Source organism: Lactuca sativa, chromosome 5 (assembly GCF_002870075.4).
Source record: "Lactuca sativa cultivar Salinas chromosome 5, Lsat_Salinas_v11, whole genome shotgun sequence".
Lineage (NCBI taxonomy): Eukaryota > Viridiplantae > Streptophyta > Magnoliopsida > Asterales > Asteraceae > Lactuca > Lactuca sativa.
The window spans coordinates 284,265,529-284,329,151 of NC_056627.2; the positions used below are offsets into that span (position 1 = coordinate 284,265,529).

At 36.0% G+C, this 63,623-nt stretch overlaps 2 protein-coding genes and 1 long non-coding RNA gene across 7 annotated transcripts; 1 reads left to right on the forward strand and 2 right to left on the reverse strand.

The window, feature by feature from the left end:
- Positions 1 to 24,965: 24,965 nt before the first annotated feature.
- LOC111910112 (uncharacterized protein At1g15400) lies at positions 24,966 to 25,684 on the reverse strand. Its single transcript, XM_023905899.3, has one exon. The coding sequence runs from the start codon at positions 25,496 to 25,498 to the stop codon at positions 25,142 to 25,144; it is 357 nt and encodes a 118-aa protein (XP_023761667.1). The 5' UTR covers positions 25,499 to 25,684; the 3' UTR covers positions 24,966 to 25,141.
- Positions 25,685 to 30,344: 4,660 nt separating this feature from the next.
- Positions 30,345 to 35,086, reverse strand: LOC111910113 (uncharacterized). 5 transcript variants are annotated; one of them, XR_008224105.1, is made up of 12 exons: positions 34,950 to 35,086; positions 34,760 to 34,824; positions 34,512 to 34,581; positions 33,481 to 33,605; positions 32,645 to 32,983; positions 32,186 to 32,426; positions 31,376 to 31,910; positions 31,215 to 31,292; positions 31,056 to 31,136; positions 30,918 to 30,970; positions 30,783 to 30,825; positions 30,345 to 30,555 (listed from the first exon to the last, which is right to left on the reverse strand). It is a non-coding gene; the product is annotated as an uncharacterized LOC111910113 (long non-coding RNA). The 5 variants fall into 5 exon arrangements; XR_008224104.1 differs by having other exon boundaries at positions 34,512 to 34,824; XR_008224103.1 differs by having other exon boundaries at positions 34,760 to 35,019.
- Positions 35,087 to 58,038: 22,952 nt separating this feature from the next.
- LOC111910217 (uncharacterized) lies at positions 58,039 to 60,100 on the forward strand. The gene is made up of 7 exons (XM_023906006.3): positions 58,039 to 58,313; positions 58,839 to 58,948; positions 59,032 to 59,099; positions 59,183 to 59,296; positions 59,389 to 59,551; positions 59,640 to 59,786; positions 59,940 to 60,100. Exons 2-7 carry the CDS (start codon positions 58,874 to 58,876, stop codon positions 59,964 to 59,966), a joined length of 594 nt encoding a protein of 197 aa, XP_023761774.1. The 5' UTR covers positions 58,039 to 58,313; positions 58,839 to 58,873; the 3' UTR covers positions 59,967 to 60,100.
- Positions 60,101 to 63,623: the final 3,523 nt, after the last annotated feature.

A 63,623-nucleotide genomic window follows, 5' to 3' on the forward strand; every position in this document is an offset into this window, starting at 1 on the left:
TAGGTTTGATTTTAATGAAAAGAAAATTGTGATGTAATAGGATATAAATTTTAGTAAAATATCTTTTAGAACAAAAAAGTACATGTATTGAATAATGTGAAATATAAAAGTGTAATAATGTTAATAAAACAATAAAAAGTACATTATCTTAATTAAAAAAAAAAACTAAAAGTGTAATGACAGATATTCAAAGTATAATGCCATAAATGAGAATGCAATGTCTTAATATGAAAAATAAAATGAAAGGTACGATGTCTTAATGGGGTAAAAATGTAAAATTGAAAGTATAATGTCGGCATGTCAAAAAGCAATATGTTAAAAATAAAGTTTTTTAAAATTAAATGCCTCAGCAGAAGAAAAAAAAAATTAAGTACAATATCTTAAAAGGTTAGAACTGAAAGTATAAAAACTCTAATTTTATCAGAATAGACTTTGAAAGTTTAATGTTGTAATTGAAGGTATAAAGCTCTAGATTGTTTGATTTTCAAACTACAAAGACTTTATAAGAATCTAAAATTACAAAGTCTTGAGAGGAAAAAATATTGGAAAATAATATGTTATAATCAGTAACCAAAATCAAACAAAGTTTTAATAGGTTAGGTATTGAAAACATAACACTATAATGAAAGATTTAATGTATAATGATAAATTAGTTAAATTTTCAAAGTACAATGTCTTAATAAAATAATACTGAAAGTACAATGTTAGATATTGAAAGTATAATGTTATAACTGAAAAGGCAATGTCTTAATAGGAAAACATTTGAAACTAAATTGTTATAATTAGTAAACAAAATTAAACAAGTATTGAATATTAGAAGTACAATGGCATTATAAGTTAGCGTTGGAAGTATATTGTTACATATATGAGAAAAAATTAATGATATAATTGGTTAGATTTCAATGTAGTTTTAATATTAAAAACAAAAGTACAATTGGTTTGATTTCTAGTAATAGTTTCTTAATATAAAAAAAAAAATCAAGTATAATGATATAAGTGATAAAAAAAATCAAACAAGTTTAGAAATTAAAAATACAATGTCTTGATATATAACAATTTCAAAGGGAAATATAGAAGAAAAAAAAAAGAAGCAAAAGCACAGTGTCTTGATGGGGTAGATATTGTAATTATAATGCTAAAATTGGTTAAACGTTTTGAATGTATATCAAGTAATCAACATAATATAATTTGGTATTGTATATGATCTGTTGGAATTTTTACATATTGCTAGAAGCTGTAGAGTCTAGATTGCTCCATAATCCTATCAAATAGCTACAAATACAGGAAGTGTAAGATGATGATGAATGATATAGGTAAACATAAATTGAAATTACTATGGCAACTTGACAATCTTTAGAAGTTTATGTAAATCCTGCCAAACTAGATTCAAGATTTTGACCAGAGTTAATTTTTTAGTAAAGAGGAAATCAATGTCAGAAATACAAGAAACATGTAAAACATTAAGCCATGGAGTCTTCCAGCATCACATACCCACAAATAAAATGTTTGACTGAAACATCGTGATCGGATAAATTTGTTGACAGATTCTAAAGAAAAAACATTATCAAATGGTCAACAAACCCACAGAAACATGTCCTGAAACACACCAACTAAAGAAGAGGAAGACCCCAGGGAAATCAGATTTTAAAGGAAAAAGAAAACGCGAAGAAGAAGACAGGGTACTACTAAAAACCCTAGATAATGAAAATTTTAAAAAAGATAATAATAATTAACCTTCGATTCCTAGAAGATCACATCTCAGTTTCAGAAAAACCCTTAATTAAAGAATAGAAAAAGAAACAGAATGAAAACTTACATCGATGTTGATTAGAGACATGGCTGTGTCTGCGAAGAATTGGGTGTTGGGGTCACAGACATGGCTATGGGTCTCCGGGAGGGTGTGGGTCTGTATAGAAAAGAACGACTGAAGAAGATGACCGAACCTTTTGGACTTCCATCCGTATATGCGTCTGTCGAGGTGTCTGCGTGTGTTGAAAGCGGAATGAAGAACGTCTGTAAAATACGCGCTACGACCCAGCCCCTTTGACTTCCAAGTCCAACGGATATTTTTAAAAGCTTTTCAAAATTATAACCTATAAAAGTAAAAATCTAAAAATAATTAAATTTTTATAGTAAAAGTTTATAATTATTAATCATTTATTTTTAATAAATTATTAATTAATTGATGTAAAATTTAAATAAATATGTGAAATATAGTATTTGTAATGCTCATAAAATATCGGAGAAAAAAATATGATAAAGTAATATCTATAAAAATTTTAGTAGATTTCGAAAATTATTACATAATTTAATGGGATTTAGTTACACAAAAAAGTATTACTTTATTTAGTTATACTAGTTTTGACTGATACATGTTATTTTTCCAAAACATATTTTCATCCATTTTGTTTAAACTAAAAAATTGTTATTTGTTTACGGATATAATAAGAAATAGTGGATTAATGTTTTTAAAGATTAAAGAATAAGAAAGACAAAATTGCAAGAATAGTCCGTGTGGTATGTCAAAACTAGCAACTTTGGTCCAAAATGGGTTTGGTTTGCAAGGATGGTCCAATAGTTTCGTTTTGTTGTGAGTTTAATCCAATTTCCTATGAACTTTTTTATAATGACGGATTTGCCCCTTATTATTTTATTTTCTATTTTTCTTTTATTACAATAATTAACAAACAATTAAAATAAAATACCTCTCTCTCTTTCAATTTTAGGAATTGAAACTATTTTCGTCATTATCAAATCTACACAACCAAGTTCACGATCTTTTACACACATCTCCACCTATAAAGAGATATGCAACAAATTGACTTTGTTTTGAAAATGATAGAAAATCGATCCACCGCAGAAACCCATAAAGAAAAGTTTTGAGCCCAGAAAACAAAATATTAAACTGTTCTTAAACTGGGTTTACACACCCTGTTCATCTTCCTTGAATGTGATCCCGAGTTTCTTTCAGAGTAGGGGCAAGATCAGTTTTCGACTTACCTTATTCCACTAACTTCTCTCAATTAGAGAACATAATGTCCCCTCCCCCCCCCCCCTCCAATTAGTTTCCTTTCTATTGGGTTGTGTTCTTGAAGCTCTAGGCATGGAGGATAGCAACTGAAACATAGTTACTTTGTTCATCAATTAATAGTTTGGTAATACATTTCGTGGCTACAATTTCAATTCATTTGTTAATAAGCTTGTGATAATCGATTTCTTGGATAAGGGTATGGTTATGATAATCGATCTTGGATTAACGGCCATCCACATGAACTACAATTGTCGGAGATCAAAACATATTATCGTTTCTCCTCCCTTGTAACTGTCGTTCAACCTGCCATCTATTTTCCTAAAAATCAAAACCGTAGAACTATGTTAACCACCATCGTTGACAACGATTTCAAAAATGAAATTTGGAATGTGGGTCAACTACTCACGATTCACTTGTGATTTCCAGTTTAAGACACAAACATAAAACAGAACAATAAATAGCACGCACACACATATGGGGAAGAGCGGTGATTATCGCGTCCACAAGTCGATGACGAAAATAAGCAGCCGACAGTGGTTGAGAGATGTAATCCAAATCGATGACGCTAGGGTTTCTAGGAGGTGGTTTCGCCGTCGGAGTCGATAGGTAGTATGTGATGCAGTGATGGTCGATAGTGGCTATGAAGGGGGTTATGAAGGTGGAGGTCGGAACAGGGGAAGGAGACTGGTGGTGTACGGTGGGTATTTTATAAGAGAGAGAGAGAGAGAGGGTATTTTATTTTTGTTTTATTTTTAATTGTTGTAATAAAAAAATGAAAAATAAAATAATAAGGGGCAAATCCGTCATTATAAAAAAGTTCATAGGAAATTGGATCAAACTCGCAACAAAACGAAACTATTGGACCATCCTTGCGAGCCAAACTCATTTTAGACCAAAGTTGCTAGTTTTGACATACCACAGGGACCATTCTTGCAATTTTGTCAATAAGAAAAGAATACACTGAGGCATGTACATGTGTTTATAAATCACTTACAGAAGTTATTGTCGATTGTAAAGAATACAACTTGAGATGAAGAATGGCAAAAGAAATTCAGTGTTTGATCGTTTATATTATCGTAGAAATAAAAATCTACTTAATTAGTGGGATAAAAAATGAAATGGAAATCAAAATCTTCTCATTTACGTGATATAGTTATACAAAAAATATGAACGGTGATTTAAAAAAGGAAGATAAGCATATATTTATGTTGTAAGTATGTTTAATTTTTTTAATTTGATATTCAATGTGAATTAATTATATGCCTAATATGTAGGGATTGTATAAATCGTAAGCTAAATAGTAAAATACATTTAAGAAGTAATTATGGTATCAACGAAAGATATAATGGTAATTCGGTGTATTGTTAAATTAAAGAATTTCATATCAAAAGATTGTGTTAAATATATTGACATCTGATAAACTCTTAGAAAAGCTATGATATATTGACACATTGCAAACATTAAATACAGAGCTTTAGGAGAATGAAACATGTACAAACAAAATTATTTTTTTATTAATATAGGGAGATTACATGATTCGCTCGTGGTCTAAGCGTCAAATTACATGTTTAGTCTTTTTTTTCAAAAATTAACTCGTATTGTCCCTTATAAAACTTACACGTTTTGTCACATGAAAAGACTATAATACATTTTTTCGATTTATTATTCTTTTGTCTATTATTCTGATTTTTTTTTATTAAAAACAATACTCCACTTCCCACTACTCCTTACCCTCTACCCTCACCCACCCCAACATTCGCAACTCAACCACACTCTCTTTTTTATACCCAAGAAGAAGAACCAATAGTGTTCGGTGGAACCACCAACATTGTCATCATCATAATCTTCAGTGAGATAGTTGTAGAGGATTTCTGGATCCGAAGAATCGCCATCATCCCGGTGGACCCCTTAACGTCGCCATAACCACCATCATTGTAACATCCTAAAATTTAAGACCAAAAATTTCATTTTTCATTTAATATGTAACATCCCAATTTTCAGAAGTCTAAGTTACGGGCATAAAGTGTAAATTGAAGAAAGGACTCGACGAGTAAGTATACTTACTCGCCGAGTCGGAGAGGGTTTGGGTCGCGAATTAAGTGATCAACTCGTCGAGTCGAAAGCTGGACTTGACGAGTTGGTGCTGGAATGAGAAAAACCCTAATCTTAGGGTTTGCACCCTATTTAAAGGAATCCATGTCCCTCTCACAGCCTCCTAATCCCCCAGAGAGTTCCAAGAAAAACCCTAAATTCGTGTGAGACTTCATTATTGGGGAGATTGGGGCTTGGAAGAGGAAATTGATGGAAGGAGCTTGAGAAATTGGAAGCTAGCTTCAAGGGGCTTGTATAGATCTGGGATCTACATCAGTTTTGGGCACATCTTTGAGGTAAGGAGCCTTTATCTTGAGCTATTTCCTTTCTGGTTCATCCTTGGTGGTTGTTTTGGGAATTCTTTAACTTGTTTGAGATCTATTTCAGGTTTGGAGTTCAGATCTAGGCTTGTGATGGTCCATAATGTCATAAAGTATTTGTTTAAGAGTTGTTGGTGAAGCCCCTTAGTCCTTAACCCTAGCCATAGTGTGTTTTGGGCCTATATCTCTTTGGTTTCACATAAAGTTTGCAACTTTATGTGAGGGTTAGATTGTAGAGGGGTGGATCTATGGTTTGGAGCTCCTATATGGATCGAAAAGCCTCTGAATGGATTGAGAACTGGAGAGACTCGGCGAGTCACATGGGTGTACTCGACGAGTTGTATGAACATGTGCATGGACTCGACGAGATGGAAGAACAACTCGACGAGTCCGTTGAAGATTGACTTGGACTCGAAGAGTCTGTTCTTGGACTCGGCGAGTCACGTCGCAGAACCCCAACCTCTTTTGGTTAAGCTTCGGATCTGTGAGTCGGTTGGCGACTCAGTGAGTTGGTCAAGACGGAATTCTAAGATCGTTCAACTCGACGAGTCCTGGGGCGACTCGGCGAGTTGAGTCGTGTTATAGGAGTTTTCTAAGTATAAGAACTCAACGAGTCGATGGGTTGACTCGACGAGTAGGGTCAATCAGGAAGGTTGACTTTGACCAAAGTTGACTTAATTGACCCCGGGAAGACAATTTAGTCTAAGTGTTGTTATTGGTATTGGTTGCTCAGGGAGCTAGAGGAGCAACAATTCGGAGAGTTGTCGGTTAGCAGCCGGAGGGTTATCGGCCGAGTTTGGCAGTTCAAGTGAGTTTTCTTCCAGTAGGAACGGGTCTAAGGCCACAATGTCGGCCCGTTTAGTTAGCAGTAGTTTCCGGACTTCGGTCCGATGCAATAGTTAGTATGTTTGATGCTTTCGTGGCTCGGACAGGATTTATATGTTAACTGTTCCGGACTACGGTCTGATGCAGTATGCAGTATATGTTGTTATACAAGTTGATATGTTTATGCCATGCTATGTTCAGTAGTTCTGGACTTCGGTCTGATGCAGGGGACAAGGTCCCATATAGTTCCGGACTTCGGTCTGATGCAGTTAGTTCCGGACTTCGGTCCAATGCAGGGGACAGGGTCCCAGTCAGTTTCCGGACTTCGGTCCGTTGCAGAGGGCAAGGCCCTAGTTAGTTCCGAACTTTGGTCCGATGCAGAGGGCACGACCCTGGTTAGTTCCGGACTTCGGTCTGATGCAGTGGGCAAGGCCCAGTAGTTGTTATATGTTAGTATGGTATGTGGTAGTTTGGGGTGGGGGTCACTAAGCTTCGTGCTTACAATTTCAGTTTTGGTTTCAGGCACTTCCGCAAGTAAAGGGAAGAGCTCGGGATGATGGCATCGCACACACCACAAATTCACTTTCTATCCTGGGGGTTTGGTTCAGTTTTTCTTAGATATGACTTGACACAGTTTGATATAGTTTTTATCACGACAATTTATAATGGTTTTGAGATATTGATGTGTGATTTTTATTTTATGACATTCGACGTTATGATTTTAGTATTATTTAAACAAAAAATTTTGGGTCGTATTTTTGGACGTTTATAGTTGGTATCAGACCCTTGGTTTGAGGGATTCAGGCACACTTACGGGTGTGACTGAACTCAAACTAAGGAAATAGTAAAAAGATTTTCGAAAGAAAAATATTTTCAAAGAATTTTTGAGAAAGAGACTTAAAAATAAAAGAGTTTTGAAAACAAGAAAAAGGGTGTGGTGCATGTGATCAATAGAGCTCAAGTAAGTACTCCCAAATTACCCATACAAGTTTATGTTATGATTATCAGTTTCAGTAGAACAACATGCTAGAATAGGAATAAGGATTTAGGGATGATGGCTTATGTGCCTGCTATATATGTGTTTCACTTTTATGAGAATTGCATGCTAGTATTGAGTAGACAGTAGTAGGATAGCATGTTTAGGTTATGCCTGATAGTATGAGCTTAGCATTGTATGTTAGTACAGTTTCTTGATATGAGGATAGAATTGCTTGAGTAGTTTCCTATGTCTGAATGTTGCTTGCTTTGTGCTTTGTGGGACTCCGAGTGATGGGAGTTAGCCATTAGGTGAATACGACAAGTCACATGTAATCAGGATTAAATAATCTTAGAGTATTGGATTTGACCCTATTGTGCAGCTCTCGTTTGAGTCTAACCGTTGTAGGGATGAGTCCCTTACTCAAAGGATTATCCGAGCCTCGCTGCATGTGATGGTATTCAGGTGATGGCTAATTGGCGTTACAAGGAGACCTGCAGCAGTTGAGGACTGGTTTGGTTAGAGTCAGAGATTTCCCTAGTGCAAGCTGAGGATGAGAGTATCAGAGATCAGTAGTAGTAGTAGTAGTAGAAGGGACTTGGTGGAGTCGAGGCAGTTCTTGAGGAAAGTACGGATAGATGTGGAAGGTAGTATGGACCCGTATTACTGAAAGCAGAGGATCCGTACTCGATTCAAGAGGGGTCAAGACAAAACCAGGGAACTTGTAGAGTGTGTATAGATCCCTTAGCAGTGATGAGTATTCTGATAGTTAATGTGATATGTTTTCAGCATGGTGACATTGCGCGAGATACCAGTTGGCAGTCCAAGTGTCGGGGAGGGATCTGGCTCGAGCTCTGGAGTCGTGCAGCTTGACGATCAGATGAGAGATTTTATTTCTACAAGAATTATGTGCAACACCATTGATCAGACTCCTGTGATATTCGGTTCAGTCATGGAGGCCATCGTGGAGCTTTTGGACAGTCGACTTAAGGCCTTTAGGGTCAAGACAGTTTCAGGACAATTTGGGGCTCGTCTAGAGCCCGATTCTTATGGATCCCAAGGATCCATCAGGGAGGGGAATCCCATTTTTAGCACTTTCCATCAGGGGTCGGGAGTGGGTGGTACACCTTACCCCCAAGAGAGCTCCCTGCAGGATTGGATTATTGCGGAGGTTTCACGGGCCCTCCACGAGGAGTTACCCGACACCATCGGACGTGTCACTGATAGAGTGATCGACTGGATAGAAAGGCGGACCTCAGCTATCCGGGAAGTGGGTGAAATGGTCAGGGTGACCTGGGAGCAAGAGATGGGTTTTGATAGTCAGTTGAGAAAGAGGAAGCGAGTTTCCGATCTGGCTCAGCAAGCAGGACAGACAGACGCTATCATGGATAGTTCCAAGGACCCGAGGAGTCGGGATGGTTGCTTAAGGAAGGAAGGGACACGAGGTGATGTGTGCAGTAGGTCCAAGTGCGGCAGATGCGGGTGGAAGGGTCACAAACATCAAGAATGTACGGTAGAAGTAGAGTTATGTCATCGTTGTCATCAGTCTAGCCATGTTAGGGCGAACTGTCCCGTTCAGCGGTTGGGACAACCTCGGTGTCATAGTAGGCTTCAAAAGACAAGGGGATTCGAGGGTTCTTCAGAGAAGGTTATGGGTATGTATATATATATATATATATATATATATATATATATATATATATATATTTCCTCTCTGTCAGCTTATGTTATGGTGTTATTGCTAGGGTACTGCATCGATGTTAGTAGGTGCATATAGTGGAGTACTATATTATCTGCTTGTGATTGAGTTATATGCCATCTGCATACCATGGATTTTAGAATGGTAGTTGGAGGACGTCCCCTATAGAACAGGTTACTTCGGATGCAGTAATTGTAGCATGTATGTGTAAGACTCGGAAGTGTCTCACTACTTTCGAGAAGGTGTCATTCGAGTATAGACCAGTTATAACCCCAGCAGTGGTAAGCTAGAGTTTCCAGCGGAGTAGCTAGAGGACGATAGGATTGTGGTTCGAAGGCATTTCCCCCTTAAGCGTTGGTTCTCAGGATGCAGTCACTGAGGCAAATGCAATCGGGGATTTAAAGGTGCTCTGTTAGTTGGCAAGTTCAAGTCTAGTAAAGGGTTAGTTTGAGGGCCAACAGAGGTAAACGTGGTTGATAGCAGATCGAACCGTTAAATGATAGGAAGAATTGGAAATCCTTTTGAACTATGAGTTGTAAAGGAATTAGCCAGATCGAAGTGGGGGAGAACCCTTCAAGTATTCGAGGCGGTAGTATGATAGACTTAGAAAGGGTTAGTAATCTTTGAGAAGGAAGGGAAAGCAGTCCGAGGGGTCGTGTGGGTAAAGAAGTACAGGAGTTGGGAGTTGGGAACTTCCCAACGTTGAGTTCATGTAATTGATATTAGTGGGCGATTGGATTTGGAAACCCAACGAAAGATTTTTTTCGACAGAAAGCAAATGTAGCAAGGATGTAAGACTACCAGATAGTTGTAGCTTTGGATAACTGAGGGATGGTTGTGGAAATCAGGTTGGGGGATCGCTAGCAGGACTCGGGTGAGTCAGGTTGCCCTCAGAATAGTAGTTAGTGATAGAGTCAGCAGGGAGAGTGTTGTAAGTCTGCGGGTGTAGCCATAACATTCACTAGCAGCCAGATAGTATTAGAGTTTTGTGAGTCTGCGGGTGTAGCCGTAGCATTCACTATCAGTCAGATGGTATTAGAGTGTTGTAAGTATGCGGGTGTAGCCGTAGCATTCACTAGCAGCCATATAGTGTTAGAGTGTTGTAAGTCTGCGGGTGTAGCCATAGCATTCACTAGCAGTCAGATAGTGTTAGAGTGTTGTAAGTCTGTGGGTGTAGCCGTAGCATTCACTAGCAGTCAGATCGTATTAGAGTGTTGTAAGTCTACAGGTGTAGCCGTAACATTCACTAGGTTAGTAGATAGTGTGAGTCCGTGGTTAGGACGCGGGAAGGACAGTGGTACTCACCAGTTCGGGTGTGGTAGTGAGGAGATGGAAATCCACGGATTGGATTTCGGAATTTACCCAGACGAGTTAGATCTGGTTAAGCCAGAGATAAGACTGTAGAAGCGCCACTACAGCTATGAGAGCAAGGAAGCAGTGGATGGCTTAAGGTCATTTATGACATAAGGCTACAATTGGTCAGGTAGCAGTCACGTTTAGCCGTGGTTTGGTAACATCAGGATTCGAAGCACAGACCCGATCGATTGGATCAGGAGGTTGTTAGAGTCTCAATAACATGATAACTAGTGGCAACTAGTTCCAGAGAAGAATTATATTCATAATTGGTGTGAGGCGGCTAAATAGGGAGTCCTTTGGCCCCGCAGCCGGGTTGGAACCTGATTTTCAGATGACTAATGAAGGAAGTGAGACCAAGAAGGTCTCGAGAGATGTTGGAAAGGATCCATGTAGAAGCATGTTGTTTAAGGCAATTCAGTGTTTCAGGCAGTCAATATTCCAGGCAATTCAGTGTTTCAGACAGTCAGTGTTTCAGGCAGTCATTGATCAGGCAGTTCAGTGTTTTAGGAAGTCAGTGTGCAGGCAGTCAGTGATAAAGCAGTTCAGTATTTCAGGCAGTTCAGTGTTCAGGCAGCCAGTGATTCAGGCAGTCAGTATTCCAGGCAGTTCAGTGTTTTAGGCAGTCGATGTTTCAGACAATCAGTGATCAGGTAGTTCAGTTTTTCAGGCAGTCAGTGATCAGGCAGTTCAGTGTTTCAGGCAGTCAGTGATTCAGGCAGTCAGTGTTCCAGGCAGTTCATTGTTTTCAGGCAGTTCAGTGTTTTCAGACAGTCTTGGGTCTCCAGCGGTAATGGTATTTTGGATTTTCATGGATAGTTTGTGGAGTGGCAAGTCACTCATAGCACGATTATCTGAGTTATGGTTAAGTATAAGTGAATCATAAGGATAAGTGGGTATGTGAATTCTGTTGTTCTAGTGAGAACCTGGGGTAGTTAGCATGAAAGGAATGGATTCATGAAGAGGACAAAATGAGTTCCAACCTTGCGAGTTGCTCGGGTTATTGGCAGATATGGAAAAAGGGAGGATAGTTTGGCACTGGGAGAGGACCCAGTGAATTATTGTGGTATATAACTTTCGCAAGTCATGAAAGTGTGTTCCTGTCAGGAAAGGGACAGTATCCTCGGGTGATGCTTGCTTGTTATGTGATGACATTAAGGCCGGTGGTCGGCATGGAGTTTTGGCAAGGCTGCCACGCGAGAAGAAGTTATTTTAAAAAGGGCTGCAGTGGTAGGGTTTGGAAGGACCTGAGTTATTTGAGAATTCGGAGTTTGTAGTGCAAGTGGTTAGTTCGGAAGCGTATCCTGCAGTAGGCTTCAAGGACAAAGCCTAATTTAAGTGGGGGAGGGTTGTAACATCTCAAATTTCAAAAGTCCGAGATACGGGCTTAAAGTGTAAATTGAAGAAGGGACTCAACGAGTAGGTATACTTACTCGCCGAGTCGGAGCGGGTTGGGGTCGCGAATTAAGTGACCAACTTACCGAGTCGAAAGCTGGACTCGATGAGTTGGTGCTGGAATGAGAAAACCCTAATCTTAGGGTTTGCACCCTATGTAAAGGAATTCATGTCCCTCTCACAGCCTCCTAATCCCCCAGAGAGTTCCAAGAAAAACCCTAAATTCATGTGAGACTTCATTATTGGGGAGATTGGGACTTGGAAGAGGAAATTGGTGGAAGGAGCTTGAGAAATTGGAAGCTAGCTTCAAAGGGCTTGTATAGATCTGGGATCTACATCAGTTTTGGGCACATCTTTGAGGTAATGAGCCCTTATCTTGAGCTATTTCCTTTTTGGTTCATCCTTGGTGGTTGTATTGGGAATTCTTTAACTTGTTTGAGATCTATTTCAGGTTTGGAGTTCAGATCTAGACTTGTGATGGTCCATAATGTCATAAAGTATTTGTTTAAGAGTTGTTGGTGAAGCCCCTTAGTCCTTAACCCTAGCCATAGTGTGTTTTGGGCCTATATCTCTTTGGTTTCACATAAAGTTTGCAACTTTATGTGAGGGTTAGATTGTAGAGGGGTGGATCTATGGTTTGGAGCCCCTGCATGGCTCGAAAAGCCTCTGAATGGATTGAGAACTGGAGAGACTCGACGAGTCACATGGGTGTACTCGACGAGTTGTATGAACATGTGCATGGACTCGACGAGATGGAAGAACAACTTGGCGAGTTCGTTGAAGATTGCCTTGGACTCGGCGAGTCTGGTCGCAGAACCCCATCCTCTTTTGGTTAAGCTTCGGATCTGTGAGTCGGTTGGCGACTCAGTGAGTTGGTCAAGACGGAATTTAGAGATCGTTCAACTCGACGAGTCCTGGGATGACTCGGCGAGTTTAGTCGTGTTATGGGAGTTTTCTAAGTATAAGAACTCGGCGAGTAGGGTCAATCAGGAAGGTTGACTCTGACCAGGACTTTGACCAAAGTTGACTTAATTGACTCCGGGAAGACAGTTTAGTCTAAGTGTTGTTATTGGTATTAGTTGCTCAGGGAGCTAGAGGAGCAGCAATTCGAAGAGTTGTCGGTTAGCAACCGGAGGGTTATCGGCCGAGTTCAGCAGTTCAAGTGAGTTTCCTTCCAGTAGGAACGGGTCTAAGGCCATAATGCCAGCCCATTTAGTTAGTAGTAGTTTCCGGACTTCGGTCTGATGCAGTAGTTAGTATGTTTGATGCCTTCGTGGCTCGGACAAGATTTATATGTTAACTGTTCCGGACTACGGTCTGATGCAGTATGCAGTATATGTTGTTATACAAGTTGATATGTTTATGCCATGCTATGTTCAGTAGTTTTGGACTTCGGTGTGATGCATGGGACAAGGTCCCAGATAGTTCTGGACTTCGGTCTGATGCAGTTAGTTCCGGACTTCGGTCCAATGCAGGGGACAAGGTCCCAGTCAGTTTCCGGACTTCGGTCCGATGTAGAGGGCAAGGCCTTAGTTAGTTTCGGACTTTAGTCCGATGCAGTTTCCGGACTTCGGTCCGATGCAGAGGGCACGACCCTGGTTAGTTCCGGACTTCGGTCCGATGCAGTGGGCAAGGCCCAGTAGTTGTTTATATGTTTGTATGGTATGTGGTAGTTTGGGGGAGCTCACTAAGCTTCGTGCTTACAGTTTCAGTTTTGGTTTCAGGTACTTTCACAAGTAAAGGGAAGAGCTCGGGATGATGGCATCGCACACACCACAAATTCAGTTTCTATCCTGGGGGTTTGGTTCAGTTTTTCTTAGATATGACTTGACACAGTTTGATACAGTTTTTATCACGACACTTTATAATGGTTTTGAGATATTGATGTTTGATTTTTATTTTATGACATTCGACGTTATGATTTTAGTATTATTTAAACAAAAAATTTTGGGTCGTATTTTGGGACTTTTCATAATAATATAAAACCAATTGTCTGAAAATATCCATAGTGTCAACCTATATCAAAACCAATATATCACTAATCAAAATATGTCATAGTAAATCAACATCAGAGTATAACTTCGAAGATCTCATGTGCGGAAAACGTAGTGTGATGCATTGCGATCGTACCAGCTCCTTTCCTTTCGAAGAAGAAGTACCTGAAACCAACACTGAAAACCATAAGCACAAAGCTTAGTGAGTTCCCCCATCATACCACATGTTGTACTATAAACATATTGTCAGGCATATTATAGGTGCCCAACCTACCCTGTTGAGCATACCTGGGTGCTCAATCTACCCATGTCAGGCATACAGGGGTGCCCGACCTACCCTGTCAGACATATTTGGGTGCCCGACCTACCCTTCGGTTTATCTCAACCGGTTACGGGGTCTATTTCACCCCTTACCACTACCACATAGTAACCTATCTTAACCATACTGTCAGACATATCTGGGTGCCCGACCTGCCCTGTTAGGCATATCTGGGTGTCCGACCTACCCTCCGGTTTATCTCAACCTGATTATAATTTAAGACTTTAGTGTGTACTCTGGTAGGTACGGTGAAGACTTTGTCTCACATAATTATTTCAACAAGTTTACATTTTGTGTAATGAAAACTCTTGTGTGTGTAAATATCACTTTTCCATATTATTAATATAGTGTGTAACAATTACATACTTTTATATAGTTATTCGTCTTCTCCCAAAATGTTATAATAGTATTAATGACTCATAAACTATATCTATTGTAGTTTTTTATAAATATTTCGTTGAACCTATACACACACACACACACACACACACACACATATATATATATATATATATATATATATATATATATATATATATATAAGTTAACATGTTTAGATGTTCATAAATAACATATATTATACATCTAACACAAGTATAAAAACTATTAGTAAGATAAAGTCGGTTTTCTAGTTTTTTACCTTTTTACGTCACCAAACGATAAATATTGAATTATAAACTTTGTAAAATTTATTTTTACCTTTTGGTGAAGTTTAAGTCAAACTAACCTTATATGTTTAAAACACATATTTTAAGTCAGATCTCAAAAAAATGGTACCATAACCTGGTTATGACCATTTATGTTAGAAATCCCTAACTTTTACATAAAATGATCGATTTTTAGGTTTTCTTTTTGTAAAACCAAATCCTTGGTATTTACAATTAGTTTCATAACATATGTCCAAAATAACATATTTTGATTTGTATCCCATAAAAATGGTGTATTAACTTGGTTATAACCATTTTTGCTAGAAAAGTCATATTATGTTCATAAAAAAATCCTAGTTTTTATAGTTTTGTTTTTATGACTTTTTCTTAAGAGCATATAGCATGTTTATACTTATTTTTCATAGATTTGTATTTTAAACAACATACCACACATAAATTTTCATAATACTAGGTAATAACATTATTTCATGTAGATAACATTTTTACACAACATGAAGTAAGCATGTATAACAACTTATACAATTATACAAGTTTACTTGTATTCTCCCTCCAAAACTTGGATAAGGATGAAAATGAGGGGTATGAACTTACCCTGAGTGTGTTTCTTGGTGGATAAAGAGGTGAAGATGAAGGATTTCAAGCTAAGAACACTTGAAGATTGAAAGATCCTATAGATATTCACACATATTAATGTGTGTAATTGTAACAAAACTAATATATATATATATATATATATATATATATATATATATATAATCACTAGATTAGTAAGGAAAAACTTACCAAAAGATCAAGAACCAACTTATGGAGATTAATCTTAAGAGAGCGAACTTGTTCTTGAAGAAGGAGATGAACAAATGAAGAAGATGAGACAAGGGGGGAGGGTTTCGGCCGAAAATAAAGGGAAGAGAGGGAGGGTGAGGGGGAGGGTATGTGGGGAAAGTAAGGAATGATTTCTTTAATTTAATATTCAAACATGACCATTTTAATTAAATAATACTCCCTCTGTCCCAAAATTATTGTCCACGTTTGACTTTTTAAGTCTCTTTTGTTCAACTTTGACCTTAAATAATTTACTTTTTGTTATATAGTTTTTTATGCAAGATATATGAATAGATTTTTTAAATGTATTTTCATTGTCATAAGTTTCATCAAAAGTTATATAATACAAATAAAGTTATTTATGGTCAAAGTTGACATGAAAAGACTTCAAAAGTCAAATGTAGACAATAATTTTGGGACGGAGGGAGTACTACTTTTAAAAAGAGGTAATAATCATATGGGACAAAATGTGTCTTTAGTTTATTTTCATAAAAAAATGGGCAATTTTTATAAAAGTTGGTGATTTTTATAAAAAGTGTGGTAAAATGATGTATAATTACTTAATTTGAATCATATAAGGTCAACTTATTATAAAAATCATTATGATCAAAAATAATAACACGTTACACGAAAGTTAGCATGATTCATAATTCTTTTCGTTAACGTTCGAGTGTTTAAGTAGGGTAACGAATTTGTCGCATTTGGTGACGAATTCACCAAAAATCTGAATATGTAACTTTTGTTATGAAATTGTCACGTTGTATAATGTTTATGAAATCAACTACATTGTGTTATGAATATTATTTATACCCAAGTAATATATAATTGAATTATCGAATTTTTACGTTACTAACCTAAGTTAGGGTTTATATTCAATAATTGGTAAAAAGAGAGGTACTTTGAATTATAACTTGTCAATAGTACATTAATAACATTAGGGAATGTCATATTTCTCCTAAAATTCTAATACGAGTTGAGTTGACCTGGTTGACTTTTTTTAACCAAAATTGACGGTTGTCACACAACCGAAAAGGTCGAAAAACTACATCAAGATGTTACAAAATTTATGGCTGAGTTCAGAACCTTTGCTGACTAAAACACCGAAGCCATAAATAAAGCCATTGCAGGGTTTCGAACGTCCTTGCAGGTTGAAAAGGAGGCTTTTTCCCTTGTCCGTTATGATATCAAGCAAGACAACACCGATCTCAATGCATCTGTTGTCTCCAAGATTGACAAGCTTCAGAAAGACCTTGTTGTAGAAAATAATCTCATGGATAAATTGGCTGCAAAGACTGAGAAAGCCAAAGTTCTTTCGGTAAAGTTGCATTCTACAAACAAGCATCTTGACGATCTTGAATCTGAGAAAACAATCACAAAAAGTTGTGTCTCTGAAATCAATTAGTACCTACAGAGACTTGTGGAGACTCGTGACTCTTTAATCACAGTCTCAGTTCGCCAACACCTCTCTGACAAACTAAAACCAATCTTTACGATGTTGAATCAGATTAAGGGTGTTTCGGGTAGCGATGCTCTTCCGAAACAAAGGGGAGACAAAGTAAATACAGAAAAACCCCACAAGGAAGAACCACAGGCAAAGCATGAACAAAAACCGATGACTGATGTCCGGAAGGGTAATGAAGCTTCTTCATCAAGTAAAGGCAAAGAGAAAGTGTTTGATGAAGAAGAAAAAGAATAATAGCTTTTTGAAGGCGAAAAGTGAAACGACCCAAAAATACGACCCAAAAATTTTTGTTTTTAATATAATCAAAACTGCAATCAGAGCATCATAAAATAAAACCATACGTGATGTATTCCAAAACATAAAATACTGTGCGGAAAAACTGTATCATACTACATCAGATCAAACATCTAAATCAATCCCAGGCTAAAGCTGAGGCGGTGGTGTGCGATGCCGTCATCCAGAGCTCTTCCCTTTGCTTGCGGAAGTACCTGAAACCAAAACTAAAACTGTAAGCACGAAGCTTAGTGAGCTCCCCCAAACTACCACATACCATACAATAACACATAAACACCTATTGGGCCTTGCCCACTGCATCGGGCCGAAGCCCGGAAACTGCATCGGACCAAAGTCCGGAACTGACTGGGACCTTGTCCCCTGCATCGGACCGAAGTCCGGAACTAACTGCATCGGACCGAAATCCGGAACTGACTGCATCGGACCGGAGTCCGGAACTGACTGCATCGGACCGAAGTCCGGAACTGACTGGGACCGTGTCCCCTGCATCGGACCGGGGTCCGGGACTGACTGCACATAGCATAGCATATCATAACCATTTATATTGCATACTGCATCGGGCCATGGCCCGGAACATAAACACATACACATAGCACATAAGACATGTCTGAACCACGAAGGCATCAAACATACGAACTACTACATCGGACCGAAGTCCGGAAACTACTATTAACTGGACGGGCCGGCATTGTGGCCTTAGACCCGCCCCTACGGAAAGGAGACTCACCTCGTAAGCTAGCGGATGAGTGTGTGGCTCGGAAAGCTAACGGCTGCTGCTCCTGAATCTCCTCGGCTACAAATCCATAAACACACTCAATCAATCACTAGCACTATACTCAGGGCTGACTCGCCGAGTCGGGATACCCGACTCGCCGAGTCCTAGACTCTCCGTTCAACTCTTACATGCTGTTACTCGTCGAGTGTGGCATCGACTCGACGAGTACCCTCTGGATCCAAGAACTCAGATGATCTTCATCCGACTCGCCGAGTCAGATGAACAGACTCGACGAGTTGTTCTTAATCCTCAAGGAGATTGCCTTGGACTCGCCGAGTTGTATGAACAACTCGCCGAGTCCCTCCATTACTGAGTCTACTCTTAACTCGCTGAGTCCACTCCCTAACTCACCTCGTCCACTCGACACTGAAGAAACTGGAGAACTCGGGACTCGCGACCTGACTCGTCGAGTGGTTCTTCCGACTCGCCGAGTCGCCGCCATGCAACATATTTTTACTCGATTTCTCTTGAATCCAACACATGCAAATGATAGATCTAGGTCCATTAAGCTGTTTTACCACGTAAAGTTTCCAACTTTACGTGCACAACCACATGAATGAGGGAAATAAGACTAAAATATGCACAATAAGGGTAGATCCATGGCTAATAAGCAATGTAACCCCAAAAAGACAGTGGATCTGGACTCTTCAACACCCCAACACTCAGATCCAAAGGTATTACGGCTTAATAATACAATCAAGCAAGCATGAAGCATGGAACAAGCATCAAATAGCCCTTAAAAGAGCTCTAATGGAAGTTTAATCATGAAACCAGAAGAGAACTCCGAAAATACCTGAATAAGTTCACACTTGATCTTGGATCTTGGCACTAGAACTCGTTTCCTTGCTTCCTTCTTCTTCTCCTTCTTCACCCCTTCACAAAATGGAACAAGATCACTTATAAGCTCACAAGAGGAAGGTTTAGGGTTTCTCACAGTGCTCTCAGGGGGAAAGTGACGAGATGGAGGCTATAATGGGGTTTAAATAGTGAGCAAAACCCGGGGAGATAGGGTTTCACCCAGACGGATGGACTCGCCGAGTCTAGGATATGGACTCGCCGAGTCGCCGGCTTCCGCGTGCACAAGATGCGCGACCCGACTCGGCGAGTCAGGCTAGAACTCGCCGAGTCCCTCTTGAAAACTTAGCCCAAAACAAATTAATTAACATACCGGAAACGGGTCGTTACAAAAAGCTTGTGAGAAAGAAGCGTGATAGGGAACTTGATGATCTTTTGAAACTTCGAAAAGAGTTAGAAGATCAAGAAAAGGAAGCTACTATTGCCATAGTCACTCTTGAAACTCAAAAGTCACCATTTCCTCCTTGGATGATGGAAAAAAATCACATGGAAGTTATTGATGATCCGAACATCCACTGGTTGGAGGCTTCAGTTTCTTTTGATCTGAGTAATGCGACAAATTCTCAACTTGATTTTTCGATCACTCCTAGGGCTTTTCTGTTTCGATGCTTTCGGAAGATTGAGAAGGTGCCGCTCTCTGACAATGATGTTAATCATATATTCCTCTCTTTCTACCTTAAATATGCCAAGCCTCAATTCAAGACTTGGAGTTCGCAAATTGTTGCTTTGAAGGTTTATGCACATGTTCCAACTGAAAACTTTGTAAACATTAAGTTTAAAGGATTCCGAAGAGCAAGTCTTACCGAAGATGAATTCACTTTGGCAGACTTACCATGCATGAATCTGTATGACTGGATTTCACTATTCTTGATTGTATCCAAAGATGAAAAGACATACGAGCCAATTGTTGCACACTTGAAGAGGATGCTGATTTGCTACATTCATGAAATTGCGAAAATAGATGTAGAAATAGCGTCAGTTCTGAAGAAAAGGCCTGTTCTGAAGCGTGAATAGGAACCGAAGGATCTGCACAAGCTCAAGTTGGGTAAAATCCGAAAAGAAAATTGGTGTGTGGTGTACCAACAGAAGGATGACCAAAATGTTCAAAAGAGTATGTTCTTCTTGAGAGACAAACACTTATACTTCATTGCTGCTCTGAACTCTATCCTTGGTGTAACGACCCAAATTTGACAAAGAAAATTTTCATTTTAATTACTCAATCATTTTTGCATAGATCATAAAAGCCCCAATCTTAATTGTTTTCAAATCCACATTCATTGCAATTTATTTAAAAGAAAACATCAGGGTGTCGCCCCCGATTCATATCAATGAAAGAGAGATAGAGTGCACGCCACGTCATCACGCCTTGCCCTTGCCCTTGGGCTCCGAAGTACCTGAAACAAATTCACAAACGGTAAGCTGAAAAGCTTAGTGAGCTCCTCAGAGCATACCACACACAAACACATACTCATTACCTAATAGCAATTAAGCTACAAACACATCACATAAGTTATGCATTCATAAATCCTGAGGGAATGTCATGGGCTACCCCACATGGTCTTACATCCAATGTCATGGGCTACCCCACATGGTCTTTACCTAGGGATGTCATGGGCTACCCCACATGGTCTTACACCCAATGCCTCAGGCTCCCCCCGAGGTCTTTCATTCAGAACACACAATCACATATAGCACGTCAACACACATAATGACTAACACATACACCAAAATCACATAATGGGCCGACCTTGGTGCCGTAGACCCATAGGTATGGTAAGAAGACTCACCTTTGTCCGCTAAAATACAAAAGCTGCTCTCTTCACAGTCTGAAACCTCCCGTGCTGAATGATAACAATAAATTAATGTCAGGACCTTACTTAGTCAAAAGAAACCCAAACTCCAACCCCTTCATGAGGCCCAATTATCCCTTCCTTGCTAATGGCCCCAAAGTCTAAGTTTAATATCATTAATGGGCCTCTTGGCCCATTAAATCCCAATCGATATATACCCAAGGCCCAAGAGATAAAATGGCACACAATTTGCATAATACAATCCAAGTTCAATAACCAAGCGAGGCCCAATAGCCCAAAAGCCTAAAACAGGCCCAAGCCTTTCTACGACACGCACGCTTAGCTTACCACCCTGGTACGCGCACTGGGGCTCGGGGACTTACACACGGCGTATGCTGAATCTACGCCCGACGTACTAATGGATTAAGCACTTTTTCCATTAAGTGCTTAATGCTTGATTCTTTCACGTCCAGACGTCAGATCTAGGCCTATTAAAATGAACCAAGGCATAAAGTTGGCAACTTTATGCCTTTGCATGTCTCAAATGGTCCCAACACCCTCATAAAGGCCATTTTAAAGCTCTTAACCCATGTGTGAGGTCAAAACTCTCACCAAGACTCCATTTTTATGGGGAAAAGGAACTAAGGGACCTCATATCTTCATCTCCTTCCTCTTGAGTTGCTTAACTCACAAGAAGAGTGTCCAAGATCAACAAAAGGACAAGACTAGAAACCCTAGCTAGATCTAGTGATTGAAATGAAAAGGTATAAGCTTTATACCTCCAAAAGCTCCTCAAGGTTGACAATAATCAGATTCTTGAAGCCAAGTGACACTACAAGCTTCCTTGGCAACTTCTTCTTCTTGGATGAACACTAAAAGAACCACCAATGCACTCTTAAAGCTCAAGATACAATCATAAATGATATTAGGGTTTTCAGGGACGTTTCAAGGTGAAGGAGGCTGTCAAAGGTAAGGTCCAAATGAGTTAAGGATGTTTATATAAGCCTCAAGTCCGATTTTTAGGGTTTGAACATGTTGGCACGTACGCCCAACGTACTCTTGGTACACCCAGCGTACATGCTGCTCCTCCATGTTTCTCCTCGCTAAGTACGCTAAGTGTACTTAAGGGTCTTTTATGCCAATAACAAGAACTTCAAGGGCTAAGGTCATACTTGCTTTTGAGTGTTACACTTGGATTGACAGAAGCTTGTAAAGCTAACACCGCTGCTGATCAGAAATGTTTCTCATATATGATCAACTGGTATCTTGTTGTTAGGAACACCCTTCTGAATTTGATGTCGAAATTGTTCAAGGTGTAGAAAAGCCAATAATGAAGAATCTTCTTTGATATTTGACACAAAGGGGAGACTATTGGGTTTAAATGTATTGTGTCAAATATGTATGCTAGTATAGTCTTATTTACCGGTTCGAGCCTGTCCATTTACGGTTTTGCGTTTTAGGGTTAGACTATTTATAATGCATGCATGTATCAATTAGGGTTGACGTTTTGGTCGCCCTACCTAGCTCTCACAGAGAAGTTCTTCCTTGAACTCTTTTAGAGCTATTCTAATCAAAGCATTTGACACCGTTTTGATCTTTGTTCTTGTCATTTAATTCTTACACATTGCTAAATTGTCTTGCATAGAGTTGCAGTCCTCATAAATCTTGAATTTGTTTCATCTAATCGATCATTTACTAATTGATTTATTCTCCTGTTTAAATCATTGCATATACCCCCCTAAAAAATTGTTTCATCCAATCGATCATTTACTTATTGCTTTATTCGCTTGTTTAAATAATTGCATATACCCCTTACACACTTTTGTGACCATTTTTGTACCTTACGCAAAAAGGTATAAGCATTTGTTGCGTGTCTTTGTGGATCGACCATGTTTACCTTGTATTACATTTTTAATGCAAAGTAGCAGTGTTTTTGGAGTCATTGTGTACCCCTTTATTTGTTGGGTTTGACACTCCTAACACCTTGGGTCATAAACCATATATCATATGTCATAGATCATAAGTCATAACCCACAAGTCATGAGCCTTAAGTCATAAGTCATAAGTCATAAGTCATAAGCCACAAACCATAACCCATAAGCTAAAAGCCTTAAGCCCGTAGTCATAACCCATGAGCCATAAGTCACAAGTCATAAGCCATAAACCATAAGCCTTTCCTTTTGTTTTGACAAAAAACAAACATCTCATTCAGATTAGATTATAATGTTGAAAACTATCAATAACACCATAAACAACATCAACATGAAAAATAGAGCAATTATGAGCCAAAACAAAAGAGGTTTGCCAAATGTAAGCCTTTTTAAAAGAAAAAAAGGTTTGTTTATTTTTGTTAATGTGTAAAACTAGAATATTGGCGATAACTTACTGAAATTTACTATAATAAATGAAGATCAATTTTGTCACATGTCAATCTTTTATAACTTTTAACATTTATCATTTTGTGATATTTTTAAAATAAAATAAAATTTACATGTCAATTTCTAGAATTTTTAATTTTTAAAATTAAAGTCACATAATACTTATATGTATATATATGTAAAGTATTAAATGTGATAATAAATTGCAATTAATATGTTTTTCATTCCTTATTTTAAAAAATATTTATTTTTTATATTTTGATATTTAATATTTTTTTTAATTAACCCGTGTATTATATGAGTTTTACACCTAGTAACCAAATAAAGAAATGGAAACATGTAAGGTCAATATTTATAGATAAAAAAAAAAAAAACATTTTTAATCCGGAAAACCAAATATATATGTTCTTTTATGTAATTGAACCGACAATATAAATTCAAAACTTAGTTTATTAAGTTGAGTCCAGATCTAAGCCTAATTTTTCAAAAATTAATAAGAATGGTCCATCAATCCTTAAAATTTCTATTTAACTCAAAATGATTGTCTAATTAATATTTAGAGTTTAATGTTCTCTAATTCGACCTTAAATGATAAACCCATACAAAAAAAAAAGCACCCTTGTGTGTTTGTGTTTGGCAGTGTTTATTTAATATGATAAATATATTTTAATTTATTAGTTTATCAACTTATAAGAGTACCATAAGATTTTAAAAAAGTGTTTAATAGTTTTTGAAAAGTTAGAGATGAGTACGGTATCACCACCAGGTGTAGGGGACAACTATAAGTTGTTTTTTTTTTAAACGTTCATTTTAATTTTATATTGCGTGGAACCGATAATAAATTTATAAAAAATAATAATAATAATAATAATAATAATAAATTAAAAAAAAAAAACTTATTTTAAAGTTTTCCCAAACATAATTTTCATCAAGAAAAATTGACATTAGATTCCCACCTATTTTAGTGTAAATATATGTGGAGTCTAAGATTGTCTCTTTAAAAAAAAACATTGAAGAGAAATAAGACTCCAACATATAAGAATGTGTTGCAACGATATGGAATACACTAATACTCCTTTTAGAGTCGGAAGGCTCGATGAGGATAGACTGGGATGTGTTGAGCCACGTGGGTGCGGAACACCGACTTTGATACCATGTAAATATATATATGAAGCCTAAGATTATCTCTCCAAAAGAGTCATTATGGTGTGAAGAGAGACTCCGGTATATATAGCCACTTATAAGACCGTGTCGCATCGATATGGGATACACTAATATTAGGTGTTCAATCAATTTATCAATTTATGTAAACGTTGTTTAGACATCGAAATCCAACATTCCAAGCATATGAGACTTGTATTGTTTGCTTTTGTGACTTAATTACTCGCGTTTACATATTTGTTATGTAAGTAGGAGAACCGTTTACTTATTCATTCCAATTTAGTTATTTGTGTAATTATTTTTGTTTTTTTTAAAGAGTAAACTAATCTACTAATTATCACATTTTTTGAGCGAGACCTATGACATATAAAATGAGAAAGTTCCTAGCAAGACCAAATTGCATTTGTAATTATCTTTGTTGTCTCTTACACATAGTCACGCTATAACCGTTTTCCTTCATCCCTCATGAATATGCTTTTCTTCAAAACAAAACTGAGAGGAGAGATAGGAATGTACGTTTTATATTGTTATCAGGTGAGATCAGAATATATATTTTATATTTAAGAAATAATCACCCAATTTTTTATTCATCGGTTTAACAAAATTATGCACTAAAATATAAAGTCAAATTGAACAAAATAACATAGAATATTAGGATCTCAAAATAAAATTATGATACCAAGTGATGTCAAAGATCTAGTGAAGTCTAATAACCATAAATTAATTAATGGAAGTAAGATTAAAGAAGATGAAATCGTAAACAAAATCTTACAAACTTACGCCTCGTTATTATCAATTGAATTCACGTAACACAACGATCAAAGCAATTCGTGATGTTCACGAAAACAACCGATTTTTTACAGTTTTCTAAAGATTACTTCCAAATCGTCGGCCTCATGCGGCGGCGACGGAAGACATCGATCGCATAAGCAATCAAGCAAAGCTACGCTTACGGGAGACGGTTCGTGTATGGGTTTTGTTAGACTTACCAAAAGCGCTGCAAAATCCACACACCGGAATCCTCGGTGAAGACGGCTCCGTCGCCGTGGACGCTCGTTCACCGCCGTTATTAGATCGATTCCGGCGAACGGTGTTGATGGATTGAATTGTGGTTTTCGAAAATTTTGACTGATCATTTCCAGTCGTCGGAACCTGATCGGCGTCGGAAGATGCAGGCGGTTTGCCTTCCGGAAACCGGTTCAGTTCGCCTGATAAGAATCTATCGTCCCAGATCAGACCTGATGATCCTTGCCTTCTGAATGAGACTGCTGATCTCTGTAACCCTGCCATCTTGCTTTCTCGATTTCTCTGCTGTTTTCGCCCTAGAATGTAGTGATGTTGATGAAGCCCCCCTTGATTCTTAGCCTGCTAATCGGACTTCTCTACACGTAAAGATATTAATATCACTCTTTTTTTTTAAATAAATTTGTTAAATAAAATTTTGTTTCCCCTGGCCCAATTAGGTTTTCGTAGGCCGTTTGGGTTGTTGTTAAAGGAGTTGAATAAATAAACGTCAAACAATCCCTTTCTAAGTTTGAAAATGAAAAAAATTATAAAAATGGTCCAAAAAGTTTTGGATATATATTACTTGTCCAAAACTTTCATTTTGTTGTCTTTTTTTTCCCAATGTTTTTTGAAAGTTCTTAAATTGATGATTATACTTTTTTTTTAAATCTTTGTCTCTTTTATTTCTGTATTTTTGAGAAATCAAAAATATAAATATCACTCACCCTTACTATCCTACCACACCCACATCCTCGTTTAACACATCATCTTTGTATATCCTCACAACCCCACCACAATAGCCAGCTGGAAAAATCATAATATCATCGTCACCATCGTTAGGAACCACCATTGGTCGCCGGAAACCACTATCATTGCCCGAAATGACCACCATTTATGTGTAGATTCCACCATTAGACTTGTTAGCTCGCCGGTCGTCGATTCAGATTTTTTAAATTGGCCGTCGACAAAAGAGAACTTACTATTTCCAAATCTATTTGTGGTCGCTATTTCCTAATGTTTGCAACTCTGAACTCCGACGAATAAACACCCTAGATCTGAATTCCAACAAACAGTACATACAAACCTTTTCAGGCGAGAGAGGCAGTGACTGCGACTCCAACGACTCCGACGACGACGATAACTGTCCCAACCATCACCCACTTTTCCTCTTGTAAACACTGTCGTCGCTACTAGGGTTTTCAAATCTTGAACAAGGGTTCTCTGACGTCGTTTGAAGATTCACAAATGGTGGTGGTTTGAACTTTGTTGTTGGTAAACCTAGCTCCTCTATCTTCATCAACAATGAGAAAAAGAGAGAGAGAGAGAGAGAGAGAGAGAGAGAGAGACAACATTTTCGATCATGGGTTTTAGGTCTGTGATGAGAATGGCGGAGTTCCGACAAGAAGTGAGAGGTACAACGAGAAGGGTGACTTCGTCATATTAGTGGTGGTTCCCAATGGCATGAACGTCGCCTAGCGGTGGTTTATGACGATGGCGATAGCGGCAGTGGTTTCCGTCGATAGCGATAGCGACAGTGGTTTCAAGCGATAACGGCGTCAGTTCTCGACGATAACAACGGTTCCCAACGAATCAGTAGAGAGAGATATATCGAGACTCATATAAGAGATGGATGTTGGTGGGGTAGTGGTATTAGGGTAGGTTTATATATTTTTTTTATTTTAATTATATAAATAGCAAAGTAAATAAAAAGAAAATGAAAAACCAAATAGAGAGGGAAAAAATGTCATTTCACACATTTCCAATTATAAAATTGATCAAACTCATATCAAAATGAAATTTTTGGATCAATGGTAGAAGTTCAAAACTTTAATTTTTTTTTTTTTACTAAAATGACAATTTTCTATATACTCCGGGGACCATTTTTTGCAATTTTGTCTTGAAAATAATTAAACGAACGCCCATATTTGGTATTTGCTTCAAAACTTCAAATCAAATAAACCCATAAATTGGTCTTCTAGAAATATAAAGGGCAGCCATTAGACAAACCGAATATAGTTGATTTCTTATTTCGGTCTTGATTTGGTTTTTCCATTTTGTTGGAATGTTTGCACTTTTAAGTTTTATGTTAGCACTTAGCAGATATAATCTTAACGAAAAATATTTGATATATATGAATTTTGAAATGGAATAAATTATTATATATGAATATATGATACCAAAAGACAAAAAGACATCTAGCCTATGTGTTGCCCTCCTTAAGTAAGACGAAGATTCTAGGAAAACTTAATCAAATACCAACTATCAATGAATATTATTGTTTTTTCTTAGAATGACATTTTTTTCTTCATATAATTGATTTTTATTTAATGGTAGAAGGTACAAATGGTAAAAATTGACATTACCAGCTAAATCAGCACGAACTCAAACAAAATAAACAAGTTTATGTACAAGTTTCCAACCGCATTAAGTAAATATATTAACATGACATGAAAAATAAACGGGTAAAATTATAATCAAACTTTTTCAACACGCTTAATGTTTCAATCTAACATAACACAACATGTTTACAAGCTGTAAGAGAATGTATCTTTTTCGTGCCTCGGAATTTAGATAAAAATTATATTGTAAGGTTATAAGGAATGCATCACGCATAAAGTATGCCACCTCACTAAAAATATAAAAAGAATCAAGTAACTAATATAAGGAAATGTTGTTTAGATAGTATACAAGAAGCAAGATAGAGAGGGAAAGAGAAAAATAGATGGGAAGAAGAGAGATTTTTTTTTGAGCAGCAAGATTTTAATAAAACCATAAAAGACTAGCAATGAACTAGCAAAAAATAAAGGTTATTGTCGTTATAGTCCAATCAACTTACCTGTTTTGGTTTAAAATGTCTCTCATGTTTTTTTCTGCATTCTATGGGTACGAATTCATATTTTTAAGGTATAAAAGATTATTTTGAAAAAATGAAGGGGTCACCCAATGAACCCCTTCCTAGTCAACACGTTTAATATGTCATGTCAACTTCATCTCTTCCAAGCTCTCTAAATATATGATTCTTCAAATGTTTCATCTCTTTCTATCTACGGTTCTCTTTCAACACAAAAAATCATTTCTAAAAAACCTTCATAGATCTTCACGGATTTGCCTTGAAGAAACTCAAATCTCCAATAAAAAGGGCAATAGTCGGCGGTGGTTACGAAGATTGAAATAAGTGGATTCATTGGGCTACATGAATACAAAGTAGAAACCCAGGTAAGCAAATTCCGACCAATCCCTGGTGGTCAACAACTGACCCCGAAGGTCCAACAACCACTCACACTCCAATTTGTCAATTTTGAGATCCATCTTTGACTTTCTTTCATTCAATCCATTGATCTTCAGCAAGTTCTGAAAATCATTAATTCATTTCTTAAATAAATTGGAACCACAAAGAAATTTCATGTACTTTACTGCCTCATCATTTAGGATATTTGATTCAAGACCCATATGAATTTCACAATCCACTTCATTATCATAATCAAAGGAACATAATTTTGACCAATAATGTTTTACTTTCATTTAAATTAACTATCAACAATACTAAAAATGACTTTTAAATCATTTCGATCTCATTGACCCATTTGTAATCACACAAACATATCGAAACAGTAATATCCAATTCGGAATTAATCCTTTTCAGTTATTCAACAAACATCAAAATTTTCACATAAAACCTTTTAAGATCAAATCGATATTATTCAACCAAAAATTCATATTGTTCTTTATAAATAAAATAAATCAAGAATTCGTGACAAGAACTAACCGATCAACTAATATCGATCACCAAAGTATGATGAGTTGTAGAATAAAACCAAACTGATTTCTGATTGAATGATGTCACAATATAGGAACTCGATAAACATGCTCAAGTTGATATTCTTATTGTTGTTGCTGCTTAGGGTGTTTCGTGCTTAGGGCATTTCCTCTTCTTCTCATAGCCGATACCCCTCGACATTCCTTGAAATTCACGAACCTCCACTAAAAACCTCCCCACTTCCGTTACCACTGTTGGTTCTGGTTCTCTCCATGTGCCAGTAACGTCCGCGATTAACCCAGTAGCAATCACCACAATCACAAATTGGGTGGAGGGAGATAGTGAAATCTGGAGCACGAGATGTGGACAAAGGAACGAGAGTACCAATTTGCTCCCCAGTTAACAGTGCCCTAATCCTATGTAGCAGTCATGTTAAAATGACTAAATAAACAGGTTAATATCAATTTTGTGCCCTTAGAATGTAGAAAAAAACATGAGGGGTATTTTAAAGAAAAACACGTAAGTTGGTTGGGCTACATAGACAATAACCCAAAAAAAAACAATACAACAAGAGAAAATAGCAAGTTAGAGGTTTTGAAGCCAACCAACCCACTTTAAGTTTTTCTTAGACCTAACTTTGTATCGAAAGAAGGTTTGAGTGACAAAATTATCAAATAAAACTGCCATATTCAAAATAGAAGAAACAAAAACTCGAGCATTCCTATACTTCCAAATATACCACCAAAGAGAATAAAACACACCTATAACCGTCTTTTAACCATCCCTGATCAGCCAATGGAAGAAAACCAAAGAATCCAGTCGTCAAAGCTTGAGTCTAGCTAGAGGTATAAATCTTGAATCTTGATGATGCATTTGTTAGATCTAGCTAGTTTTGGGTGTTATGAGCTTTTGGTCACTTTAGTGCATAAATTTTACATCTTGAAAGTTTGTGACCTTGTTATGGATAAAGTTGGAAACATTATCACTACTAGAAATACAGCCTTTTACGACGCTCATTGCGCGTCGTAAAAGGCTCAGACGACGCGCAAATGCGCGTCAAGGAAGACCCTGTCATAAAGAGAGACGACGCGCATTTACGACGGGCGTTTACGACACGCAATGCGTATCAAGGAAGGCCCTGTCATAAAGGAAGACGACACGCATTCGCGTGTCGTAACCTTACGACGCGCGTGTTAATGACACGCAATGCGTATCAAGAAAGCCCCTGTCAAGAAAGGCCATGTCATAAATGAAGATGACACACATTCTTGCGTATCGTAAATTTAAATATTTAAAAAAATATATATTTATATTTTTATTAATTTTTAAATTAAATTTGCATTTAATGTGTCATAATAGAAATAAAATACCATATACAAAAAAAAATACAATCCATTGAATAAACTTTAATGTCATACAATTCTATTTCTTACAATATATAAATTTGCATTCATCTAATCTACTCTATGTTTCATACTAACAATTGAAATGAAGAATACAACACTTGCATTTTCAGCATCTTATCTCTTTCGGCTTGAGCTTTCTTTTCCACTTCTAACTCGAGAGCTATTCGCTTTCATCAACCCTGTAAACACAACACAAATACAAAAGGATAATTACATCAAATGCTATCCAACTTCTTCATTCTTTAAAAACAAGTGTTGCACAATATAACTTACCCTTGTTTTATCACGAATAACAAACATCAAAGTTGTTTTATGTGGACTAAATAGTCGCAACAAAATTATAAAACTTACAAAATTACCAAAATGCCCCCGAGAGATTTATAGTAAACAAAATTATAAAACTTACCAACGCTATATCCGACATCATTTTTTGCATCGAGTATGCCAGCCTGTAATTATGAGCAACATGATTTATATTTTATTAATCAAAAACTCATTTAAAAGAAATGGATTAATAATTATAAGAAAAGGTTCAACTTACGTTAATGTGACAGCTAATGGAAGTCCTAGAACCGCAACAACAACAATCGTGACCTAAAGATTCATCAAATTAGAAGAAGGGCAAAAAACGAAACTTAATAAAAATACATGAAGTAAACACTAATTGCTAAATACATACTGCAATAGTGAAAATATTGATTGCTCCATCTGCCACCTTACACCCTGACATTAAAATTGGTGATTTATGATCTTTATGAACCTGTTACATTTATAAAAATAAAAAATTTCTTTATATTTCAGAAAAAACACAAGGCAACTAAATTTTATAAAAACTTACAATTTTACTCTCGCCAATCATACTTGATTCATCAACTGAAAGTGAGTGACCAGAAATCAAAACCCCATCAGCTGGTACCTGGTTTATAGAAGAAGGTTAAACAAGGGAAAAAATGGATATAATTAAAATGTGGTAATAAATAGAAATGAGAAATATATTACTTGGTCCCCGATTTTAAGAGTTATGACATCACCCACAACGATATCAAAGATTGAAATCTCCACCCTCCTTCCACCTCTTATAAAACAAGAAAGGTTCCAAGTCAGACCTTGAAAGCATATCCCTCTAGTGACTTAGAGGGCTTGACCTGGTCAACAACTTTTGATTTTGATGACTTGGATCCACTTCTAATACGACAAGTTTCTGTGAGTTTGGGTGAAGAAACGGTGGCCCTATCCCTATGGCTATCATCATCCACCTTCACAGGCTTTGTAGCATAAGATGCATGTCTACTACTGGTTTCCGGAGCTTTTGGTGATGCACTTATTTCCCTAGATTTGGATGTGTGGGAAATCCTACTCTTGTTACTGGAAACATCATTTGAAGAAGATAAGCTATCATCTTTAAGAACTGAAGCACGATGAGAAGGAGAATTTTTAGATTCCCTGAACTTGGAAGTATCATCTTTAAGCACTAAATCCTACTCTTGTTGATTTCTTGACTGTATGCTTCATACTTGCTATGTTCTTTCTTCAACTGCAAAGAGAAAAGAAATCTCCACTTACTGAAACCAGAATCCATGAATCTACTTAATATTATTATAAACATGGAACATGTGATGCAACTAATTCATCCATCCAGTAAGGCATTACCAACCACATAGTCCTCTCATCAATTTACTATAATAATATGATATCTTATATGAAATACCTTTTATAAACCTGACCTGGTTAGCCTCAATAACATATTAATTAATAGTAAGTCAACATTCAACTATTATTTTAATTACTGAAGTGAAAGAGCTCACTGACATGCTGGAATTCAGAAGCCCAACCCCCAGCACCAATTTGTCATTCAAAGGATTAAGGATAAAGCCCAAACATTCAGGTCCCCACCGTATTGTTGGGAAAATTCATCAGCCCAGCTCTGCACGGGGCCCCATGACTTGCGACTCCCCCAATACTGATCTAGCTCTGCGTATCTACCAGGCATGTGCTCCCTAGCCAACCCCCCATGATTATCAATCTCTAAAGAAGATAACAGACCATTCACCTGAACAAGTATTTATTAACTTAATTTTCATGGTTTATATAACAAGTGCTCGAGGTTCATTTCTAATTTCGTCTTTAATAACCCTGCCAAATATTTTAATCTGAATACTTAATTATCAAGCAACCTTTCACATTACAGAAAATGTGAAAGATATATACAGAGAGAGAGAGAGAGAGATAAACATGTACCAAGGGTGAAGGGGTAGTTTAGACATTTACCAGATGGGACCATACGCGTCGATTGAGTCAATATAATTCATCACAGAACAAAAATGAGTTGACTCGGTTTGCTGAAGAGCTGCAGTTGTGTGTTCCAACATTCCCTTTTAAAATGATGCATCAACAAAAGCCTCCATAAATGACTTATTTGATCAAACAACCTGAAGATATTTTAAGAAATAAAATGTTATAAAGGAAGAGATGGATGTAAGATACAACAATATCAAATAAAGAAACTAAATCTACTTCCTCCATAGCTGCAATATCTTCAACAAGAATTGGTGAAGCAACAAAATCCTTTTCATTTATTTCATCAAGTTGTTCTTCATCAAGATTTATCTAAATCAAAGAATCAGAAAGCACCATGGAAAATGTATGAGGAAAAATGATTTACTTACATTAAGTATCAGGCAACTTATCTCTTAATATTGTTTACAAAAGTAAAGAACTTCAATTAAAAATTTAGAAAGAACAATAATGTTTTATAAAGATACTTGATACTACTATTATTTTCAAATTCGTTTACAAATAGTATTATAAGATCTAATAAAATTATAAGTAACACTTCAAGAATTTGTCTTGATTACAGTTGTTTAAGTAAAAATCAACATAAACAACCAAAAACTTTATACAAAAAATAAAGAAGCAAAAAATGCATATCGTTTTCCATTAAAAAAACATTCCTCCTGAAAGTTTCCACAAGTGTTATAATATCTTATAATGTAAAAAACTACAAATGAAAATAAAATTTTGTTATTTTGGTGGAATAAAAATCGTTATGATAATACAATTACATACCCAAATTTGAAAATATGAATGGATGCATATTAACATACTTTGGAATGTTCAGAATCTGCATCAAGAGCTTCTAATTGCTTAGTTGAAGAAGATCCATCAATCACTTTCTCTGTTGCACTAACTACAAAAGATTGGGATTCAGATCTTCCAGCTATAGATTTCCCTATAAAGAAAGATCAAATTACACAAGGAAAACATATATGAGGATAGATTTGTAAAAAGTTAGGACTTAATAAGTCTTTCTTTTTGTATTAAGTAATAAAAACACTCTATATATAGTTTACAGGATTGAGTTTTGTCCCCATTGATCCAATCAAAACCTTAAAGAAAAAAAAAAGAACAGATTATTTCATATAGTGAATTGTTCATAAGTTTAAAAGAGTAGCATAATAGTTGAATAAGATACAATTGTATATGTGGAGATTGTTTGGATGCGAATTTAAACTGATTATCATGATTCGACTTCACAGTAAGCAGCTTATGATTTTGAATTTTTTATTATTTGATGACAAATGATCCAGATATGGAGATGTGCAGATATGAATTTGCTTTAAGAGAATTAATTATTGAGATAAATGTGGAATTACCTAACTAGCCCTAGTGGGATACACCTAATTATCTGATTATGATTCTTTGAAATTGCAATAATCACTTTGAAAACGCCCCTATGATTGTGTATTTGTTCGCATAAAAACTTGCGAACATTCAATTAAAATCGCTAACAAAATGCAATGTCAGATAGGAAAAATTAGGATTTGAAGAAAGGTAGCTTTGTATGCGAATACTATTCCACCATTAATGTCAACATAATTTATGTTTAGACTCGCGCATTCATAACATAAGCAGAATAAAACAAATCGACAAATCGAGACCTTCACTTTACAAATATAGCAAAAACGAGAAACCGCATCGGTGAAAATTCAAACATTTAATGCCCAGTTGAGCATAAGAAAAAAGAAATGAAAACCCATTTTTCAAGCACACAATTAAGCATAAACAAGTGGAGATAGGAATCCCAAAATCATCAACATAGATTTCATTGATTGCATGGTTGAAATGAAACACTTACGAGTTAATGGTTCTGTCATTGTTCTTGAGGCTGCCGCCTTCGCCTCCTTCAATGTCCGGATCTCGTGACGCTATGAGAAAGATGATAGTTAGTGACTATAAGAACGATGTTTTAGATGAGATCGCCGAAGAGGGAAGAACGATGGTAAACTAGGGTTTTTGAGAGAGACGGATTAGCAAAATAAGAGGTGCCGCAATTTTTATAGGAATTAATAGATAGAAATATTGTGAACGTGAGAGAAATCGAACCCCGGGATTTGGATTCCAGTGAAGTATCGGAATTGGCAACACAAACACGAACGCGTTTCTTGTTCCTGTAAGCCGAACAAGAGAGTGAAAACCGGTGATGAAAATGAAAGAAAGTCATCGGAGGTTAAATGGAAGGTGGTTTCAAAGGCTAAATTGGCCCGGAAACCAATGAGTCCTTTGACTTTTGTACCTGATACGTAAGGGAAACAAGCATCAAAAGGTGCTCAGAGGGGTTTTAGGGTTTCTATGGATGGAAGAGGATTTTAAGAACTTCAAAAATATGAAATTATCAATCTTCTACACATCAAATACCAATTTGGAAAAATCGCATATCAGGAAGTGAAAAATATTATTTAAGGAACTTCACAACTAAAAAGGTTATAAAACTCGTAATAAAGGAAGACAAACCTCTGGAACAAATAAAGAAGTAGAATGTTGATGGTGATTGACCATGGAGTTTCGAGACCTTGACTTTAATGGAGCTATTGTTCTACTTGATATGGAAATCACTCTAAATTTGTAGTTGTAATACAACTCTTCTATTGATTGAGAGGCTAAGAAAGTACTTGAGGAACTGAAGATCGAGGGAAGTAGATGAAGGGTTTTTGAACTGAAACCCTAGTTCCAACAATAGTCATGGTTCCAAAAACTGTACCCCTTTGATCAATTTCATGGCCTGGTGACCAAAAAACCTTCGATTTCACTAAGAACCGGAACCCTAATTCCAACAATAGTCGATTTTTGGTATTTGATTGAGAGAGAGAGAGAGAGAAGAACGATTGAAAGAAGGTAGAGGAGAGCATGGCGGGGTTTTTAATTTTTTCAGAATTTCATTTCCCCCTTTCCCCCACTATTAAAGGATGGAACGCGCGTTCCATTAAAAAATATAAAGCGACATCCTTAGACGACGCGCATTTTATTATAGGTGCCCTCCGTGGTTTTTTTAGACACTAATTTAAGGGCGCGCAATAATGCGTGTCTTCTATCCTAAATTTTTTTGAAGAGATGACATTTTTCTAATGTCACTCTCCTTTGCGTAACATAGATCAATGAGTGTCGTATTTTGCGCGTCGTAAAAGGCCTTTTTTCTAGTAGTGTATCCATCTAAACATCATATTGATTTATATCTAAAGGTTGGAGACTTGGACTTAATGGATTAAGTTGAAAAAGATGCACTTTTGGTCCCTTTGAGACTTAAAGACTAGATCTTGGTTGTTTGGACCATTCTAATGGATAAAGTTGGAAACATTATCCACTATGGAGTTATTAGGAACCATAAAAATGTAATATTGGACCTTAGTTTCCTTCCATGTATGAGTTAGGATGTCTTAAAGAGTTAAGAAGTTAGGATTTTTGTATTGAGCACTTAATAGTCACGCAAGATCATAAGGTTGGAAACTTTATGACTAAGAACATCATTTTAGGGCTATATCTGGATTTTAGATGAAAGAGCTTATATTAAGCTCTTAATGGGAAGAAAGGGTGGTAGCCGTGTACGCTAGGCGTACTAAAGGGTACACCGTGCATACATGGCCAACCCTTCGACTTTGCTCAAATGCATAATACACCCTACGTACTCACCAAGTTGACCCGGTTGACTTTGACTTTGACCAGGAGTTTGACCAAGTTTGATCTAGGGGTATTTTGGGTATATTGATTATAAGTTAAGTTTGGTTATGTTCCAATGAATAGGTGACCGATAGAGCTTATATTTGGAGCAGTTTCATGTTCAACGATCTTTCATATTGAAGGACGAGTCTCCTCACTATACTAATGGGTCGAAGGCACCAATGTCGGCCCATAGGATTATGTTATGAAGAAAGACCAAACGGTGGCACCAGGTAATTGCATGAACGACCTGGATACGACTATTGACAAATTATATGCAAGACCAGGGTTTGGACCGTGGTAGTTATATATAGTATGCTAGTTGTCTTTATGATACTTGCATAGAAGACTAGGAGGTGGCTCGTGGCACTTGTCTGTGAGACCCAGGATTTGGCCCTCGACGTGACAAGTAAAGACCATTATATGACTCATGGCATAATGGAAATTACAAGACTATGGATGGAACATAGCAATCTCTATTGTATGTATGGTATGTGGTATTTTGGGGAGCTAATTAAGTTTTGTTCTTACGGTTTTATGTTTATGGCTTCAGGTAGGCGTGACTGCACCGTATCCACCAAAGTTTTCCGCATTAGCAATTTTCAATATTTACTTTGATGTTTAAATGGTATATTCACTTTCATCGGTTTTAGGACAACTCGTTTGTATGGTTTGTTGTTTTAAAAATGAAAATTCCACTATAAATTTTTGGGACGTTACAAGTTGGTATCAAAGCCTTGGTTTTAGGGTTTAGGCATACTCTCGGGTGTGACAACACTCAAAATGAGGATTTAGTAACCTTTTAAAAGAAAACAAATTTCTAAAATGACTTTAATAAAGAAAAAAGGGGGTATGATCCGTGCAATCGGCTGAGCTCAAGTAAGTGATTCCCAAAATACACATACATGTTGATATGTTATATGATATGAATGTTTGCATGCTAGGATAAGGCTGGGGATACCTCCAGGAACTACATGATAGATTGGCCTGTTATGTGATGCCTTATAGCATAGGAAGCATTGGATGCTATGCTAGATTAGGGAATATTTATTGTAGCAATAATTGCTAAGTGTATGCTTTAAAAATTGTATATGGTTTGGATCATATAGTCCTAGAATGACTAATTTTGCCTTATTTCATGTTCCTTGTCTGGTTGTCGTCCTAGGGCAGAGTCTTTCATTCGATAGTATATTTGATCCTATATTGTGTATAATTTGCATGCATAAGGCAACCGACAATGAGAGTGAAAGTTCCTAACATGGGTTGTAGTAAGTAAGCTTGGGATGTCCTTTGGTTGTTCTATAGCTTGGAGTGTTATTGCATGAATGATGCTTGCTTGGTGTTCTATGGAACTATTGGTGTTGTGAGTTAAATATTATGTGAATATGTTAATTCACACGTTGCAAAGGTTAAATAATCTAAGAGTGACGGATTTGACTCTATGGCATAACTCTCATTTGAGTCTAACTGTTGTAAGGTTGAGTCTTTTACTCGAAGGATTATCTAAGCGTTATAGCATGTGACTGTGTTCATGAAGTAGTTAGCTGACATTAGTGGGAGTTCTTCAGCAACTGATGACAGGGTGAAGTAGGGAACCTAGGAGATCCTAGGAAGTTTTGTAGCTAGTTTTGTGCATTGTTTAGCGAGTACTTGGGGTACCGATTTGAGGAGGTGGCTTGGAGGATTCATGATAACTCTTGAGTAAAGTATGGATAGGTGTGGAAGGTAGTATTGGGCCCATACTACTGAAAGCACATGATCCATAATCGAATCGAGGGGAGTCACAGAGAATCTACAAAGCCTGTGGGATGAGGATTCTTTGAGCATATTCTGATTTTTTGTATGGTTGCTTTTCAGAATGGTGATGAGCACACGTGGAGGAGGTCTATGCTCTATTTCAGGCTTAAGTGTTGGCAATGAACCGATGGATGAGCGGATGCATGACTTCATATCGTTGGATATTGCCCACAACATTTTGGAACAAACTCTTGTGATCTTTGGCTCGGTCAAGGAGGGGATTATGGAGATTTTGGATTAGCGTCTAGGCACGTTCCGCACGGAGATTTTGACTATTGTTGGGGCTTGCACTCTTTCCTTCCGCAAGTTCCATGTTTGTGGAGCTCTGGGTTTATTTAGGGAGAAAGACCCCATTGCTAATAAGCGGTGGTTAGCGGACATGGTAAACGCTTTTCGGACAACCTTCTGCCCCAAGGGGTCGAAGTTCATATTTGCTTCTTGTCTTGTGAAAGATAGAGCCTAATATTAGTGGGAGTATGTGGACTTCGATTTGGGAGGCGAAGCCATTGAGATGATGACTTGGGATGAGCTTGTGACCTATTTTAGGGAAAAGTTTGCATCAGCTATCGAGGTGTAACAGTTGGCGAGGGAGTTTCAGGACCTTTTCCAGAAGACTGAGATTGTGGTGGAGATCATCACCAAAGTTAGGGAGAGGTCTTTTTTGGTTCCACAGTATGCCGCAGACGAGGATATGAAGTAGAATCGGTACCATGATATGTTACAATATGATATCAGTGAGTTTGTTGGCTTTTCAGCTTGTCGGACTTTGGAGGACATGATAACTAAGGGGCTGTTTTTTTTTGTGAAGAGCTGCACAACCACTTTTATCTGCGCCACGCAGACAACGCGCAGACATATGCCCTCGCAAAGTGTTTGTTTTTTGGAAGTGCGCAGACCAAAAAACGTCTGCGCGAGGTCTTCCTGGCGCAGACATGGGCCACTGTCTTTAAAGGTCTTCAGACCTCATTTTAACCAAAAAAAAGACCACCCGTTTTTTTTTCTTTCTCTTTTTGCTGAAAATGCATTTTTAATCTTTATGACATGAAATTATGTTTGAAAAATTAATTTATTTCAACGACTGCAGACGTTAAAAACAAACAGTCTTCTTATTGCAGACTGCAGACATTTGGTCCACCTCTTCTGCCACAGAGACTTGCAGATGTGGTCCGCAGACTGCAGACATTTTGGCTTCAAAAAAAACAAACAACACCTAAATCCTGAGATCAGGAAATGATTTGGAGCACCTCGGGAAGAGCAAGCCAGAACAGGTGCGGACAGGTGGGGGTCCTACGAAAAGACCCAAGACTTCTGATTAGCGAGTGAGAGGCCAACAGGGTCGAGGTCAGTGCAAAATGTGTTGGAAGAAGCACAATGAAGTATGTCAATCTAGGGGTTCGAGTAGCTACAAATGTTGCAATCTTGGTCATGTCAGCAGAGATTGTCCCCAAGGGACGAGTCCGTTATGTTTCCACTACAACCAAGTGGGCCACAAGAAGACCAACTGTCAGAAATCGATGAGGAGAGAAGTGAGGGAACCTACTCGAGTCACTCTGAGGATTACTGGTGGTTGCGATGGCAGAGTGGATGTTCCCATGGTGACGAGTCAAGTGTTGAAGTCACAAGCTGAGGAGATCCGAGTTCCACCATTTGACGCCACATGTATGTGTTGTTTTCTTTCCTTCATGATCTTATTATTTGCGCTGGTGATGGTATGTTTTGCGTGAGACGCTATGTTTGGTTTATCTAAGTCTCCACATGTAACGCCCGAATCATGGAGGTGATGTGAGTAGTGACAAGGGTTGGGCCATAATTCTGAACACAATTGTCATCAAAGGTGACATCAAAACTTTCTTCAAGAACATGAATCCATCGATTCAGAACTCAGTATGCTTTTGATTTTGCTGAATATCCTAGGAAGATTGCTTCCTTTGCATTAGGTTGGAACTTCGTGAATTGATCACGACTGTTTTTTATGAAGCATCAACAGCCGGAGTCATGTAGGAATGAGATACTCGGCTTACGACCATTCATTGCTTCATACCGTGTCATGTTGAGGCATCGATTGATGATGCTTCAATTTTAAGTGAAGCAGACAGTTGACATGGCTTCAGCCCAAAGATAAAGTGGAAGATTTTCAAAGTTGAGCATCGATCGAGCAGCTTCAACAAGAGTTATGTTTCTTCTTTCACCCACAACGTTTTGTTGAGAAGTGTAAGGAGCTGGGAAATTATGGTCAATGCCTTTGTCATAGAGGAATTTCTCAATGGTGACATTGGTGAATTCCGAACCATTATCACTTCGGATCCGTCTTACAGGAAGTTTGACGAGAACTTCAATTCCTTTGATAAAGTTGATAAGTTCTGAGGATGACTCAGATTTCAGCCTGAGGAAGAAGACCCAAGCGAACCTTGCAAAATCATCCACGATCACAAGAATGTACTTTTTGTGATGCAAATTTTCTACAGTGGAAGATCCACAAAGATCAACATGAAGGAGTTCTAATGCTTCTAAAATTAATTTTTCAATAATAACAGGATGACCTTTCTTGGATCGCTCCCCACACTCACATGCATCACACAAATGATCATTTTTAAACTTAAGGAGTGGTAGACCTATGACCATTTCACTAGAAACAAGATCATTCATATATCGGAAGTTTAAGGTGTTGTTTGTTTTTCTGAAGCCAAAATGTCTGCAGTCTGCGGACCACATCTACAAACCTCTGCAGCTGAAGAGGTGGACCAAACATCTGCAGTGTACAATAAGAAGACCGTTTGTTTTTTAACGTCTGCAGGCTGCTGAAATAAACTGAATTTTAAATAAAATGATTTTACAAACTTAAATGATTTTTCAACACCAAAATTTTAATAATAATAGTCATATAACACTCAAAATAAAATTCATGCAACTAAATTAGTCATACAATAAAAAAAAAAGTTTGGTTTTACAATAACAATTCATATTAGAATCCAAATGCAATGGTTTTATAAATACAAAAATTATTAATGGCTTATATAATTCATATTAGAATCAAAATGCAATGCTTTTATAAATACTTTAATATAACTCTTTTTTTTTGTCTTAAACAATAGAATATCACATTTTTTTTTTTTAAATTATGATAGTACCTCATAAAAGTAGAAACATGGTTTTAATGTTCTATTCTTTTCTTTTAATATTATTGAAAAAAATCAATAAACAAATATATACGTTAATAATTAAATAAACATAAAATAAAAAAATTATAATCACGTGTACTTTCAATATATGGATTGAGAGGTGCCGCAAGAAAAAAAAATATGTATGTTTTTTTTGATTGTTTTGGTTTAGGTTTATTGCACTTGTGAAGACATTGGTCCATGTCTGCGCCAAGAAGACCTCACGCAGACGTTTTTAGGTCTGCGCACTTTTAAAAAACAAACGGTCTGCGAGGGCATATGTCTGCGCGTAGTCTGCACGACGCAGACAGAAATGGTCACGCAAATCTGCAGACAAAAAACAAACAACACCTAAGTGATCAAGCCTCTAATGTCATAACCAACTGATGTTAGGAACGAATTTTGAGAGCAACCAAAGTTGAGGTTTTCCGATGATCATGTTGATGTCAAGAGGATACATGTTCTTGTTGTGATTAGATTTGATGAGACATTCCTTCCGGTCTTCTGTCATGACATAGTTGTGCTTTTTGTAGAATTCAACTCTCCAGTTGGATTCAGTGAGTTGAGCCACACTTATCAAACTGTGCTTCAGATCAGCCACGTATTACACATTTGAGACAGAGAAATTGTCATTGGTGAGGATGTCATAGCCTCAGATATGAGAGTTGGCATTGTTGCCATACGTCACGTAGCAAGCATTTGGTGAGAGTATAAGATCATGCAGAAAACTTTTCTGCCCCGTCATGTGCATGGAACAAGCACGATAAATATACAATATTGTATCTTGTTCCGAAGCACAGAGTGCTTGCAAAAATTAATGATTTTTGGAGTTTTTAGGCTCCGAGTTAGATTTTGGGACTTGGGCACAAGATTTGGACTTATGTTGTGAATTTTGTTCAACAGATGTCTCGGAAGGTTTATTCCGAGATTCTTTTGGAAAGAAGCAAAAAGCCATGGTCTTTTCATTGATCCATAAATCATATTCAACAACAGGTTGTTTGGAAAAACCTTTTCTTGGACCAACAATTTTTGGAGCTGTAGGAATCACAATGTTACTTGGAGTTGCAATTTCTTTTTTGGCAGTCTTTTGAAATTTTTTGAGTAACAGTGTTTTGGGCAACTCATTCTTTGTTTGCTAATTTTGATGGCATATTTGGTTTTGAAAGTTGTTGTGGTTTGAAAAATCGTACCATCAGATTTAACAATGAACATAGTGGAAACAATCCGAGAAGATTTAGTATTGGTGGGATGAGTATCAATGGTTTGTTTCAGAATGGGACTGGCGACCTTGTTTTGAGCTACCAAACTAGGAGGATTAGAAGGTCTCTTAAGAATCTTAACAGACGCAAAGATGTTGTGGTTCCTAGTGGATGGGCTTAGAGACTAAGATACTTTCTTCTTAGAATTGGCAATGAATCTGGAGTCATGTCTTGACCTAAGTTCCTTTTTGAGAGCATTTTTGGCTTCTATCTTAGGATCGACGACATCTTTCCTATTTAACGATGATTTTTTCCTGGATTCAGATGATGACTTGGAAGATTTCCCTCTAGATGGGTTGTTAAATGTAGGCTTGATTGGCACTAAGGTTGTTTTTGAAATTACTTTAGAATTAGAAACACAAGAGTCAGATGAATAGTCTACTAAGATTTCTTCTGCTACATCACTATCGAAAGATGCCTAGACAAAATCTTATTTATTTGAGTCAGGTCTTGCAGTCTCAGGAATAATTTCCTCAACAACACAACTGTTAGGAGGTGTAACATCGAAAATTTCAAAACAATTTTTCATTTAAAATAATCGTTTAATTCTTAAACACACTTTATTTAAAATCTCATTCATAATCGAATTACAAAACGTAACTCCATTTCCACTTGCATGATAAACCAGGATCCTCAAAACATGACTCTTTCTCTGGTGTGTACAATCGAGCCGGTGTCTTCCCGTGATACTGTAATAACCTGAAACACACAACACAAAACACTGTAAGCACGAAGTTTAGTGAGTTCCCCAAAATACCACATACAACACACATTAGCCACTCGAGGCCATAACTCTGTTTGACCCTCTGGTCAATATGTCTTAGTAGGACCCTCCAGTCCCACAACTTTGTGGACCCTCTGGCCCTAAGCTCGTTGGACCCTCCGGTCCGGTCTGCTTGAGCCTTCCGGCTCATGAATCGTTGGACCCTCCGGTTCGGTCTGTAAACTCCGCATAGCATAAATCACAAAGACATAATGCATAGCATGTCACATACAATAGGATAACATAATACTCACTGTAAGCACATACGACCTTCCGGTCACACATAACTACCACTCAGGGTAACGTATAGTGAGAAGACTCACCTCGCGTATCTCGATAACTCGCAAATCCCGAAAATCACTCGCGCTCGATCCTCCGAGCTATAATCCTCTTATAACACCATAGATCTCTAATTAACACTTTCTCAACTAAGGTCGACTACCCCTATCAAGTCAACACCGGTCAACTCTGGTCAACGGTCAACGGTTGACCCGACTCGCCGAGTCTGGCGTGGACTCGCCGAGTCCCTACGGGAACCCGATCCCTCTGAATCTCTTCCGACTCACCGAGTCACTTACCCGACTCGGTTACTCAACCCCTGGTTCGTAATCAATGAACAACCCGCACCAACTCGCCGAGTCTGGGAATGGACTCGGCGAGTGCATTCCATGCACAACCCCAAACGACCTTCTGAGGTCAGATCCGCTTCACTAACTCATAGATCCATTCTCCTTAAGCTTATTGACCATGTAAAGTTTAAGTCTTGGTGCTCATTAAGCACCGAATAGCTCATGAATGGTGTTTTAGCCTCTAATACATTGATCCCAAGCCAAAACCTCCATGGATGCATATAAAGCTTTGGTAAAGAGGTGCTCTGGACCTCTATGGGTCCAGATCCAGGACCATAACTCGCTAAGGGACCATGAGGACACTAGATCTAGCCACAAATAGGTTCAAAAGCCCTAAATCTACATGAACATCACAATATCAGAGAATGATTCGGAATGGTACCTCAGTTGTGATGTCCTGGACCTCAGTTCTTCAGGAATCCACCCCTCTCTTGCTTCCTCTTGGCTAGATCTCCTCTTTCCTTGCTAAGCAATAGCTCCAAGGTCAATAATGGCTCCTTCCCTCACTTGAATCGCTCAAATGCTCTAGGGTTTCACTCTGGGGACTGATGAGCGCAAATGACGGCCAAAAGGCCCTTTAAATATGCCTCAAACCCGAGAAATTAGGGTTTCATTAAACAGCGTGGACTCGCCGAGTCCGGACGTGAACCCGCGCCCAAATCGCGATCATACTCGGCGAGTCTGAGCTCCAACTCGCCGAGTCTCCTCACAAATCACCAAAAATTATAAGAATAGCTAATACCTGGGAATCCGGGCTGTTACAGGAGGACCGTGGTTCGGAATTTAAACAACAATATGGGTGATGCTAGGGAAGGATTCTAAGGTCTGATTAAGGTCCAGGGATATCAGAGGCAGAGAAGGCATGGAATCAGGACACTTAACGACTATGGGTTGAAACTCAGGAATCAGAGATGAAAATCGGTTCTCAGGAAGGGGTGACAGTGGCGAGACAGGGTTATCTGAAGGTTTGTGGTTCAAAATGTCTCCCATAAAAGTTAGATTTTGTAACTCCTTCAAGGGACGAGCAATTGGTTTTAAAAACTCGTTTCCGAGACCAGGTGCTTTGGACCAAGGATGAAGAAAATTATGAGTCAACCGTTCAGTGGCTTCAAGAATATCTATGGTATGATGTAAAACATCAATTTTGGCATTCAGACGTTTGTTATTAGAAATTAAAACATTCCTTTCAGAATAAGTGATTTCACATTTGTCTTTGAGAATGATACAATCATATTGTGACATTACAATTTCACATTCTAACGACTCTATTTTAAGCTTCCTATCCTCGAAACGTAACTTAAGATAACTCAATTCACTTTCAATCTTCTCACTCGCTTCTACAGCAGAATCATAGGCTTTATAGATGATGTCCATATCTGATTGGATATGAGTTATATATGGTTCACAAAGAGATAAATCAAAATTATTATATGTAATCATAGATTTTACCTGTTGAATGATGCTTCGACCTGGTGGATCGTTGGTTGTCATGTAGCATAAATTTAGCTCAACATCTTCATCATCTCCTTATGATCCAGATTACCAGTAGCCTTCATCGCATTTGATTGTCTGTCTAGCCGTTAGACACATGTTTCTACCATAACTCACATCATCTTCATCTCCAGATGACTAATACCCTTCCACATCTATTGACAAAGTGATGACAAACGCTTTTTCACTTGCAACCATTTCTTGGGCTCGGCGGGCATAGTATGCAAAGTCCTTGATCTTTGGTTTTTGTGTGGCTTCAACCATACAATCTTTGGCAAAGTGATTTCCATGACCATACTTGTAAGAAACAACATTTGGTTTGTTTGAATTCAAATTATCACAGGATTCCGAGGAGTGACTTGGTGTTGAGATGTTTGGCTTGTAGGCAAGTGGGCTCTCTGAGGGTTTTGGAAATGGTTGGGGATTACTTTGATGAGGAGCTTGGAAATGTTTGTGATATGGTTTGTGAGTGGGGTTCCATGGTCGCTTTTATTTCATGGACAGTAAGGCAAACACTTGTTGAAAGCGAAGTTCGGAGTCCATTGCTTCAGGGTCGAGGTCTCCATCAAACTGATAGTTGGAATTAGCAAGAACATGTAAAGTTAGTGAAGAGGGTTGAACAGATGGAATATGAGGGATAACAACTTTGAAAGGTTCCGAAGCAGAGGGGTTCGAGACTTGAGGATTGAAAGAACTAACAAGAACTAGCGGACCTTCTGAGAGTTATCTCAAAGTTTAAGCAAGATTTGATTCATGTCCTTGTAGCTCATCAAATATTTGGTAAAGCTTCAACTTCTTGAGAGATCCATTACTATGAAGACACGATTTCACATTTTCCCGTCATTTACCAAGAATATTGATGAACTTGAGATTGTATTCTTAACAGAGTTTGGACAATCCCATGAGTTGTCATGTTGTTGATGACGATTCAGTATCTATTGGAAGCCGAGGCAACTGATTCACCGGGAGCAGTGGTGAAGGCATCGAACTCGTTGACAACCGAGGTGAGACGCTTATCCTTCATGTTTTCTGATCCCTCGAAGATACGACTCTTGGAATAATGGCGATTATAAGACTATGGATGACACATAGCAATCTCTATTGTATGTATGGTATGTGGTATTTTTGGGAACCCTCATAAGCTTTCTGTTTACGGTTTTATGTTTATGGTTTCAGGTACTTCCAGTATGAAAGGGAAGGACTGGCGTTACCTTACGACATCCACCAGAGTTTTCTGCATTGAAAATTTTCAATATTTACTATGATGTTTAAATAGTATATTCACTTTGATCGGTTTTGGAACAACACATTTGTATGGTTTATTATTTTAAAAATGAAAATTTTACTATAAATTTTTGGGATGTTACTGACCTATAAATGAAGATCCATAGCCAAGCGACAAGAAAAAACAATAACATCCCAAAACAATGATAAAATTTTCATATTAAATTCATCTAATTCATACATTAAATGCTTCAAAAATCAAACATGATTAAATGTATCTCAACATCAGAGTAAAATCAAGAGTAAACAACGTGGAGAATTATAGGCGATGATGTGTAGTCAAGCCAGTCGCTTCCCTTTAGAACTGGAAGTACCTGAAAATATTAAACCACAAAACCGTAAGCACAAAGCTTAGTGAGTTTTCCAAAACACCACATACCATCAACATGGGCCCAACCCAACATACATACAAGTGGGCCCAACCTAATACACAAATGGGCCCAACCTAACATACATATAAAAAGGCCCAATCCAATATGCAAATAGGCCCATCCCAACATACATATAAATGGGCCCATCCCAACATACGAATGACCCCAACCCCAACATACATATTAATGGGCCCAACCCAACATACAAATGAATGGGCCCAACCCAACATGCAAATAAACGGGCCTAACCCAACATACACATGCAAGGGTCACAAAGACAGCTAGCATCCTACACATTATAGTGAGAAGAATCACCTATCTTACAAAGTTGGATAAACCACAACTAATTGCCACGAAATTGGTGTTACATCACTCCAAGGTCCAAAGAATGTATAAGAGAATAATGTTGAGGCTTGCTTGAAGGATCAACAGACTATAGCAACTTCTTTTTCTTCCTCATGCCACCAAATGCACCAAAGTGAGCTAAAATCAGCAAGAGAGGTTAGGGTTAGGGTTTAGGAGGTTTGAGGGTAATGAAGGTTGAGGATAAGCAAAACTCTAGCCTACTATTTCCTTTAAATAGGGCTTAATACCCGAAAATTAGGGTTTTAGTCATCAGGAGGCTGCCATGTTGTGCCCATAGAATGCCATGTCGTGGCAGATTAAATGAAACCCACGTTCCACCCAAACACTACCACGTCGTGGTGGTCCCTCCACTACGTAATATAAATTAACAAGAAATAATACCTTGAGGACTTGAATGTTACATCTCTCCCCTGCTTGAATCAGACTTCGTCCTCGAAGTCCGTTGTCGTAAAAAACTCAACGTAATGCTCCCCCCTCTTGACCTCGGGTTCCCAAGCCCATTCAGAACCCTTCTGGTATTGCCATTGCATCTTCACTATACCTACCACCTTGTCGTGTAAGGTCTTCGTCTTCCTACCGAGCATCACACTCGATCTCTCTATATAATTTAGGAGCTCATCAACCTGAATGTCATCCAGAGGAACCACCACATAATCATCAACTAAACACTTTTGCATCTGAGATACATGTAAAGTATTGTGAATCTGGCTAAGCTCATCCGACAACTCCAGTCGATATGCAACCTTGCCTACCCTGGCAACAATCCTGAAGGGACCAATGTACATAGGGGCCAACTTGCCCCGCTTCCTGTACCATATGACATTTTTCCAAGATGATACCTTTAGAAGCACAAAGTCTCCGACCTGGAAATCAAAGTTTGAACGTCGCATCAGAGAAAAGAAAAGGAAATAATTCGCCATCGACATCATCAACACAAAATGAAATGGTTGATATCGCAAACCAAATTGTTGGAATCAACGCTGAAACCAACATAGAGGTGGAGAGGGACAACGATACCGAGAAGAAAAATTACACGCTTTCCAAGCCAATTAACAATTGGAAGCTCAACTCTTGGAGCGGTAGATATAAAACCAATATATGCAGTATTTTACACAACCACATGATCATTTGACTAGATGTATTCTACACACGGTTCTTGAAAGGAAATGACAAATTACAACTAAATATGGTTGGGAGTTGTAGAACCTGCGGTGTTCAGAATGTTGACATCATTTGACTGGAGAATCTTTTTCTTTTTTATTCTTTTTATTAAGATTCTCTATATGTATGTTTGTTTCATTATATATATATATATATATATATATATATATATATATATATATATATATATATATATATATATATATATATATAGGGCTTAGGGAATATGTGGTTGTCATGTACCTAATGTTAGATATAGAACCATCATGAACTACACAATTTTAACAAAATGCAATTAGATCTCTCTACTATCTTCCCTGCATCTTCTATTAGAGCTTATGATAAGCTCTGTATATATTTTTATGGAATTTTATAAGTTTAATTTTACTTCGCAAACCATGTATAAGAATATTTTATCAACTACTTATAGGTCTCCTATTGAAATTTAATATATAAAATGATATTGAAAGATTGATATTGTTCATTAAAAACCCACTAAACCTTTTCTCATAAGTCATCGTAGAAAAACCATACAAGTATAAATAAGATAAGTATTGAAGGAAGTTATGATACCTACTAGAGGTCTAATAAAAAACACATTCAAAATTGATAGATATTAGGGATTAATCACGAAATCAAATATAATACGAGTTCAAAGGCAATAGGAAGAATATAACAATGAAAGAAAAATGTGTTTTTAATCAAAATGAAGTCAATTTTGATGGTTTTATACCTAACATTACATACATGACAGCCACATATTCACTTTTCCCGTATATATATATATATATATATATATATATATATATATATATATATATATATATATATATGCTTGTTTCATTTCCTCTCTATATTTTTTTCTTTATATAAAATGAATCTAAACGTTAGGAAAATAGTAATGGAAGGTAACGACGATAGTTCATCATCTGACGATAAACTTATCAACAATAATATGTTTCCTGAATTATCTCGTGCTTCACAACCTCCACTTCAGAATAATGCTAGTTCAAGCAACATTCGAAGGAGGAACACAATCCAAAGAGATCGTTCGTTTAAAGGTTGAGCAACTACCGATCTAATATTACTTGGCAGATGATTCAACTTATGGCCACGCGTAATTCCACAGAAGATTCTGTATGAGCAAATGTTTGTTTATGCGACTTGTTGCTGACCTATAGATGAATTATCCCTATTTCAAACAACATGGGATGCAACAAATCAGATAAGTTTCAGTGCACTAGAAAAATGCACCTTGACAATACATAAATTAACGAAGGGTTATAATCCAGACTCGTTAGATGGGTATCTAAATATGCAAGAAAGAACTTCTGGTGAAGCTCTTGAAATTTTTTTCTATGGTGTTGTCTAAATGTATAAGGATGAATATTTTGCCGTCTAGTATCCATTGGTATTCAACCTGCACATGAAGCACATGAAGCTATACATGGATTTCCTAGAATTCTTGATAGCATTGACTGCACACATTGGAAATGAAGGACTTGTCCAACGGAATTGAGATGCCAATACACGAGGGGTGGCCATCAGTATCTAACAATAATACTAAAAGCGATGACACCACAAGATTTATGGTTTTAACATGCATATTATGGTGTAGCCGGTTCACACAATGATTTGAACGTCCTCTACCAATCACCAATGTTTGATGATAAATATCATGGAACAGGACCGATTGTTCATTTTATCTGAATGGTGAACACTACAAACACTTTTACTATGTCGCAAATGGAATATATCCAACATGGGTTGTATTTGTGAATGCATATTCACATCTATTAACCGACAAAAAGAAACGGTTCAAGGCGGTACAAAAATCAACAAAAAAGCACGTAGAACATGTTTTTGGGGTCCTTAAAGAACGCTGGGACATATTAAAAATGTCGACACAGGCTATAATGGTGAAGAAAACAAAAAATATAATGTACGCTTGTATTATACTACACAATATGATATTGAAAGATTAGGGTGTTGCGATATCTCTTGTGCATCGGCTTGACCCCCAACAACAAAGTTCGTGACCCATAAATCCTACATGAATTGTGCAATGATGAAACCTACCATTTCGATATGATCTGACTGGTCACATTGAACATGTCTATATTCCAACTTTGGATAACTAGTTAATTTTAATTTTCGTCTTAGGGTTTTAATTATTTCGTCTTTTTAATGTGTGTTTTTTTTAATTATCGTATATTTTTGTGACATCCCCAAAATCACAGCCAGAAAAGACCGATTTCATTTATGCTTTTTAAAATAATTTCAGAGTAAATCCTTTTGATTTAAAAGTGTTGCGGAATTTGTTCCCAAAACAAAACATGATAAAATAATATTTATCAAAGCATTTCATCAAGAGATGCATTTTCATTATATAGTCAAAACTCGGGATGTCATGTTCCGATACAGACCATAAAGCACAAACGATAACGTTACAAGTCATTCAACAAATATATACATATACAGACTTGTAAACAAAACAACTCGATGAATCATCCATCTTACGCCCTTGCGCCACTTCCTGTAATACAAATAAAACTGGGTGGGTCATGCTTGGGAGCCTGGTGAGCATATAGGGTTTTCAACCCACAATAAATAAATTATATTTAATTTCACCAACCAATCACTATCCCGATTACCCATTCCCGTTATCCTCACTTTACGTCCCTAAAATAACATCTATCTCAAGGGACGTAATCTAGGATTTTCATCGGGACGGACATTACTGTTAAGGGGTTTCCTCAACAATAGATATCCTAAAGGCAACCATGAGGGGGATAGAGTACACCGGTGAACACATCGTTCACAACACCTACAGGTTATGAACCTGCTAGCGTTCCACTGGACTGTCTAGAAAGAGTCCGTGGTCGTTATCCATACTCCGATGAATAACTAGATCAACAACAACAGCAACATCGAGGCCTCTCATCTGTTTATTACACACCAACTATCTACCCATGTTCTACACAACATATTAGTAGATAAAAATATATATTTTCATACATAGTTTAAAACCTGTATATCATTTTCATTCAATACATATTCCACATAACAGATGAGGCACACCCACATAACACGTATTTCATAGAAAGTAAATCAGATCTATGAGATAGAAGAGAATGAATATACATTCACACTTATAACAACAAAATTATACACATAAACAACAATATACTTAATACACTCAAACCATACTTGTATTATTATCGTGTTTATGAAAGGTAGTATACACTCACTTGATCAGAAGATGATCGGACAACACTACAACTTGCAGAAGTAGTATTCTTCAGCAGATCTGGAAGATCTTCACAAAAATCGAACTTCTCGCGGGCAGAGCTTCGGCTCGGGAACCGCACTTCTCGGGATCTTCAGGATCTCGGGACTTGCTTCGGGGCTCGAGAATATTACCGGGGCTTCGGGGTATTTCTGGCACGCAAATCGATGTAAAACGGGAGAGAGAAGAGAGAAAATGAACAAAAGAACCGGCTGCCCTCGCATCCTATTTATAGGAGGCTGGAGCCTCGGAGTACGCGGGGCGTACTGCTTCCGAAACGTCACTGCATGCGTCATCCGAAGACTCGAGTGCGAATGTCGACATCCTCGGTGTACGCGGGGCGTACTTCGGATCGGATCGCTGACTCCCCTTCGGATAATGCCGGATTTTCCAATTAAAATTAAATACAAAATATTTAATAAACTTCGGAAATTCATATCTTCTTCATACGAACTCCGTTTTCGACGTTCTTTACATCCACGTGAAGGTGAGACTACGCTCTACAACTTTCGTTTAGACCCCGTCGGCTAATTTTAACTTTATTTTTATTATTTTTTTTAATAGGCCGCGACAGAAAAACTTCGTTATAAATTCATAACTTTCTCGTTTGACGTCCGTTCTCGCCTAACTTTTTATCGCTTCGATACCAACAACGAGACATTCGATCCTCGTTTAGATTGCTTCGGCTAAAAACCGCTCGATCTCAAATCGAGTATTTTAGGTTGCATACCGCTAAGCCGAAACTTCGATAAATCATAACTTCCTCATACGAAGTCAGATTTGGGCGTTCTATATATATTCGGAAACCTCGTTTCAACTAATACAACATTATCCAAAGATATTAAGTTTATTTTACACTTAAATTTTGACGCTTATTTTTATTCTTAATTAATCCAACCACATAATTAAGCAATTAAGCACAAAACACATAATACTCAAATAATACACTTTTATTATTTCAAAACGGGTTACAAAGGTTAACCTAGACTATTATATCAACATTAATGACAGGCCCAGAAACACAGGCGTTACAATTTGTTTAATTTGTAGTGTGGTTTTTTTAATTAAATGTTATTTTTAATATTATCTTAGATTTTTTTTTTGTTTTAAATTAACAAATGTTTATTTTTACATAAAAATGTTATGTTATGCTTTATTTTATATTTTAATTTAATAAAAAAAAAGGATATGACAAGTGGGTTGAATGCGTTGTGAAAAATAAGATTTATATGTGTTGTTGGTTGAGAAATATATAAATGCGAGGAGTGAGAAAAACAAATGTGACAGTGGGTCGAGAAAGAAAGACTCCCTCCTCACTTATATGTTATATAGTTTGAACAAGTTTTGACTTGGTCCATCCACACCAAAGAGGTTTAAAAAAAACCATGTTGTTCGCTTCTAAGGCTTAAGGGAGTGGGTCGTTAAGGAGGCCTCGCTAGGAGGGCTTGCACACTGCCCCGTGACACACACTACGGAGGTTGTCGAAAGAGAGTCACTACAGTCACAACAAGAAAAAAGATAAATGGTTTAAGTGGATCTTGGGTTGTGATTGGTTAATTCCTTTTTTATAAATAAACTCTATTATATTAGCACACTACCATTCCTTAAAACATGATAAGCTTACCTCGCTTAAAAAAAAACTAAGATATCCTACTATGTTAAAAACTAGGTGTAATACACATGTATTACATAGGTTAATTAAAAAAATGAATATAAGTGTCTAAATATTTAAAAAACTCTGGATTTATAAGAAAATAAGAAAAATAATGAATTATTAAAATTTATTTTTTATCTTTTAAATTTAAATAAATAAACATAATAAACTAATGAGCTTTAATTTGATAATTTTGAAATAAGAAGGTAAGTTTATTAATGAAATTGATATTCGTTTATTACAACATTTATTGTAATTATTACATTAAAGTATTGTGTAGAATTTATTAAAATAGAAAAACCCAGAAAATGACACATAAAAAAGAAATTAATTCAAAATAGGGAAAATGACATAAAAGCCCTCAAGTTTTCACAAAAATGTCGGTTTTACCATTTGACGTGTTTTAGGTCCAGTAAAGCCGGATGTTTTGTCTAATTTCATAATTTGTTCATTTATACCCTTTTAGCAGGTTTCCGGGTAACTTGTCAGTTACCTAATGACAATAAAGCCCTTGAGTTTTAAAAAATGTTCAGATTTACCCTTAACTTATAAAAAATTCGGATTTACCCTTACTTTGATTGTTGTTTTGATTATTTTGATTATTATTATTATTATTATTATTATTATTATTATTATTATTATTATTATTATTATTATTATTATTATTATTGCATTTTTAAATGTATGGAAATATTTTATACATACATTTTTAAATGTATAAAAATATTTTAATTAATTCAAATATAGTTTTAAAAATATATATACTCGTATTTAGTATTTATATACATTTGAAAGCCTATGTATTCCTTTAAAAACGTATTTATATGTTAAAAGTATATTTATTTGTATTTAGTAGGTATAAATATATATTTATTTATTTCATATAAAAAATATATTGTATACATATAAATATAAAAATACATATTTATAAGCTTTATATTGTCTATATCATACAATACTTATAAAAGAGACATTTTCCTATCACCTCATACATTTGAAACCCACACAAATTTTCAAGCACCTCATGCATTTAAAACTCCCACACCTTTTCACCTTCAAGGTAACTTATATAATATGTTTAATAAATAATTAATGGATAGTCTACTATAAAAATGCCATTCTCTTTAAGTAGACACACAAATACAAATCACATACAAAATTTACAACGAAAACAAGTTTAAAGGTTTTATGTTGGTTTGAGGGCTTTGGACCATTTTTCGAGCCATGTTATTATGTTAAAGTTTTTAATTTGTAAGTTTGTTATATACTAATTCTTTTTTTATATTTTTTCTTGATTTGAGTATTCTTTTAAGACAGTCATTGTATGTTGTGGTTGAAACTCCCATGCATTTTTTATTTCACCACATTCATTTGAAACTCCCATGACTTTTCGATTTCTTTCTAATAATGATTATAAGTTGGTTAATAATGTTAAATAAATAATATCAAACCTAAAGTGTAATCAAATATAAACTAAATTTCAATATTAAAAAATATCTTTACTTCTACATATAAAGTTATGTTTTTTTTAACTTTTAACATATTATACTTAATTTATTAATTTTAATATATTGTTAGATGTAAACCATTATCATTTTGAAGCTATAACTTTTGAATAATTTGTATAAAATACTTAAATTATTAATTTAAATATAATATTGCAGGGTCAACTCAAATATAAATTTTAGTTTAACTTAAACAACCCAAATAATATTTTAAAGATAGTTAAAAGTGATAAAATGTAGTGTCTTTCTAATAATGATTGTAATTTGGTTAATAAGGTTAAATAAATATCAAACATAAAGTGTAATTTTAAATAAACTAAATTTCAATATTAAAATAACATCTTTACTTCTACTTATAAAATTATGACTTTAACTTTTAACATATTATACTTAATTTATTAAATTTAATATGTTGTTGTATATAATCAATTATCAGTTTAAAACTACAACTTTTGAGCAGTTTGGACAAAATACTTCAATTGTTAATTTAAATATAACATTACAGTGTCAACTTAAATATAAGTTTTAGTTTCACTTAAAAAACTCAATGAATATTTTATGAATGGTTAAAGGTGATAAATTTTAATGCTAACTGCAGAAACTAAATTGTAATACCAGTTTAACTAAAATACTTTCTACTTATATTTTTATAATTATTAAATGTTTTCAAATGAGTAGCTTAAAATAACTTATAACAATAATAGTTAGAATTAACTCTATATAAATGATTATATTGTTACCTTTAAAATAAAAAAAACAATGTTTGATGTTTTAAATAATTATAATGATAGAAATTAAAACGTTAAACAAATAAATTTTAAAAAATTAATTAACAATAACAACAACTATAAATAACATTAAACCGTATATTATAATTAATTTTATTCATAAATAACTTGCAGATAAAAGTCATTCAAACGATTGAAATTATACATTTATAATAGATGTACATATTATAATATAGTTCAAAATAATCAATATATAATATCAATTTAGTATATGAATTATAATATCAAATTTAACAACAACGTTATTGTTTTATTTAAAAAACATATGTTTGTAAAGATTTCAACTATATAGGTATTTCTGGGTAACGCTCGAACATTCACCTAGTATATAAGATATAATTATATGTATTTGTATTACTAAGTATAAATATGTATTTATTTCATATTTATATGCATACGATAGTTTTTATACAAAATAAATACATATTTATATCTATTAAATAAAAATAAAAATATTTTTAAATGTATAAATACATTTTTGTTTGTATTTAATAGATATATTTATTTGTATTAAATTGTATTTAATCTATATAAATATTTATTTATTTAGTATAAAAACTATCGTATACATATAAATATGAAATAAATACATATTTATACTTAGTAAGCAAACACCATTTTTTTTTTCTGGTTGATGAATCACCCAAATAATTAAAAAATATTTCATTTATATGTATTTTACCTTATCAATAGATTTTTTATATTTATACGTATACATTATATTTTTATACGAAATACATATATATTAATACCTACTAAATACAAATAAATATATTTTTAATATACAAATATGTTTCTAAAGACGTACATTAGATTTCAAATATATATAAATACTAAATAGAAGTAAATATATTTTTAAATACTAAAAAAGGTAATCTGTAAAAATATTGTTATAAATTTAAAAACATATTTAAAAATATATGTATAAAATATTTTATACATTTAAAAACGTATTAAACATATAATAATAATAATAATAATAATAATCATCATCATCATCATCATCAAAATAATGATCAAAGTAAGGGTAAATTCGAACATTTTTTAAAACTTAAGAGTAAATCCGAACATTTTTGAAAACTCAAGGGCTTTACTGCCATTCGGTAACCGATAGGTTACCTGGAAACCGACTAAAAGAGTATAAACGAACAAATTAAACAAAACATCCGGTTTTACTAGACCTAAAACACGTCCAATGGTAAAACCAACACTTTTGTAAAAACTTATGGGATTTTATGTTATTTTCTCTTCAAAACAACTACAAAATGACATTTAAAAAATTAAATGAGAATCTGACATATAGAAAAAAACCCCTTAATTTATTAAAATAGATGGTATCATTGACTCCGGCCTAACCATTAGGCTGGAGGGAGTGGCTCTCGCCAAAAGCTCGCCTCCGGCCTAAGTACTTATCGCGGTTGAAATTCCAATAGTGGTCACATGCCGCTATTTGAAATCGCGGTTATCACTGTGGTTTAGCGGTTTTTTTAATATTATATATAATTTATATTATATATTTATACAAAATTTATATATTAGATTATTAATACTATATAGAATTAATATCATAAAAAATCATAAATAAACATAATATATATATATATATATATATATATATATATATATATATATATATATATATATATATATATATATATATAATATTCTAATATAGTAATATAGAAACTAAAAAGTGTCAAAATGTCATTGCAACTCAAGTCGTCCGTGTTTCTAAGTACTGAAGCAGACGAGAAAAAGAAGTTGTCATTTGTTGTTTTCTAGTTTGTAATTAATTATATTTATTATTTGGACTTATTAAGACAAAAAGTATAGTGGACTACTTAAAAAAATAAAAATTTAATATTGAAATAACACACAATCACTTTTTTCTTTATCAAAGTATCCCAATATGCATGAAATTGTAAAAGCGGGTGCAACGTCGCTATAACGCCAGTCCCTTCATATTTGTTGCATGCCTCGTCTAATGTTACTCGCCACACTGCGAGCGACAGGAAAGATAAAGAAAAATGGAAGAGAAAGGCTATGATGGCTTATTTCTCATTTTTTTTCTATTTTTTTAAACTAAAATAAAACAACCTTTTAAATGCTACCACTCCTTGTCTCTTACAACTTAGATGCTATACCACTCACCTTTCCATGTAGTTTAAAAAAATTCTATGTGACAAACACCAGCAATCCAAAAAACATGCGACCCTAAACACCCATTTCCCCCCAAAATAGATAATTCCCTCCAATTTCCTAAAATCTCTCTCTCTCTCTCTCTCTCTCTCTCTCTCTCCAAATACCGAAACGGAAATCCTGTCACACTTTGGGGGTCTCTCGTTCTTCCGATCTCGGATCCGCTGCTTCTACGCGTATCTCTGTCTGCGTGTTGCTTTCACCTCTTCAGGCTTCAACATCTAGCCTTCTGGTTTGGTCTTATATCTCTGATAATATTTTGTTAGTTGAAATTAGACATGTTAAGTTCAAATATTTTAGTGGGTTTTTGAAACTTGAAATGCCTCTTGGTAGTTCATATTTTGTTAGATTTAATTTGTTGAACTTGAAAATCGATGTGTTTAGGGTAAAAAACGTTAATTTTTTTAGGGGTAGTCGAAATGCTTGTAATAACAATTTCGCTGTCGTTAGTACCTTGTCAGGGTTTACATTGAGTCTGTTGAAATGATTTAAATAATTATTTTTTGAGGGGTTGTCAAGAACATCTCCCCACCAACATTCATTGTTCATTTCACATTATCAGATCATCCCCAATTTCTGATCCCCACCAGTAGATATCATAGATATCTAAAAAACTCTTTGTTTTGTCTATCTATTGTATCACAATTAACATTCGTATGTTCAAATTTCCCTAATTCACTGAATAGTTGGTGAATGCGATCATTGTTAGATCATGTAGTCAAGGTGTTCGATGAAATGCTTATGTGGTTTCTTGCAGTTGCATAAGGATCGACAAACAACTAAAACATCAAAATGTATGGTCGAAAGGCTTATCAACTCGTTAAAGAATTCACGAACAGCGAATCCGGGCAGCTCACAGGCTTTAATGTAAATCTTCTTCTTCTCTCACTACTCCCAAATAAAAGTATTCACACATAAAAACTTCTTTCATTGGTTTTATTTTTATCTAGGATGATCTATTTGCTCAAGTCATCGAGGATTGTAAAGAACATGTTCTTAAACTTCAATCCCTTTTGAGGTAATCAGTCCACCTTTCATTTAATCATTTTTTTTCTTTTGTACTTTTTATATTCTTACATTTGTATCCCGATTTTAAAATAGGAAAATGCAAGAAGAAGGATCAGACAATCAAACAACAAAAAATGCTGATCATTTCGGGGCACTTATGCATCACCTTGCATTGGTTCGCAACAAACGTTGTCTCATGGCTTATGTGTAATCACTCACTTAACACTCTATTTTTTTTTATTATTATAAATAAATAATAATAATAATAATCTAATTTTCATAATTAATTATTTTGATAGGTATAACCGAGCAGAAGTTGTTCAAAATTTAGGGTGGACAATTGATCTTGTGCTCCCTCTTGAAATTGAAGAGAAACTTAGTATCTCAGAAAAAGAATATTTCAAAAGCCATTCTAAAACTTTAAAATCCTACATGTCAGATTTGGATATTGATTTGGCTGTGGTATGCTACTGTTTAATTTCCAATAGTTGTGAAATGTGGTGAATTTAATATTGTTTTTGTAATTTAATTTGATTAATTTGTTATTTAGGACATGGTCCCACCAAAAGATCCATACATTAAAGTGAGGGTACTTGAGGAAATTGGTAATGTTGTGTTGAGTGATCAGTCAGCTAACCTTACAAGATATGCAATTCTGTTTCTTAGGCGAACAGATGCAGAACAATACATTTCTCAGGTAGTATATATATATATATATATATATATATATATATATATATATATATATATATATATATATATATATATATATATATATTTATATATATTCCAAACTTTACTTACTTTTCTATTTCGTTAAATAATTCTAGCTTTTTGTTTTTTTCAACAGGGTAAAATGGAAGAGCTAACAGGTTGACCTCTACTTTTGGTCAAAGATAATTCATTATATTTTTGCGTTCTCTTTCTTCTTTATGTTTGAAATATTCAACTTTAATTCATTTTGGAAAAATCCTAGTCGTTTCGGTTCTTATTCCATGTCATTTTGCGTCTTTTTCACCTCTCATAGTTTCCTCTTACTCTTCATGTTTTTTAGCATATCATTGTTGTCTCTTTGAAAATTCTCATTTGCATATTCGTGTAAAAACTTGTTCACACATTGGAAGCTTAAGAAAGCATCACTAAAACGGTGTTATGAAAATCTCTTTTACAAAAAATTTATACAATAGAAAAAGATATTTTAACAAATATGAGGTTACTTTGCAACTTTTAATCTATTTGATACGTTTCATTTTTTGCCAAAATTTTAAATTATACATTTGACATGTTGGGGATAAAACTTTAGGTAAATTGTTGGACATTGTCAACTTTATGTAATGAAAAAGGGGAAATTGTATAATTGCTAAATAGAATACTTACAAAATCACCAAGGGTTTTATAGAATGTTTTAATGCTATAATTAAATCTTTCTTGAACATGGTTATGTAACCTCTCAGGGTCTTTAATAAAGAAGCTAGTACCCAATTTGCTCCATAAAATAACAGAGTTTGTATCAGGGTCATTCACCATGTCAAAAAGCTTGTAAAGGAAACTAAAGTTGATGTTTATTGATAATATTTTAAAATTTGGCACTAGAAATGGAAAACTTGAAAGAATCAACCCTCTGACACAAACACCATTACTGCTTTGATCTTGTTCCTTTTCTATCTGAGCCACGATCTGTTTCATAAATTTTGCTTCAGCCATGAAAGTCTGTAGTTTTTGTAAGGTTTGTTGGTTGTTAAATAGTTTATGGTGATTTCTTCTTGTTGTTTAAGCTTTAGGAGTTTGAAATTGCATAAAAGAAGGTTGTTCTTGAAAACTTTTAACTCTGCATCCTAGGGACGAGCATTTGGACTGTAGAATCGGCCGGAACCGGTACCGGAACCGGAACCCGATAGAATCGATCGGGCCGGACCGAGACGGTATTCTTGTGGATTTTTAGAACCGGAAACCGGTTGAAACCAGAACCGGTAGAATCGACAAAAACTGGAACCGTATATTGTTATTTTTCGAGGATCGGTTCCAACATTGTAGACACGACAAGAACCGGTAGGAACCGTCGGTCTGGTTCGGTTCCTATTTTCCACCAAGGTCGGTTCCCGGGCCGGTTCCTATGCTCATATGTACTGCATCCATTTTTGTGCTTTGTGGAGACTTTAAGACCATTGGGGGTTTTAAGATGCACCAATGTATGTTTCGGGTTATCTGTGGATACATTATTCACTATTTGCATAAAGTGTGTATCTGTATGGAATAAAGAATAATAGCTTTAGGAAATATAGAATTTTCTACAGCTAAGTGCGAAAAAAAACATTCTAACAAACTTATTATTATTATTTTTTGGCCAAGGAGGTCTAGTTCAACTGGGGGAAGGCGTACACACTCTAGTTTTCTCCTCCTCTCGTAGGGTTTCTGGAGAATGTTGCTCAGTTCTATCGGTATCTAAAACTGTAAAACCCTTTAATGGGAAACTAAGTTGTTAAGGATATTTTTGTTATCTCTTCGGGAAGGGATCGAATGCGGGTTTGTTGGGTGTTATGACATACTGCCCTATCGGGTTTGTTGGGTATTTGGGTGTTATGATATATTGCCTAATCGGATGTCACTGTAGGTTGCACCAAACTGCCGTTTAAAAAAATACTACTTTTTGACCATTTAATGTATTTTTTTTTAAATATTATTTTGTATAATGTTATATATAAATATACTATAAAATTCTTACATTTTGATCCATATATATATATATATATATATATATATATATATATATATATATATATATATATATATATATATACACACACACACACACACACGGGATCAAAATGTAAGAATATATTGTAACGCCCCAAATTTCAACCCAAAGTTTTCGTTTAATACCTTAAGTATTTATTTACTTCACAACTGCAAGATCTTAAAACATATATCAGAGTATCATTAAAAATTATCAAGTACACAAGTCCTTTATCGATGCGATGCAATTGAGTCGTGCCCCTCCTTTAATATAAGAAAACCAGAAATATATAAACCGCAAATCGTAAGCACAACGCATAGTGAATTTTCCAAAATACCAAACACAACACATCACAAATAAACAACTATGGGTTATCAGCAACCCTAGGGACTATCGACAGTAGTGGGCTAACAACACCCCCGATGGGTTATCAGCAACCCTAGAGACTATTAGCCGTCACAATCACACATAAACATCATAACACAATAATAACAGCTAGACCCAGCTGTTCGCCACATATACAACTATTCTACCACATAGACTCATACAGTCACAAAGACAGCTAGCATCATACATACACAAATTAATGAGCCGATTATGGTGCATTTGACTCACGAGCACTGGGAGAAGACTCACCTAAATCGAAGAACCCTGAGACACTACGACACGATCCCTTTTCTGCACTGCTTGCACCCGCGAATCCACTAATATCGAAACTAGATCAAATCTTAATTAATAACCTAAAACCCACAAGTTTGACCCTTGGTCAAAAGTCAACGGTCAACAGAAGTCAAAGTCAACAAGTCAACTTTAGACTGAGTACGCCTAGCATACTCAACTCGTACACATGACGTACTCACCATCCAGAATCGGGACCCATATGAGTACGCGCAGCGTACCTGAAGGTACGCCCGACGTACTTGGCCAAAAGGTACTTTTCCATTAAGTGCTTAATCTATTAAGTCCTTTCGTGCAACACTTAGATCTAGTCCCACAACATCATTCTAAGTCATAAAATTTCCACCTTAACGACTTTCCATGTCTAGAAAATGTCAAAAATCCAAAACCTTAACTTATTAATCCATTAAGACATCATGGCACTTTCATGGAAGGTATTGAAGAATCAAGATCATGTTTTTTAAGGATACTAAAAGCTCCATAATGGATAAAGTTTCCAACTTTATCCATTAGAATGGTCCAAATCACCAAGATCTAGCCTTTAAGCATCAAAAGGGACCAAAAGTGCATCTTTTTCAACTTAATCCATTAAGTCCAAGTCTCCAACCTTCTGATCTGAATCACAATGATGTTTAGATGGATAAAGTTTTTCACTTTATCCATAACAAGGTCACAAACTTTCAAGACCTAAACTTTATGCACTAAAATGACCAAAAGCTCATAACATCCAAAACTAGCTAAATCTAACAAATGCACCATCAAGATTTAAACTTTATACCGATAAAAGATAGATCAAGGTGAACAAAGTCCAGATCTACAAGCTCCAATGAAACCAACACTTCTCCAAGAAGTTCCTTCTTCTCCAAGTTGCACCATGCATACTCCAAAACACTAAAAAAACCACATTCTTTTAGCTCACAAGGCTCAACTAGAGCTAGGGTTTCATGGAAGGGGTATTGGAGGGGTGGAGACTGAGAATGGAGTGGGTTTGGGGGAGTTAAGGAGCTTAAATGGGGCTCAAACCACGAAAATAGGGTTTGGGCACTGATCGCGTACGCCTACCATACTCAAGGTGCCTGAGTATGCCCAATGTACTCCCGTCTGTATGCCCAACGTACTCAA

What these genes read in the sequence shown, in the direction of transcription:
- LOC111910112 (XM_023905899.3), bottom strand. Translation starts at nt 25,498, where the DNA reads ATGGCAGGGTTACAGAGATCAGCAGTCTCATTCAGAAGGCAAGGATCA.
- LOC111910217 (XM_023906006.3), top strand. Translation starts at nt 58,874, where the DNA reads ATGTATGGTCGAAAGGCTTATCAACTCGTTAAAGAATTCACGAACAGC. An exon ending in AAACTTCAATCCCTTTTGAG is followed by an intron (nt 59,100 to 59,182) that starts GTAATCAGTCCA and finishes ATTTTAAAATAG; the next exon opens with GAAAATGCAAGAAGAAGGAT. An exon ending in TGGATATTGATTTGGCTGTG is followed by an intron (nt 59,552 to 59,639) that starts GTATGCTACTGT and finishes TTTGTTATTTAG; the next exon opens with GACATGGTCCCACCAAAAGA.